The sequence below is a fragment of the Calonectris borealis genome, chromosome 26, assembly GCF_964195595.1.
Source record: "Calonectris borealis chromosome 26, bCalBor7.hap1.2, whole genome shotgun sequence".
In the NCBI taxonomy this organism is placed as follows: domain Eukaryota; kingdom Metazoa; phylum Chordata; class Aves; order Procellariiformes; family Procellariidae; genus Calonectris; species Calonectris borealis.
In genome coordinates this window covers 97454-167943 of record NC_134337.1, presented here as the reverse complement: position 1 = coordinate 167943, position 70490 = coordinate 97454, and the positions used below count along the sequence as shown (strand labels likewise).

The 70490-nt window shown below is 52.1% G+C and overlaps 3 long non-coding RNA genes across 3 annotated transcripts; all 3 read left to right on the top strand.

The window, feature by feature from the left end:
- Positions 1–4107: 4107 nt before the first annotated feature.
- LOC142093157 (uncharacterized) lies at positions 4108–14469 on the top strand. The gene is made up of 7 exons (XR_012677304.1): positions 4108–4223; positions 5115–5247; positions 10594–10652; positions 11126–11640; positions 13706–13772; positions 14131–14323; positions 14429–14469. It is a non-coding gene; the product is annotated as an uncharacterized LOC142093157 (long non-coding RNA).
- A 12104-nt stretch (positions 14470–26573) lies between these two features.
- On the top strand, positions 26574–36953 carry LOC142093158 (uncharacterized). Its single transcript, XR_012677305.1, has 7 exons — positions 26574–26689; positions 27581–27713; positions 33078–33136; positions 33610–34124; positions 36190–36256; positions 36615–36807; positions 36913–36953. It is a non-coding gene; the product is annotated as an uncharacterized LOC142093158 (long non-coding RNA).
- Positions 36954–53639: 16686 nt separating this feature from the next.
- LOC142093167 (uncharacterized) lies at positions 53640–59678 on the top strand. Its single transcript, XR_012677312.1, has 6 exons — positions 53640–53864; positions 55535–55593; positions 56067–56581; positions 58647–58713; positions 59072–59264; positions 59370–59678. It is a non-coding gene; the product is annotated as an uncharacterized LOC142093167 (long non-coding RNA).
- The last annotated feature ends 10812 nt before the right edge of the window (positions 59679–70490 follow it).

Here is a 70490-nt window from a genome sequence, read left to right as displayed (position 1 = left end):
GAGACAGTCCTATGGAAAACACGGAAAATTGGTTCACGGATGGAAGCAGCTATGTCCTAAGTGGTAAAAGACATGCCGGATATGCCATTACCACCAGTCAGGAAGTAATAGAGTCAAGGCCTTTGCCCATGATTACCTCTGCACAGAAGGCAGAAATAATTGCTCTAACTCGCGCCTTGGAATTGGCCCGAGGCAAAGCTGCGAATATCTATACAGACTCGAAGTATGCCTTTGGAGTTGTACATGCGCATGGAGCAATCTGGAAGGAGAGAGCATTACTGAACACACAGGGTAAGAACATCAAACATGCAGAGGAGATCCTGAAACTGTTGGAGGCAGTCCAACTCCCTGAGAAAGTGGCGATCATGCACATTAAAGCGCACCAGAAGGTGAATTCGGAGTTGGAAAGAGGAAATGAGCTGGCGGACAGAGAGGCAAAACAGGCAGCCAAAGCAAAGGTGAAAACAGAAGGAGCTTTAGTCCCTGACAGGCGAATCTCCCTAGAAGGTAAGCCAGAATATACAAAAGAAGATCAAAAGCTTATTACAGATTTAGAAGGGACATATAATAAAGAGGGGTGGGCTCTCACCCCACAAGGGAAACTAATCATTCCCTCCTATCTAACATGGTCTCTGATAAGGGAGGAACATAAGAAGAGACATTGGGGGGCAGAAGCCTTATATAAACATCTAATTAGAGAGATCGTAGCCAGAAGTCTATACACCACTGTGAGACAAGTAACTCAACAGTGCGATCTTTGCCTCCAGATTAATCCCAAGAATACCCCCAAACCAGAAATGGGCCAAATTGGGAAAGGCAACGGGCCTGGACAACAATGGCAGATCGACTTTTCAGAACTCCCAAGAAAAGGGGGGTATCGATATTTATTGGTGTTGACTGATACCTTTTCAGGTTGGCCAGAGGCATTCCCTACCAGAACAGCCAAGGCTCGGGAGGTAACTAGAACATTAATACAAGAAATAATACCACGTTTTGGGGTTCCAGCAACCATATCTTCTGACAGAGGACCACATTTCATCTCAAAAGTAGTACAACAAATTAGCCGCCATTTGGGCATAGATTGGCAGCTTCATACCCCATATCGCCCTCAGTCAAGTGGCCAAGTAGAAAAAATGAACCACTTAATCAAACAGCAGATCGTGAAATTGGGACAGGAAACTAACTTGGCCTGGCCTCAGTCTCTTCCTTTGGCTCTTTTGCGCATACGAACTAGGCCAAGAGCAAGAGAAGGACTGAGCCCTTTTGAAATCTTGTATGGACGACCCTGTAGAATACAGAAAGGGATGTCTACACAAGTTGGGGATGAAATCATGACCTCCTATATGGTGGCATTAGGCAAACAACTCAGTAAAATTGAGAAGCATGTGGTTGGGACTCGAAGTAGGGGTTTGGATGGGCCTGTACATAACATACAACCTGGGGACTATGTGTATATAAAGTCTCTTACAGAAAAGACTTTGGAGCCACAGTGGGAAGGACCATTCCAGGTACTCCTTACCTCCTTCACGGCAATCAAGATTGAAGAACAGAGCGCCTGGATCCATCATACCAGAGTGAAAAAGGCCCCTCGGTCACTATGGAAATCAACGCCAGCTGGGCCCCTAAAATTACGCTTTCAACGAAAAATGGGTATTCATGGGTATTCATCGTAGGTATAATAGGACTATGGGCAAGAACAGTTTATACGTGGGAAAGTAATACCTTTTTACAGCTCCATAATAAAATCGCTGGAGTTATGAATTGGACTAATTGCTGGATGTGTTCACACCTGCCAAAGAGTCTAGGTAGTGGTCATCCCGTAATTGCCACAATTTTCTCAAATGATTCTAGAATAACCAAGGCGTTTCAGAACATGTCCCTTAAAGAATACATAGATGTTGGACAAGAGAGTCTAAACTGGATGATTGATTTAAGCTCCTTGTGGAACCGTACCCAAGGAGTGCCTTGTGTTCAGAGGTGCCGAATAGAGAATATTACAGGAATGGAGAGCAATATAGGGGTAATCGCACGAGTAAAGGGTGCGAAAATTTGAAATAGGAGATTATCCCAATTGCACCTCGTATATTAGTTATGGAAGTGCAAATATGTGGGCTAGCAAACAAACTAGACGAAGAAGTAATACTACTCCCAAAGGCTGGCCCACCCCAGTTGGACGAGGGCGGTACTGGATTTGTGGATCCAAGGGATATAAAGTATTGCCTCTGGGATGGGCAGGTAAATGTGCTATGGGAACTATAATACCAGATATTGAAACTAAACGAAACCTTACAGATTGGGTGGGATCAAATGGACTGTTACGAACCTATATGAAACAATTTAGAGGAAAACGGAATGCTAATCCATTAATAGAAAGAAATACTGGATTCCATAGTTTTGCTAGGTGGTTTCTCCCCTGGTTAGGAGTAAGTGAATTAGAGAAGGCTTTAGTAAATATATCGGCCGCTCTAGAAATTTTAAGTAATAGCACCGCTGAAGCTATCAAAGCCCTCCAGGAAGAGGTTTCCTCCCTGAGTAAGGTAGCTCTCCAAAATAGGTTGGGTTTGGATATGTTGTTCGCTCAGCAAGGAGGGTTGTGTACGGTTATAGGAGAGCGATGTTGTACATATATTAATCGTGAGCTGAGCGACAAGTGGAAAAGGACCTATCTCAAATTTGGAAGCAAGCTAAACTTTTCCATGAAGTAACTAGAGATGATACATCTTGGGGCCTTCAGGAACTATGGGAGAAACTTACCTCTTGGTTACCGAATTTAACATGGCTTAGACAACTGTTTATTATAATAATAATTATTATTGTTATGTTTATAGCTCTCTGTATTACAGTTCGATGTAGTCTGTGGTGTTTCAAAAACACAGGAGACTCTTACAGTGAATGGAAGAAAAATCAACTACGACGTAGACTTGAGTCCAATAAATATTTTGAAAAGACACTAGATAAAGAAACATTATGTTAAACCGAACATAGTAAAAGAATTTACTAACTCTTCAGAAAAGGGGGGAATGAAAGGGTGAACGAGAAGGGATGAGTGATTAAAGAATTGAAACTATGGGCGAAATGACTTAGTACATTAGTTGCAACATTTTTGTAAGGCTCAGCGGACGAATCGCAACAACAGTTCCTGATAAGAGCCAGGAGTTTGTTCGAAGCCAGTTGAAACCAACCCTGTGATTTGGGTAAAGGCCAAGGAACAACTGAGTCTGCGCAAAGACGGGGGTTATTAGCGGTGACGAAGAGGAACCACTAACCTTCATCCCCACGACCCCCGACGACCACCACCAGGAGGCAATGCGCAAGCGTAGATAGGAGGGGCTCATGGAAATAACGTCTTGAAGCTTATTTTAATACAAAGCGGGGATAGGTCATGCATATGTATAGGCGTATTATCTATATGCAACATTTCGCTGTATATATTTCTGGCAAGTACCGTGTTGAGGCGCGCACGACTTTGGTGGGGTTACCCCCCGTGCCGCCCAGCGCTGAATAAACATACCTACTTTACAATCTCACAGATTGTGGAGTCTGTTTTCCGCAAGTCGGGGGAGGTTGGCGGGGGGGCCGCTGCTGGGCTGCGGCTGGCTGGGCATCGGTCGGTTGGCAGCGAGCCGTTGTTTTCATTTGTACCGCTTGTCTGTCTGGGGTTTTTCTCTCTGTTGTTTGGGGTTTTTGTTTTCCCCCCTTTTCCTTACAAGTGGAGTTTTTTCACTTTTGCCCTTCCAATTCTCTCCCCCCTCCCACTGAGGGGGGCAGCGAGTGAGCGGTTGTGTGGTGCTGAGTTGCCAGCTGGGATTCAACCACGGCACAAGGTGAGTTGCAAGCCCTGCCTGGCTAAACGCTTTAGGCTCTCCGTGTTATTCCTGCCATCTTACGAGGCCCTCCTTGTTCTTTCCTGCTGCTTTCAAGTGCCTTGTGCTCCATCAGCAGTCTGGGAAGGATGGTTGTGGCAGGAGCTGCAGCACCCTGTGACTCCTTCTCAGGCTGTTAGCTTCGCCCCGACGCTGTTAGCGTCGGCTCTGCACGGGACGCAGGCAGCCCGCAGAGCTTGGCACCAAGCCATTCCTTTCCCCTCTGCGCAGCAGCGGTTCTGCCGCTGCTACAGGCAGCCGCTTGCTCGAGGGCGAGGGGCTGGGATGACGACAGGCTGCTGCACGCTTCAGTCGAAGTAAGACGCCGTTCTCTGGGGAGCCGGTGCAAGGAGAGCTCAGGTCCGTTCTGTACTGCCGATGGCTCTTCACAAGGGAAGCGTGCTCTGGTTTTAGCAGAAAAAGGTGTCGGTCACAGGCAGCCACCTATCACTGTGCACAGCTCAGCTATTTGGCAGGGGTCTTGCTTGTTCAAGTAGAGGCGTATTCCTCGCCTTGCAGTCTCGATGGCAAAACAATCGGGGGTTCAAGCTACAAAAGCCTTTTGACATCGGAGCGAGGTGGCAGCTGGGTTTCTACCAGCACCGTACTTAGCTGTGTTGCTAGCTGAAAATGGCTCGCGGGCCAGGAGATATGCAGAGGGGTCTAAAATAAAGAAACCAAGTGTTGAAGTGATTGTTTCAAGGAGGCAAATTAGGCAGCTAAAGGAACCGAGCTGCTCACCTGTCACGTTGGCAGAACAGCCCCTCCAGCCCACTAAGTGCTGCGTGTTGCAGGCAGCAAAGTGCAACTGTGACGCTTGCTGGCAGGAGCGGCAAGGAGGGCAGAGCTACGCGCCCTGTACAGAGCAAGGATGGAACCTGCCGGGCTCTACGGTCAACTGCTGAGGACGCCTAATACACCAGCAGGCCTCTTGGCTTTCCCTGCTTCATTTCTAATTCCTTTGCACGCTGGAGGGCAGGGTGGTAAGTGACGTCGTGCAGTGTCTCTCCTCCAAGTGGCAAGCCCTGCGTGTGTGCAGGATGAGGAGAGCAAAGTGCTGATAGCACAGAGGCGAGGAAAGGTGCAAACACCGCAACAAAGGCCCAGGACCACCAGCGTATCGCTCGTTTGCAGGTCAGCCACTGGCACCGGGTCTGCTCAGAAGCGCGGTTTCCTGATGGACATAGCTGCCCCTCCTCTGCTCTCAGGGTGTCACCCGTGTGGCCTTATTTTTTTTAAATCTCTCTCCAGCATCCGTTGAGTCGCTGCTGTCACTCCCACAAGCCCGATGCCACCTGCAGACCGAGACAGCGATCCCTGGGGCTTCCTCCGGGTTAGAAAGAAACCTGTTCCACAGGTTCCCCGCGCTGCTTCTCCTCCCCGGGTAATGGGCTGGGGGGCACGGGCAGAAACAACCACGGGCCTTGTAAAGCGGCCAAAGGGAAAGGACTGAAATGCTGGAGCCACCGGGTGCTTTTTGGTACAGAGGCGATGAAGATTAGTGCCCGGGCCGCGAGTGGGAAAAGGGCAGGGAAATCTAAGCCCAGTACCGCCAGTAGGCAGTTACGGTCTTTCGATGGTACGAACTGGGCGGAGAGAAGGGGAAAGGGCCGGTGAGGCGACGGTGGCACCCGGCGGCCGGAATGGGGTACTGCAGCTCTTGAGCCGCGCATGCGCAGTGGCGCGCTTTTCTTGGCTCGCTGCTGCCACCGAGCGACCAGAATTGGGTACTGCAGCCCTTGAGCCGCCCATGCGCGGTGGCACGCTTTTTCTTTGCTCGCTGCTGCCACCGAGCGACCAGAATTCGGTACTGCAGCTCGGGAGCCGCGCATGCGCGGAGGCGCGCTTTTCTTGGCTCGCTGCTGCCACCGAGCGACCAGAATTCGGTACTGCAGCCCTGGAGCCGCGCATGCGCGGTGGCGCCCCCTTTCTCCGCGCTGCCGTCCGCCGGTAACGGCAATGCCGTATTGTGGTGCCTGCGGGGTGATGCCGCCGCGTTCGTTGGTTCGTCCCGGTAAGGAAACGCCGCTGCCGCCCCACGTGCGCGATGCCGGCGACCGCTGGGCGCCCAAAGCGCGGAACTGCACCGCTGGTGCCGCCCCCGGGCACGAGCCGCCCGGCGGCTGCTCGCTGCTGCTGCCGCCTCGTGGCCGAATCGCGGTACTGCAGCGCCGGCACCGCTCAGGTGCGCAGCAGCGCCGCCGCCGCCGCCTTCGCTGCTGCCGCCCCGAAGCCGAAGCGTGGTCCTGCAGCCCGGCGCTCGCGCGCCGGCTGTGGCCCCTCCATGCGCCGTCCCCATCCCGGTGCCTCCCTCATCCCGGTGCATTCGTCATCCCGGGCGGCAACGATTAGGGTGCCCCCCCCCCCGCATGCCAGCACCCCCAAGAGTGTCGGCGTGTCCCAGTGCTGTCCCCATCCCTGGGGCAGCTCCCCGTCCCCTGTCCCTGCGGCTGGTCGTTGGGCTCTGTGTTCCCCCAATAAAACACGGGGACGGAGGGGACCCCTGGGGACAGGGGGCGGGGACCCCCAGAGAGTGGGCTGTGCTGCCGTCGCTCCTTGGTGCTGGCCCTGCTTGTCCCCTGTCCCCCCAGTGGTGACGAGCTCCGGGCCACTGGCGGGGACCCTCACTGTCACCTTCCCCCCATGCCGGTTGCCACCAGCGACAGGGACAGCGACGCACCCCCGGGGGTGTTTGGGGTCCCCAGGGTGGGAGCGGAGCTGCAGGATGCCGGGTCCCCCCTGCCCGAGCCCTGCAGACCCAGGTGGAGCGCAGGCAACCCCGGCCCTGTCCCCAGCCCTGTCTCCGCGTGGCCGTGGGTCGGTGCTGCCATTGCGTGGCCAGCGGCTGGGAGGACACAGCTCCCGCCGGCTGGGGCCAGAGGAGCCCGGCAGCCTGGGGACCCCCGGGAAGGGCTGGCTGTCGTGGGGACTCGGCGCCCAGGGCCCAGGGCACCCCAGAGACCCTACAACAGCGTGCAGCATGAACTATTTTATTACCTGTGCAGTATCCATGAGTGAGTCCCCATCATTCCCATCCTGGTCCCCCAGTGGGTCGGGGTCCCAGCTGCCCCTGGGGGTGGCTGCAGGTGTGGGGGGTGGGATCCCTTCTCCCTGCCGTGCCCCCCACCTCCCCAGGGTCATCCCTCCCAGTCTCAACCCCCCACATGGTGTCCTCAATCTCCCGAGAAACACCTCTGTCCCCCAATGTCCCCCTACCTACCCCACTCCCAGGGTCCCTCCCGGACCCCAGGATTGCCCCCCTGCCCCATCCTGAGGCCCCCCCCCCATCGCCATGGTCACCCCTAGGCCTGAGACACCCCCCCTCCCCAGCACGGCAGGTGCCTGGGGAGACACTGGGAAGAGCCGGCACCGCCATCTCGGGGTCCTGCTGGCCCTCATCCCCCCTAAAGTCTTGCACCATGCTCTGCTCCTTGGGGGGAGTGCCCACAGTCAGGGGGGTGGGGGCTCCCCTCCTCCCCAGGGAACCCCCCCAACCTGTCCAGGGCACCCTCTGCCACCTCCCCAGGGTCCAATCACCGTAACAGGATCTGACCCTGGGATCCTGCTGGTTAACGTCAGGTGCAAGAGAAGGTTCCTCATTACTCCTTGATTAGTTCTTAGGTGCCAGCTCGAGCTGGGTGCCTCCAGAGAGGGACCCCTACCCCGGATCACCCTCCTTGCACACCTGCACCCGTTGCAGGAGGGTCCACGCACACCATGGGAGCCATGTGGGAACCGGAGGCGGCCTCGAGGCTGCTCAGCAGCAGTCAAAACACCCCAGTGGTTTCAGGCACCGGCTGTTTTGCTCCCGAACCCAAGGGTACTGCCGAGAAAACTAACCACCACTGTCACACGAGGGTCCTGCACAATCGCCACCATCGCACAAGGGTCCCCGTGCACCTGCCCGCCATTGCACGAGGGTCCCCTGCACACCAACCAATTGCATAAGGGTCTTCCTGCACTGCCCCCCCCATTGCATGGGGGTCTCCACACACCGACCCCCCGTTGCGCAAAGGTCCCTGCACAATCACCACCGTTGCAGGGGGGTCCCTGCGCAGGCACCCGCACTGCACGAGGCGCCGTGCGCATGCGCACTTCCGGGGCGGGGACTACAACTCCCGGCGTGCCCCCCGCGGGCGGCCCGGAGGAGCCGCGCGCTGATTGGCTGCGGAGGATATTTCAACGGGGCGCGCGGCGGGCTCTGCACCCAGGCGGCGGCGGCGGCGGCGGCGGCGGCGGCGGCGGCGGCGGCGGCGGCGGCGGCGGCGGCGGCGGCGGCGGCGGCGGCGGCGGCGGCGGCGGCGGCGGCGGCAGTCTGAGGTGCCGCGGGCACGGCGGGCTGAGGGGAGACCTGCAGGCTCCGGGGAGGGGGACTGGGGGGAGGCTGCGGACTCCTGGGGGGGCTGAGGAGGGGGGCTGTGCGTCCCGGGGGGGCCGGGGAGTGGAGCTGGGGGGGGCTGTGCGTCCCGGAGGGGGCCGGGGAGGGCGGCTGGGGGGGGCTGTGCGTCCCGGAGGGGGCCGGGGAGGGCGGCTGGGGGGGGCTGTGCGTCCCGGAGGGGGCCGGGGAGGGGGGCTGGGGGGGGCTGTGCGCCCTAGATGCGCTGAGGAGTGGGGCTGTGTGTCCTAGGGGGGCTGGGGAGTGGGGCGGGGGGTGGGGGCTGCAGTCCCCCAAGGAGCTGGGGAGTGGGGCTGTGGGTCCTGGCGGGGCTTGAGAGTGGGGCTTGGGGCTCCCACGGGGCTGGAAAATGGTGTGGTCGGGTGCTGTGAGCACCGGGGGTCCTGGGGCTGGGAGGCACTTGCAAACACCGGGGAGGGGCTGCGAGCATGGGGGGGCACAAGGGTTGCACCAGGGTCCGTGCACGATCACCTCCATTGTACGGGTGTCGATGTGCAGCCAGCCGGGCTGCACGAGGCGCCGTGCGCATGCGCGGTCCCGGGGCGGGGACTACAACTCCCGGCGTGCCCCGCGCGGGCGGTGCGGTGGAGCCGCGCGCTGATTGGCTGCGGACGGTATTTCAACGGGGCGCGCGGCGGGCTCTGCACCCAGGCGGCGGCGCAGCGTGAGTGTGAGGGGCCGCGGGGCCGGGGAGCCGAGGAGTGGGGCTGTGGCGGGGGGGCGGCGGTCCTGCAGGCTTCGGGGACGGGGGCTGGGGGGGCTCCAGGCGGGGGAGGGGCGGGGGGGGGAGGGCTGTGTGCCCTAGGGGGGCCGCGCAGTGGGGCCGGGGCGGGGGGGCGGGGGGGGGGCGCTGTGTGCAAACAGACCCTCCCTGCGAGTTCCCACTGTCGCCCCGTGGGGCCGGGGACCCCCCAGCCCTCCCTGCAGGCAGACGGGCAGCCTGTAGGCAATGGAGGCCGCCCGCCCCAGCGAGGTGCTCGAGCCTGGGGGCTTCACGGGCCGAGTCGAGGGAGGAGCTGCTGGAGAGAGGGCTTAGAAACGGCCTTCTGCCCCCGAAACTGCTGGAGCATTTGAAGGGGAGGGACAGGTCCACCCCAGGGCCCCAAGGGGAAGACCTCGGAGCAGGGACTTGGGGTTGTTCCAGGAGCAAAAGCTGGTCCCAGCCAGCTCGCCTCTGCTCCCCCGGCACCGGGATCGGACCTTTCAGCCCTGTTTCTGCCCGAAGCATCACACAAGCGCTTGCCCTCCCCCGGGGCATCTTTGGGCCTTGAGAACAGGTGCAGCAGCTGGGTTTTTGGGCTCAGAAATGGGCGCCAAGTGAGCTGGTTTGGGGGCCCAAAGCAAAAGCCGGTTTGGCCGTTTGTGCGGGGGGGTGGGAGGGCATTGGGGCTGCAGGGGAAAGCAGGGGGTGGGCAGGGTGCGTGGACCCTCCCCGGGGGTGGGGGTCTGGTCCTGCTGGACCTCGAAGTGCGGGAGGCCGGCATGCACCAGGCCCAACTCAACGTCTGCGGTGGTCTCTGGGGGGAAGAGGTGGTCTCTGCTTTTCAGACCCCGCACGCCCTCTTCGAGTCCAGCTCTTGCTTGTCGACTGCTTCGAATAGTTATTAACTAATTAGTCGTACAAACTAATTGGTATTTATACAATGTACAACTATGATATTTTATCCTAATGGTCAAGTTTTGACAGCGATTGGTTTACGACCTTGTCAAAAGCCCAGGCTGTTGCAAATAGCTGGAGCTTGTAAGGAGAAGGAGCTGAAATCAACGGTGCAGAGCTGGAGCTTCAATTAGCCAGAACCGTCGCAAGCAGGAGCTGGAACGAGACAGGGTGTCCGCTGTCTGGGGCATGCCTTAGCCAGAGGCAAAATTACCAGCAGCTGTAACGAGCAGGAGCTGCGATTCGCTGCAGTGTCTGTTTGCCGGAGCATCCGTCGGCCAGACTGCACTCCCAGCACGGCTGAAGAGCAGCCAGGCGCAGGCAGGGCTGTCCCCAGCAAGGCGCTCCGAGCGGCAGGGAGGCGAGTTGTCCTTCTGCCAGCGGGGAGCCCGGCCTCTTCCCTCAGGGATTAAATCCACGCCACGCGTGGATCCGCTCTCTTTGCGTGGAGGGTCTCTCCCGGACCCGTTCCCGAGGGCTGAAGCGAGGTCCCCCGGGGGGCAGGCGGCAGCACGAGGCGGCGGTGTCTCCCCGGTACCCGGCAAAGGGGAGCGAAACCGGCCGGCTGGAGCTCCCAGGGTGCACAGCCCGGCCCCGCACGGAAGAATCCTTCCCTGGGTTTTCACCGTTGGCTGGGTGTGACAAACAGGTTCATTTTGTGCCTCCTCTTTTCCCAGCGTCACCTTCTGCGTCACGTGAAGAAAATCCTGCGTGGTTGACGCCGCTTGCTGCTCAGGTAATGGCACGTGTGGGGCCGGGGGAGCCGGGAGAAACATTGGCGCGTTCAAGGACGCTGCAGATGCTCCATGTCAAACCCAGGGAAAAGGCAAATTTGCTGATGGTGCAGAAAAGCTGATGAACAATTGCCGTGAACAGAGCGTGCCTACGTACCCTCGTTAGCGTAACTAACCCTGGGTAGTTACGAGTGTTTTCCTTTCAGGGAAAAGAATGAGCTTTCATCTATGAAAAATTAAGAGCTGCCTGTGTCCTTCTTTAAGTTCAAGTGTTTCTCTTCTGTTTGTTCATACTGATTTTATGGGCAGGTTGGAAATAGCCTTCTATTTTTATAGGCATAACTCAATTTGTAGTACTACGTGGTGTCAGGGTAGTTAATTTTTGAGCACCCAGGTACCACTAGAAACGTAATGAATGAGACACGATGGAAACTGATATTTAAACTTGATTTTTACTTGATTTTTTTTTCATTAGAGTGTTGATGGCACGTTGTCCTGTGGCTCAATCCACGTTCTGTTCAGTGGAGTCTTCAGTCTAGGACTTCCAAGGGAAAAAGTTGGTCCTTCCAAAAAAGGGCTAGTCATTCATAGGATCGAGGTATAGACTTGGCGAGCCGCTTAAGTACGTGATCAGAATTAAAGCCGAATGTCGCTTCATGTTGCTGCTGTTGGCCTTCACTTTTGTTAATTTCCCCGCTGCTCCGTCATGGTTGGGAGCTCTGAATCATCATTTTTTTCACTCCTAACGCATTTTTCTCCCCAAGGAGAGGCTACGTTTAAAAGTTACTTAGTTTCCTCGCAAATGCATCGGTCAATAAAACGGAGTTATGATTATTAAAACCACACAAATGACACCAGTCTTACAGATCTGGACTATTTCTGAACACGTGTTCATCACGTGCAGATGTCATCGGGATACGGATCATCTGCACTTCGTGCTCTGATGAGACGATCAGCTGAGACAGGGACGAGCTCCAAAAGAAAAAAAACGTACAAGGTCAAGGTTTTGTTTTGTTGTTGGTTTTTGTGGGCTTTTTGTGTTTGTGTTATTTTTTGGTTTGTGGTTTGTTTTTTTTTTTTAAAAAGAGCGCGAAGTTGACAGGTGGCAGCCTGCAGAGCTCTCTTGCTGCCTGACCTCTCTTTTTCTTCTCTGTCACTCCTCTTTCGTGGCTGTAATTTTCACTCGGGTAGTTTTAGAAGAGCGATTTAGTTCCTCGCCTGTGTAAATGTGCTGGTAATTCCTGGAAGGTAAATGCTTGAACCGGTAGCGAATAACTTGGCTACAAGTAGAATTTCTGAAGGAAGAACAACAACAGCAGGAAGCAAGTAGCGAGTTACCACAAATTTGTGTGTGTCAAACACATCAAAGTTTTATTGCCAAACATTGTTTGGCAATGTGTTCCAAATGGCTCGTTTTGGTAAGCATAAATTTTCAGGAAGTTCAGGGTTGTGTGTGGAAAAACGTGCCCCTCTGTCTAGGTGTCCTGCTACGTAAATAGCATCAGTCAGTAGCACATCCAGCGGCAGGGCTGTTGTTCCCTGCTCTCGATATTGCCGTAGTAGTGTTGTGATGTTTCGACCTAAGAGGCGGGTTTAGGAATGGAAGGAGAATGCCTGCGTTCTGTAAGGGCTACGAATGCCGACCCTTTTCTCTGCCTGCTGCTTTCCTGTGCGTGAGATGAAACTGTATTTTTTTTCTCCCTTGTTCCCGGTAGAAATATTTCTGAAGCTGTCGCTGCTGTGGGTTTGCAATTTGCGTTACTGCGTTTTTGTAGAGTTCTAGTCACGGATCGTTTCTGCCGCGGCAAAGTGTCAAGATACGGTTTTCAGTTTAAAGCTTCAGAAGCTGCATTCGCTGAAATCGGAGTAGGTGAAGCTGGTTGTTGTGGTTTAACCCGGCAGGCAGCTAAACACCACGCAGCTGCTCGCTCGCTCCCCTTGCCCCCAAAGTGGGGTGGGGGAGAGAATCGGAAAAAAAAGTGAAGTTCGTGGGGTGAGGTAAAGACAGTTTAATGGGACAGAACAGGAAGGGGAAACAATCATAACGATAAAAGAATATACAAAATAAGCGACGCACAATGCGATTGCTCACCGCCCGCCGACTGATGCCCAGCCGGTCCCCGAGCGGCAGTCGCCGCCGCCCGGCCAACTCCCCCAGCTTATGTACTGAGCGCGACGTCATATGGTATGGACTGTCCCTTTGGCCGGTTTGGGTCATCTGTCCTGGCTAAGGTCCCTCCCAGCTTCTCGCTGGCAGGGCATGAGAAGCTGAAAAGTCCCCGACTGGCGTAAGCGCTACTTAGCCACAACTAAAACATCAGCGTGTTATCCACGTTTTTCTCGTCCTAAATCTAAAACACAGCGCTATACCAGTTACCAGGAAGACAATTAACTCTATCCCAGCCGAAACCAGGACACTGGTCTTGCGCATGATCCTGCTGTGCTCGCAGGGGTGCTCAGTGGCTCCTCATCAAAACAGCGAGGTGTGTGTGGACGTCCGTAGGGTTGCGCTAGGGGTCTGGGGGCGTTATGTATTTTTGCTGTTGGAAGACGGAATAGAGCGTGTGCCTGTTAAATCTAATGATGGTCGAAGGTTGGGAGGGACCCTGAGCAGGTTTGGTGGCACAACTGCAGTTTTCAAAGATCTCGACTGTTTGGAGAAACGGCCTGGAAAAAAGGATTCCTCTTTTGCAGCGAGTTCGCGAGGACAGACGGGTCGCCGTACTCTTTAACAAAAATACTCAACTTGGGACGTATAGGGTGAGGAAATCGCGGCTCTACTTAGGCTTGAGAAAACGTACGTAGGTGTCTGTGCCTGTCACCTGCGCGTCTCTAGGCAGGTGAGTTCTAGCGAAACTAAAGCTGCCGATGAGCCAAAAAAAAAGGCACGGTTGTCTAAAACATGCAGAAGCTCTAGTGGCCTGTCTCAACAACTGCACCACAGATGATGCCAAATACTTTCTTCTCCACTCAGTTGTAGTCTTCACAGAAAAGGAAGCTTTGTGCTAAACGTGTTTTTGTGTTTGTTTTTTTTTTTTTTTTCCTTTCCTCTCAGCAGAATGTCAACTGCCGTGAAAGTACGAGACAGATGGAAAGGATCCATAGTGGTCTGCAAGTACAAGGTATGCCTGTGATATGTGTCTGCATTTTTCCTAAGGTGCTTGTAGTGTGGACTTTACAGTTAACACGAAGAATGTGGCAGCTCTCCTTCTATCTGATTTTTTAACATGAAATATTTTAACACAAATACTAAAAATAAAGGTCTGTTCTGGAGCGTGGTACACCTATTCAAGGCTTGTTTTCCTTCGTCTATTTTCTCTTCCTGAAAGCAGAGTCTTCTGTTTCTGTGTGCTTGCTATTAAAGGGTGCTGTGAAAATAATGTTGGACTAGAAGAGGAAAGGAACCGTTTGTAAGAGTTCGGATGTTCGGGAGAAACAGGCTTTGTTTTCATGATAAAAGCTTTATGCTTTTTCAGTCAGTGTTTAAAATACCTTACAGGAGCACTCGAAAACCTTACTGAGATACTAGCATCTGTGCTAAAAGCAATCAAGGTCAAAGAAGAGGCGTGGACAACACGGGACAAATCGGCGTCGCTTCGGTGTGTTTTCCAGGCTTTCCCGAGAAGCGGTAGCAGCCTCGTAACTAGCGACAGAGAGTCCTGATGTGTTTTTGGTGAGTTACTGCTACTATCGCGTCCTTTTTCCTTAACCTGCAGCGCGTAATTTTGACTTTGGTTGGAAAGAGATTTTCCAGAATGGAAATCTTTCTCATTCAAAGGAGTTGCCTTTTACGAACTTCCCATCAGAATGGATCTTCAGCAATGACGTGCTTGGCAGTAGAAGTCATCCGCAACGAGACTTTTCGCTCTCTCTGGAAAAAAAAAAGGGGTAAGTCGATTTCCTTGCAAGGACCCAAGCGCAGCACATCTTCCAATAGTCGACGTATGGCTGATCTTTGGTTCTCGGGTGTAACGGTCGAGAGATCGTAAAGACGCGTTCCTCTGCACGCTTGGGTACAGCCAACAGCATTAGCAAACCTGCCAGTCCTTTTTGGTAGCCTTATGTATTGCAGCACCGGGGATTTGATATTCCCCACCGCCTGCCCCCCCCCCCCCCCCCCCCCCCCCCCAAAAAAAAAGTAAAACCATATGGGAGATCTCTTATCTCACTGATTTTTCTATCATAAATGAAATTTTAAAAAGAAAGTTAAAATTGTCTAATTTCCAAACTGACTTGCATTGTTTAAACTGCAACTGCCAAATAGCTGTAGCGTATAATTTATTAGGTGTACTTAAGCAGTTGGGTAGTTGCTCTAAACGTTTAAAAAGAGAGGCAGCTGAACGTTACGGGTTTTTTTCCCAATCTTTTGGCAGAGTGCTCTGAAGTACTTTATTTCTGTCTCGCTTTCGACGGCGCGTTTCCCCGGCAGTTTGGTAGCATCGGTCTCGGCGCAGCTGGCCAGGCGTCCCTCCTAGTCATGTCACACACGCAAAACCCCTGGTCAAACGATAGCTGTGTAGCTTGGGGGTAGATAATTTAACGGTATGAATTCACAGCTACGCAATTTCAATTAACGCAAAAGGAAAATCAAATATTTTTATAGTATGAGTCTTCTCATTGTACGTATGTAAGTGTGCGCACGCCTTTTTAGCATAAAATGAATTGCTGAGATTTGTTCTTTCTTTTTCATTTTACTCTTCCAAGTTTTACACTTCACTTCCAGCTTTATCGGCCAAGCGAGCGAGATGCGCAGCAGCAGCAGCAGCAGCGCAAGGGCTGGAGCTGTGGCGGCGGATCCGTGAGCGTAGATGCTGATTACGGCGCGCCCTTGTCCTGCAGCCTCACGGGGTTATCTCCCGGCAGCGGTGCTGTAAGGAAGGGACGAGGCGTTTTCCGACACCAGCGAGAGCGTTTACTTCTCTGCTAAGGACGTGTTCAGAATCGCGTCGATTAGTCCTCACGTGGATTTTAAGCGTTCGAATCGCTCGAGCTTTTAAAGGCCGTGTTGTATTTCGAGCTGACCCGTTTGCCTGGCACCCTCCTTTAGCTCGACTGCTACCCTCTCCCTTATCCTGACCGAATTCCTCTGTTGCCTTCGGTGCTGTTTTTTTAACGTGCTGAAATGCCAGTTGGGATTTTTGTTTTTCAGATGCCTCGCTGTGAGCGTCCCGTGGTGCTCAGGAGAGACCCCCAGCCCAGGTTTGCCTGCCGGTCGTTAGGCGTGCTGAGGGTAAGGGGCCGGCGGGCAGCCTGCGGGACGGGGGCTGGGGGGGGCTGCAAGCGTTTGGGGGGGCCGCCCCTCCTTTATCTTTCTAGCAGAGCCCCCCTTTTTGGCGGGGGTGCGTGCGTACATACGTAAATGGTATTATTAAAGTAACGAGCTGCCGGTTGGGGCCGTTTCCCTCGTTTTGTGTCTTTTTGGGGGGGTGAATAAAAAGGGGGGGTTGGGGGGCCTGGAGGGGTGATGATGTCATTTGGGGCACCCCAGCATCACCACGGGGGTGATGATGCCGTGGAGGAGCAGGTGAGTGGGGAATGGGGGGTCATGGGGGTCCGTGTCCCCCCCCTCTCCCCCCCCCCCCAAAGGGGGTCACAGCCCAAATTGCCTGAAAATTCATGGGGGGGGTTTCAAAAATTTTTAAAAACTGTAAATATATCTGTGAGGCCTCGAAATAGAAAAAAATCTCTCCTTGTTACATATATTGAAAAATAATATTAATTTATATGTACAAAAGGATTTCAAAATAAGAACCTATATCTGCCCTATTATGTACAGGATTTTAGAGTATAAAAAAATTCGAAAGACGTATATAGGGTTTTAAAATACAAAAATAACTCACGTCTCTATAAATTAAAAAATAAAGAACTTCCAAATGCAAAAAGGATGATACATTTTATACATGAAGGAATTTAAAATAGAAAAAAGTCTGAATAGATACCGCTATCTACACTTACTACGTGTTACATAGAGAGTCTACATAGACATTATATGTAATCTAAGAGATTATGTACAAGTGTAAATAGATATCTAAGTCTAAAATCTAAGTCTATAAAGATATAGGTGTAAATATATGTAAGTGTAAATAGAGAAGTCTATAAAGACATTTAAGTGTTCAAAATATGTAAGTCAACAGATCCATAGTCTGAGCAGGTATTATATATAATAAGTGGGAAATAGGGGGATATAAGTGAAACATAAATATATTCACTAAATATATATATAGAGATATGTGTAAATACGTTAAGTGTAAATGTCTATGATAATAAGGTTTTTAAAATGCAAAGAAACCCTGTTTATAGAAAGGATTTTAAAACTCGACACACCCCACGCCCCGCCCCCGAAACACCTCTCTATTGAAGATATAAAAGCGCTTTCAAAAGCTGCCTCTTCCCTGTTCTCCTTTTCCACCTTTTCCCATCCTGATTGGGGGCCAGTTCCCCCAACAGGGACTTTCCCCTGCAGGGCTGCGCACGCAGAGCGGGACCTGCTGCCGTGGCATAAAAATACCACAAAACCCCTAATTCGGGGCCTGCAAGCGGTGGGAAAAAAAAAGCCCGCAATTTTGGGGGAAAAATACCCAACTTGGAGCTCCCGGGAAAGCCAAATCCGCCTGGATTTGGGCAGTCAGAAAGCCCCATTTTCACGCACAAAACGAAAAAGCAAAAACCACCAATTTTTGTTGTGAAAAAGCGTTGAAAAACCTCCAAATGGTGGAATGTTTTGGAAAAGGAAAAAACCCCAATTTTGATATTATGGAAAAGCAAACAACCCCCCGATTTGGGGAAGATTTGGGGTGAAACACCAGCCACTTGAGGGGCATCGCTCGTGGTTATCCAGCGAGGTTCGGTCATCGGGAACGGATTATCTGTTGCGGGTTATCCCAGGCGAGTTTTCTGCTTGTGGGTGGTCCCGGGTGGACCCCCTGGCGTAGGTCCCCCCCCGCCCCTCCCGGTGTCCGCCCCGCCTTTCCCCTGCGAGGTTTTTCCCCCCGTGCGAGGTTTTCCCTGTGACGCGCCCCCCGTATCCCCTGCCCTCCTACCTCGTGCCCGCACTGCCCTCCTCTCTCCTCTCTCTCCTCCCACCCCCCGTGTTCCGCACTGCCTCCCCGTAACCCCTCTGCCCCGGACCCCTGGGGTGCTGCCTGCCCCGCCAACCTGCCCGTTGCCCCCCGCCCAAACTCTGGCACCCCCCTCCCGCTCCCCCGCACCCCACTCCCACCCCGCTCTCCCTCCTCCTGCATTTTGGGTTTGTGCTGAAAACGGCGTCGGTGACGCGGGGCTGCGTGAGTTCCTGCTAAGCAGCGCTTGCACGGCGCCGGGGGCTGTTCTGCTCCTCGCCCGCCCTGCCGGCGAGCGGGCTGGGGGTGCGCGAGGGCCTGGGAGGGGGCACCGCTGGGAGAGCTGACCCCGGCGGACCCAGGGGATGTTCCAGACCCTACGACGTCAGGAAATAAAACTCGGGGGGGGTGAAAGGGTGAACGAGAAGGGATGAGTGATTAAAGAATTGAAACTATGGGCGAAATGACTTAGTACATTAGTTGCAACATTTTTGTAAGGCTCAGCGGAGGAATCGCAACAACAGTTCCTGATAAGAACCAGGAGTTTGTTCGAAGCCAGTTGAAACCAACCCTGTGATTTGGGTAAAGGCCAAGGAACAACTGAGTCTGTTTTCCGCAAGTCAGTTTTGGCGAGCCAGGCAGGAGATTTCTTTGCTTCACTGCGGGATCGGCTGAGAAGCGGACGCCCCTGGGCGCGCCCCGAGCACTTTCCTCGGAGGGGACTCCACTACCAGCCGCTCACCCTGGGAGTAGATAAGAACCTCCTGAGCCCGCGGAAAGGAAAGGGGCCTGTTTTTAGGAGAGGGGCCTGTAAGTCGTACGCGTGGCCGGGGCTGCTGGTAAATCGCGCAGAGACGTCTGGCGTGCAGCATAGTCCCCGTATGGTAGGAGGGTACCCTGCACGGTAATAGGGGGATCCGCTGACCGATAGAGCGGCCGCTAGCGATCTTGGGAGTAGATCGAGTGGATCCGAGGTTTTCGCTGCATCCCAGTGTTGGGAACCAGGACGGACCTGCTAATGACTGGTATATAAGAAGCAGGAGAAGGGTAAGCGAACCTCCCCGCAATTGCGGTTGGGCTATTTTTATATTTGCAGCTGCTGGAGGGATAACAGCCAGAATATGAATTGTATGCTTTATCTATGAAACGCCCGGGTATTTTATGTTAGAACCATTTGTGTGTTTGGGACGCAGCGCAGCTGCGGAGTGAGTGCAGAGTTTTGTTTTGTGACCTTCGCGAGGAGAGCGGCTGGCAATTATGTCTTTGTCTTTATGTGTGCGTAATGTATGGAAAGATTGAAAGATTGTAAATGTCTCTATATGTTAATGAAGGAGCAAGACTGAGGGGATCGCTTCTTTGGTGGTTTGGACTCGAACCCTGGGAATATTTAAACGAAGGAGGGAATTGGATAAGGAGGGAGTTACGAAATGGGTAACACTCAAAGGGAAATCTCGAAGAAAAGCCCCTTAGGCTGTGTGCTTGCCCATTGGAAGGATATTGTTGGAACTGGAGGGACAGAAAGTAAAAAGACTCTCATTAAGTATTGTAACCAATGGTGGCCGTTGTATAAATTGGAAAGTGAGGCTAAATGGCCATTCAATGGATCTATAGATTACAATACTCTCTTACAATTGATGCTGTTTTTAAGAAGGGAAGGGAAGTGGGATGAAGTTTCATATGCAGATATGTTTTTCACCTTCCGAAATCATCCGGAGTGGCAAAGGGACTGCGGGATGGTGCTGCCGCAGGACCCTATGGTACTTGCACTTGAGCGAGAAAATAACAAAAAATCTGAAAGTAAATTGAGACGATGCTGTTCGGCGTGCAGTATTGGGCATCGGTGTATTAAAGTAAACAAAATCCATCAGGCACCGGAGCCAGACTTGACTGACCTGTTTAAGCCTCCCCCTCGACCACAGGAACGGGGTGCGGACTCGGACGAAACTTCCACTCCCCCGGATAGCCCAGTATCTTCCCGCACCAGAAAGAAATCTGTCCCGACAGCCTTGCAGGCACCCCTGCGAGAAGCGGTAGGACCCGAGGGTGGGACAATGCTAATCAAGGTACCTTTTTCCACTACTGACTTAGGGGAATGGAAAAAAGTTGCAAAGGATTATAGGAGTGATCCGATAGGGGTAACCAAGCATTTTCAGTTTATAATAAAACAGCACAACCCTGATTGGAGGGACATACAACTGCTATTAGAATATATGACAGAAACAGAGAAGCAGTTGATTTTAAAAACAGCAGGAGATTTGGCTGAGGATCACTACAAAATCACAAGAGAGGATGTAAAGGAATTTTTCCCCCTCCAGGATCCAAAATGGGACCCAAATAGATCAGCAGATATAGAAAAACTACAAGGCTATCAAGAGTGGATCTCAAGAGGAATGGAAAGGGCCATCCCCAAAACTATAAATTGGTCAGTTTTGTATGCAGTGAAACAGGGTCCCTCTGAGTCCCCATCCGAATTCCTGGATCGATTGAGAGATGCAATGCGCCGTAATACGCCACTGGACCCTGGGTCTGAAGTAGGGATACAACAGCTAGTTTCTTTGTTTCTAGGTCAGTCCACCGGGGACATTAGACGTAAGCTCCAGAAGTTACGCACTACAGAAAGCAGGAATTTGGAAGTATTGTTGGATGAAGCGTGGAGAGTGTTTAGCAATAGAGAGGAGGGTTATAGGCAAGGGCAGAGGAGAATAATAGCGGCTGTTAGGGAAGAGGAAGAAAGGATACCTAGGCGGCTAGGCAAAGATCAGTGTGCATTTTGCAAAAGAATTGGTCATTGGAAGAATGAATGTCCGGAGAAATGGAGAAGGAAGGAAAAGGAGTGGAATAATCAGAAGAGGAGGATAGTGGCCCATGTGAAAAAGGACTGATGGGAACCGGGGGAATCTACCCTAGCGGATCCACTGGTTATAATGCAGCTAGGGAAGGAGCAAAAGAAAGTGGAATTTCTGGTTGACACGGGGGCAACGTATTCGGTTTTGAATCAAGCCTTGATGCCCCTGGGAAGTGACTGTATCATGGTAAAAGGGGCAACTGGCCAAAGTGAAAAGGCATATTTTTGTGAACCTCTGAGATATAAACTGGGAAAACAATGGGGCATCCACACATTTCTGTACATGCCTAACTCCCCAAAAGCACTTCTGGGGAGGGATTTATTGGAACAATTGGGTGCAATAATTAAATTTGAAAAGGGAGAAATTACTCTGGAGGTAAATGACCAGCAGTATATCCAAATAATGAGTTTATCCCTAACTAGTGTTCCTACAGAAGGAAAAATCAGCGAAGAAATCATGAACCAGGTATATCCCGGGGTATGGGCCACCGATGTGCCCGGGAAAGCAAAGAATGCTTCACCTGTTGAGGTTAAGCTCAAAGACGGACGACAGCCGGTAAGAATCAAACAATATCCCCTAAGGAAGGAGGACAGGGAGGGAATTCAGCCAATAATAGAAAAATTTTTGCAACTGGGATTATTAAAGGAATGCGAATCCGACTTTAACACTCCCATACTACCTGTCCGTAAACCCGACGGGTCATATCGGGTGGTCCAGGACCTACGGGCTATAAATAAGATAACTGAGGATCTCTACCCCGTAGCGGCTAATCCGTATACTCTGTTAACTGTATTAACGCCTGAGCTAACTTGGTTTACTGTTTTAGACCTGAAGGATGCCTTCTTTTGCCTCCCTCTCCATAAAGCCAGCCAGAAAATATTTGCATTCGAATGGGAAAACCCCAAAACCGGTCGCAAGACTCAACTCACCTGGACGGTGTTGCCACAAGGATTTAAAAATAGCCCTACGATTTTTGGCAATCAGCTTGCAAAGGACTTGGAATAATGGGAAATCCCGTCTGAAAAGGGAAAACTGCTACAATACGTGGATGGTATCCTGATTGCCACCGAAACAGAGAATGATTGTATCACCTGGACGGTGAGTCTATTAAATTTCTTGGGGCTCCAAGGGTACCGGGTGTCTAAGAAGAAAGCCCAAGTAATACAGCGCAAGGTGATTTATTTGGGCTATGAAATCAGTGCTGGACAAAGGACTTTGGGACAGGCCCGAAAAGAAATAATATGCCAAACTCCGAGACCGCAAACGGTGAAGGAGTTACGAACTTTCCTGGAGATGACTGGGTGGTGCCGACTGTGGATCTACAACTATGGACTGCTTGTTAAACCCCTGTATGCACTAACGACCACTGAGCAGAAACCCCTTAAATGGAACGAAGAGACCATACGGGCCTTTGAGCTGCTAAAAAAGGCCCTGATGTCGGCCCCAGCCTTGGGACTCCCAGATGCAAGTAAGCCATTTTTCCTTTTTTCCCACGAGAAGCAGGGGATTGCCCTAGGCATATTAGCTCAAGATCTGGGCCCATATCGACAAGCAGTTGCTTACCTTTCCAAACAATTGGATGCAACTGCAAAGGGTTGGCCTGGATGCTTGCGAGCGATCGCGGCCGTAGTACTAAACATCCAGGAAGCCCGAAAATTCACCCTGGGCCAGAAAATGACTGTGTTGGTGTCCCATACAGTATCTGCAGTACTAGAAGCGAAAGGTGGACACTGGCTTTCCCCACAAAGATTCTTGAAATACCAGGCTATAATGGTAGAACAAGATGATGTGGAGATTGTAGTCACTAACATTGTCAATCCAGCCTCTTTCCTCAGTAAAAACACAGGAGAACCAGTGCATCATGACTGTCTGGAAACCATAGAAGCAACATATTCGAGCCGTTCGGACCTGAGAGACAGTCCTATGGAAAACACGGAAAATTGGTTCACGGATGGAAGCAGCTATGTCCTAAGTGGTAAAAGACATGCCGGATATGCCATTACCACCAGTCAGGAAGTAATAGAGTCAAGGCCTTTGCCCATGATTACCTCTGCACAGAAGGCAGAAATAATTGCTCTAACTCGCGCCTTGGAATTGGCCCGAGGCAAAGCTGCGAATATCTATACAGACTCGAAGTATGCCTTTGGAGTTGTACATGCGCATGGAGCAATCTGGAAGGAGAGAGCATTACTGAACACACAGGGTAAGAACATCAAACATGCAGAGGAGATCCTGAAACTGTTGGAGGCAGTCCAACTCCCTGAGAAAGTGGCGATCATGCACATTAAAGCGCACCAGAAGGTGAATTCGGAGTTGGAAAGAGGAAATGAGCTGGCGGACAGAGAGGCAAAACAGGCAGCCAAAGCAAAGGTGAAAACAGAAGGAGCTTTAGTCCCTGACAGGCGAATCTCCCTAGAAGGTAAGCCAGAATATACAAAAGAAGATCAAAAGCTTATTACAGATTTAGAAGGGACATATAATAAAGAGGGGTGGGCTCTCACCCCACAAGGGAAACTAATCATTCCCTCCTATCTAACATGGTCTCTGATAAGGGAGGAACATAAGAAGAGACATTGGGGGGCAGAAGCCTTATATAAACATCTAATTAGAGAGATCGTAGCCAGAAGTCTATACACCACTGTGAGACAAGTAACTCAACAGTGCGATCTTTGCCTCCAGATTAATCCCAAGAATACCCCCAAACCAGAAATGGGCCAAATTGGGAAAGGCAACGGGCCTGGACAACAATGGCAGATCGACTTTTCAGAACTCCCAAGAAAAGGGGGGTATCGATATTTATTGGTGTTGACTGATACCTTTTCAGGTTGGCCAGAGGCATTCCCTACCAGAACAGCCAAGGCTCGGGAGGTAACTAGAACATTAATACAAGAAATAATACCACGTTTTGGGGTTCCAGCAACCATATCTTCTGACAGAGGACCACATTTCATCTCAAAAGTAGTACAACAAATTAGCCGCCATTTGGGCATAGATTGGCAGCTTCATACCCCATATCGCCCTCAGTCAAGTGGCCAAGTAGAAAAAATGAACCACTTAATCAAACAGCAGATCGTGAAATTGGGACAGGAAACTAACTTGGCCTGGCCTCAGTCTCTTCCTTTGGCTCTTTTGCGCATACGAACTAGGCCAAGAGCAAGAGAAGGACTGAGCCCTTTTGAAATCTTGTATGGACGACCCTGTAGAATACAGAAAGGGATGTCTACACAAGTTGGGGATGAAATCATGACCTCCTATATGGTGGCATTAGGCAAACAACTCAGTAAAATTGAGAAGCATGTGGTTGGGACTCGAAGTAGGGGTTTGGATGGGCCTGTACATAACATACAACCTGGGGACTATGTGTATATAAAGTCTCTTACAGAAAAGACTTTGGAGCCACAGTGGGAAGGACCATTCCAGGTACTCCTTACCTCCTTCACGGCAATCAAGATTGAAGAACAGAGCGCCTGGATCCATCATACCAGAGTGAAAAAGGCCCCTCGGTCACTATGGAAATCAACGCCAGCTGGGCCCCTAAAATTACGCTTTCAACGAAAAATGGGTATTCATGGGTATTCATCGTAGGTATAATAGGACTATGGGCAAGAACAGTTTATACGTGGGAAAGTAATACCTTTTTACAGCTCCATAATAAAATCGCTGGAGTTATGAATTGGACTAATTGCTGGATGTGTTCACACCTGCCAAAGAGTCTAGGTAGTGGTCATCCCGTAATTGCCACAATTTTCTCAAATGATTCTAGAATAACCAAGGCGTTTCAGAACATGTCCCTTAAAGAATACATAGATGTTGGACAAGAGAGTCTAAACTGGATGATTGATTTAAGCTCCTTGTGGAACCGTACCCAAGGAGTGCCTTGTGTTCAGAGGTGCCGAATAGAGAATATTACAGGAATGGAGAGCAATATAGGGGTAATCGCACGAGTAAAGGGTGCGAAAATTTGAAATAGGAGATTATCCCAATTGCACCTCGTATATTAGTTATGGAAGTGCAAATATGTGGGCTAGCAAACAAACTAGACGAAGAAGTAATACTACTCCCAAAGGCTGGCCCACCCCAGTTGGACGAGGGCGGTACTGGATTTGTGGATCCAAGGGATATAAAGTATTGCCTCTGGGATGGGCAGGTAAATGTGCTATGGGAACTATAATACCAGATATTGAAACTAAACGAAACCTTACAGATTGGGTGGGATCAAATGGACTGTTACGAACCTATATGAAACAATTTAGAGGAAAACGGAATGCTAATCCATTAATAGAAAGAAATACTGGATTCCATAGTTTTGCTAGGTGGTTTCTCCCCTGGTTAGGAGTAAGTGAATTAGAGAAGGCTTTAGTAAATATATCGGCCGCTCTAGAAATTTTAAGTAATAGCACCGCTGAAGCTATCAAAGCCCTCCAGGAAGAGGTTTCCTCCCTGAGTAAGGTAGCTCTCCAAAATAGGTTGGGTTTGGATATGTTGTTCGCTCAGCAAGGAGGGTTGTGTACGGTTATAGGAGAGCGATGTTGTACATATATTAATCGTGAGCTGAGCGACAAGTGGAAAAGGACCTATCTCAAATTTGGAAGCAAGCTAAACTTTTCCATGAAGTAACTAGAGATGATACATCTTGGGGCCTTCAGGAACTATGGGAGAAACTTACCTCTTGGTTACCGAATTTAACATGGCTTAGACAACTGTTTATTATAATAATAATTATTATTGTTATGTTTATAGCTCTCTGTATTACAGTTCGATGTAGTCTGTGGTGTTTCAAAAACACAGGAGACTCTTACAGTGAATGGAAGAAAAATCAACTACGACGTAGACTTGAGTCCAATAAATATTTTGAAAAGACACTAGATAAAGAAACATTATGTTAAACCGAACATAGTAAAAGAATTTACTAACTCTTCAGAAAAGGGGGGAATGAAAGGGTGAACGAGAAGGGATGAGTGATTAAAGAATTGAAACTATGGGCGAAATGACTTAGTACATTAGTTGCAACATTTTTGTAAGGCTCAGCGGACGAATCGCAACAACAGTTCCTGATAAGAGCCAGGAGTTTGTTCGAAGCCAGTTGAAACCAACCCTGTGATTTGGGTAAAGGCCAAGGAACAACTGAGTCTGCGCAAAGACGGGGGTTATTAGCGGTGACGAAGAGGAACCACTAACCTTCATCCCCACGACCCCCGACGACCACCACCAGGAGGCAATGCGCAAGCGTAGATAGGAGGGGCTCATGGAAATAACGTCTTGAAGCTTATTTTAATACAAAGCGGGGATAGGTCATGCATATGTATAGGCGTATTATCTATATGCAACATTTCGCTGTATATATTTCTGGCAAGTACCGTGTTGAGGCGCGCACGACTTTGGTGGGGTTACCCCCCGTGCCGCCCAGCGCTGAATAAACATACCTACTTTACAATCTCACAGATTGTGGAGTCTGTTTTCCGCAAGTCGGGGGAGGTTGGCGGGGGGGCCGCTGCTGGGCTGCGGCTGGCTGGGCATCGGTCGGTTGGCAGCGAGCCGTTGTTTTCATTTGTACCGCTTGTCTGTCTGGGGTTTTTCTCTCTGTTGTTTGGGGTTTTTGTTTTCCCCCCTTTTCCTTACAAGTGGAGTTTTTTCACTTTTGCCCTTCCAATTCTCTCCCCCCTCCCACTGAGGGGGGCAGCGAGTGAGCGGTTGTGTGGTGCTGAGTTGCCAGCTGGGATTCAACCACGGCACAAGGTGAGTTGCAAGCCCTGCCTGGCTAAACGCTTTAGGCTCTCCGTGTTATTCCTGCCATCTTACGAGGCCCTCCTTGTTCTTTCCTGCTGCTTTCAAGTGCCTTGTGCTCCATCAGCAGTCTGGGAAGGATGGTTGTGGCAGGAGCTGCAGCACCCTGTGACTCCTTCTCAGGCTGTTAGCTTCGCCCCGACGCTGTTAGCGTCGGCTCTGCACGGGACGCAGGCAGCCCGCAGAGCTTGGCACCAAGCCATTCCTTTCCCCTCTGCGCAGCAGCGGTTCTGCCGCTGCTACAGGCAGCCGCTTGCTCGAGGGCGAGGGGCTGGGATGACGACAGGCTGCTGCACGCTTCAGTCGAAGTAAGACGCCGTTCTCTGGGGAGCCGGTGCAAGGAGAGCTCAGGTCCGTTCTGTACTGCCGATGGCTCTTCACAAGGGAAGCGTGCTCTGGTTTTAGCAGAAAAAGGTGTCGGTCACAGGCAGCCACCTATCACTGTGCACAGCTCAGCTATTTGGCAGGGGTCTTGCTTGTTCAAGTAGAGGCGTATTCCTCGCCTTGCAGTCTCGATGGCAAAACAATCGGGGGTTCAAGCTACAAAAGCCTTTTGACATCGGAGCGAGGTGGCAGCTGGGTTTCTACCAGCACCGTACTTAGCTGTGTTGCTAGCTGAAAATGGCTCGCGGGCCAGGAGATATGCAGAGGGGTCTAAAATAAAGAAACCAAGTGTTGAAGTGATTGTTTCAAGGAGGCAAATTAGGCAGCTAAAGGAACCGAGCTGCTCACCTGTCACGTTGGCAGAACAGCCCCTCCAGCCCACTAAGTGCTGCGTGTTGCAGGCAGCAAAGTGCAACTGTGACGCTTGCTGGCAGGAGCGGCAAGGAGGGCAGAGCTACGCGCCCTGTACAGAGCAAGGATGGAACCTGCCGGGCTCTACGGTCAACTGCTGAGGACGCCTAATACACCAGCAGGCCTCTTGGCTTTCCCTGCTTCATTTCTAATTCCTTTGCACGCTGGAGGGCAGGGTGGTAAGTGACGTCGTGCAGTGTCTCTCCTCCAAGTGGCAAGCCCTGCGTGTGTGCAGGATGAGGAGAGCAAAGTGCTGATAGCACAGAGGCGAGGAAAGGTGCAAACACCGCAACAAAGGCCCAGGACCACCAGCGTATCGCTCGTTTGCAGGTCAGCCACTGGCACCGGGTCTGCTCAGAAGCGCGGTTTCCTGATGGACATAGCTGCCCCTCCTCTGCTCTCAGGGTGTCACCCGTGTGGCCTTATTTTTTTTAAATCTCTCTCCAGCATCCGTTGAGTCGCTGCTGTCACTCCCACAAGCCCGATGCCACCTGCAGACCGAGACAGCGATCCCTGGGGCTTCCTCCGGGTTAGAAAGAAACCTGTTCCACAGGTTCCCCGCGCTGCTTCTCCTCCCCGGGTAATGGGCTGGGGGGCACGGGCAGAAACAACCACGGGCCTTGTAAAGCGGCCAAAGGGAAAGGACTGAAATGCTGGAGCCACCGGGTGCTTTTTGGTACAGAGGCGATGAAGATTAGTGCCCGGGCCGCGAGTGGGAAAAGGGCAGGGAAATCTAAGCCCAGTACCGCCAGTAGGCAGTTACGGTCTTTCGATGGTACGAACTGGGCGGAGAGAAGGGGAAAGGGCCGGTGAGGCGACGGTGGCACCCGGCGGCCGGAATGGGGTACTGCAGCTCTTGAGCCGCGCATGCGCAGTGGCGCGCTTTTCTTGGCTCGCTGCTGCCACCGAGCGACCAGAATTGGGTACTGCAGCCCTTGAGCCGCCCATGCGCGGTGGCACGCTTTTTCTTTGCTCGCTGCTGCCACCGAGCGACCAGAATTCGGTACTGCAGCTCGGGAGCCGCGCATGCGCGGAGGCGCGCTTTTCTTGGCTCGCTGCTGCCACCGAGCGACCAGAATTCGGTACTGCAGCCCTGGAGCCGCGCATGCGCGGTGGCGCCCCCTTTCTCCGCGCTGCCGTCCGCCGGTAACGGCAATGCCGTATTGTGGTGCCTGCGGGGTGATGCCGCCGCGTTCGTTGGTTCGTCCCGGTAAGGAAACGCCGCTGCCGCCCCACGTGCGCGATGCCGGCGACCGCTGGGCGCCCAAAGCGCGGAACTGCACCGCTGGTGCCGCCCCCGGGCACGAGCCGCCCGGCGGCTGCTCGCTGCTGCTGCCGCCTCGTGGCCGAATCGCGGTACTGCAGCGCCGGCACCGCTCAGGTGCGCAGCAGCGCCGCCGCCGCCGCCTTCGCTGCTGCCGCCCCGAAGCCGAAGCGTGGTCCTGCAGCCCGGCGCTCGCGCGCCGGCTGTGGCCCCTCCATGCGCCGTCCCCATCCCGGTGCCTCCCTCATCCCGGTGCATTCGTCATCCCGGGCGGCAACGATTAGGGTGCCCCCCCCCCCGCATGCCAGCACCCCCAAGAGTGTCGGCGTGTCCCAGTGCTGTCCCCATCCCTGGGGCAGCTCCCCGTCCCCTGTCCCTGCGGCTGGTCGTTGGGCTCTGTGTTCCCCCAATAAAACACGGGGACGGAGGGGACCCCTGGGGACAGGGGGCGGGGACCCCCAGAGAGTGGGCTGTGCTGCCGTCGCTCCTTGGTGCTGGCCCTGCTTGTCCCCTGTCCCCCCAGTGGTGACGAGCTCCGGGCCACTGGCGGGGACCCTCACTGTCACCTTCCCCCCATGCCGGTTGCCACCAGCGACAGGGACAGCGACGCACCCCCGGGGGTGTTTGGGGTCCCCAGGGTGGGAGCGGAGCTGCAGGATGCCGGGTCCCCCCTGCCCGAGCCCTGCAGACCCAGGTGGAGCGCAGGCAACCCCGGCCCTGTCCCCAGCCCTGTCTCCGCGTGGCCGTGGGTCGGTGCTGCCATTGCGTGGCCAGCGGCTGGGAGGACACAGCTCCCGCCGGCTGGGGCCAGAGGAGCCCGGCAGCCTGGGGACCCCCGGGAAGGGCTGGCTGTCATGGGGACTCGGCGCCCAGGGCCCAGGGCACCCCAGAGACCCTACAACAGCGTGCAGCATGAACTATTTTATTACCTGTGCAGTATCCATGAGTGAGTCCCCATCATTCCCATCCTGGTCCCCCAGTGGGTCGGGGTCCCAGCTGCCCCTGGGGGTGGCTGCAGGTGTGGGGGGTGGGATCCCTTCTCCCTGCCGTGCCCCCCACCTCCCCAGGGTCATCCCTCCCAGTCTCAACCCCCCACATGGTGTCCTCAATCTCCCGAGAAACACCTCTGTCCCCCAATGTCCCCCTACCTACCCCACTCCCAGGGTCCCTCCCGGACCCCAGGATTGCCCCCCTGCCCCATCCTGAGGCCCCCCCCCCATCGCCATGGTCACCCCTAGGCCTGAGACACCCCCCCTCCCCAGCACGGCAGGTGCCTGGGGAGACACTGGGAAGAGCCGGCACCGCCATCTCGGGGTCCTGCTGGCCCTCATCCCCCCTAAAGTCTTGCACCATGCTCTGCTCCTTGGGGGGAGTGCCCACAGTCAGGGGGGTGGGGGCTCCCCTCCTCCCCAGGGAACCCCCCCAACCTGTCCAGGGCACCCTCTGCCACCTCCCCAGGGTCCAATCACCGTAACAGGATCTGACCCTGGGATCCTGCTGGTTAACGTCAGGTGCAAGAGAAGGTTCCTCATTACTCCTTGATTAGTTCTTAGGTGCCAGCTCGAGCTGGGTGCCTCCAGAGAGGGACCCCTACCCCGGATCACCCTCCTTGCACACCTGCACCCGTTGCAGGAGGGTCCACGCACACCATGGGAGCCATGTGGGAACCGGAGGCGGCCTCGAGGCTGCTCAGCAGCAGTCAAAACACCCCAGTGGTTTCAGGCACCGGCTGTTTTGCTCCCGAACCCAAGGGTACTGCCGAGAAAACTAACCACCACTGTCACACGAGGGTCCTGCACAATCGCCACCATCGCACAAGGGTCCCCGTGCACCTGCCCGCCATTGCACGAGGGTCCCCTGCACACCAACCAATTGCATAAGGGTCTTCCTGCACTGCCCCCCCCATTGCATGGGGGTCTCCACACACCGACCCCCCGTTGCGCAAAGGTCCCTGCACAATCACCACCGTTGCAGGGGGGTCCCTGCGCAGGCACCCGCACTGCACGAGGCGCCGTGCGCATGCGCACTTCCGGGGCGGGGACTACAACTCCCGGCGTGCCCCCCGCGGGCGGCCCGGAGGAGCCGCGCGCTGATTGGCTGCGGAGGATATTTCAACGGGGCGCGCGGCGGGCTCTGCACCCAGGCGGCGGCGGCGGCGGCGGCGGCGGCGGCGGCGGCGGCGGCGGCGGCGGCGGCGGCGGCGGCGGCGGCGGCGGCGGCGGCGGCGGCGGCGGCGGCGGCGGCGGCGGCGGCGGCGGCGGCAGTCTGAGGTGCCGCGGGCACGGCGGGCTGAGGGGAGACCTGCAGGCTCCGGGGAGGGGGACTGGGGGGAGGCTGCGGACTCCTGGGGGGGCTGAGGAGGGGGGCTGTGCGTCCCGGGGGGGCCGGGGAGTGGAGCTGGGGGGGGCTGTGCGTCCCGGAGGGGGCCGGGGAGGGCGGCTGGGGGGGGCTGTGCGTCCCGGAGGGGGCCGGGGAGGGCGGCTGGGGGGGGCTGTGCGTCCCGGAGGGGGCCGGGGAGGGGGGCTGGGGGGGGCTGTGCGCCCTAGATGCGCTGAGGAGTGGGGCTGTGTGTCCTAGGGGGGCTGGGGAGTGGGGCGGGGGGTGGGGGCTGCAGTCCCCCAAGGAGCTGGGGAGTGGGGCTGTGGGTCCTGGCGGGGCTTGAGAGTGGGGCTTGGGGCTCCCACGGGGCTGGAAAATGGTGTGGTCGGGTGCTGTGAGCACCGGGGGTCCTGGGGCTGGGAGGCACTTGCAAACACCGGGGAGGGGCTGCGAGCATGGGGGGGCACAAGGGTTGCACCAGGGTCCGTGCACGATCACCTCCATTGTACGGGTGTCGATGTGCAGCCAGCCGGGCTGCACGAGGCGCCGTGCGCATGCGCGGTCCCGGGGCGGGGACTACAACTCCCGGCGTGCCCCGCGCGGGCGGTGCGGTGGAGCCGCGCGCTGATTGGCTGCGGACGGTATTTCAACGGGGCGCGCGGCGGGCTCTGCACCCAGGCGGCGGCGCAGCGTGAGTGTGAGGGGCCGCGGGGCCGGGGAGCCGAGGAGTGGGGCTGTGGCGGGGGGGCGGCGGTCCTGCAGGCTTCGGGGACGGGGGCTGGGGGGGCTCCAGGCGGGGGAGGGGCGGGGGGGGGAGGGCTGTGTGCCCTAGGGGGGCCGCGCAGTGGGGCCGGGGCGGGGGGGCGGGGGGGGGGCGCTGTGTGCAAACAGACCCTCCCTGCGAGTTCCCACTGTCGCCCCGTGGGGCCGGGGACCCCCCAGCCCTCCCTGCAGGCAGACGGGCAGCCTGTAGGCAATGGAGGCCGCCCGCCCCAGCGAGGTGCTCGAGCCTGGGGGCTTCACGGGCCGAGTCGAGGGAGGAGCTGCTGGAGAGAGGGCTTAGAAACGGCCTTCTGCCCCCGAAACTGCTGGAGCATTTGAAGGGGAGGGACAGGTCCACCCCAGGGCCCCAAGGGGAAGACCTCGGAGCAGGGACTTGGGGTTGTTCCAGGAGCAAAAGCTGGTCCCAGCCAGCTCGCCTCTGCTCCCCCGGCACCGGGATCGGACCTTTCAGCCCTGTTTCTGCCCGAAGCATCACACAAGCGCTTGCCCTCCCCCGGGGCATCTTTGGGCCTTGAGAACAGGTGCAGCAGCTGGGTTTTTGGGCTCAGAAATGGGCGCCAAGTGAGCTGGTTTGGGGGCCCAAAGCAAAAGCCGGTTTGGCCGTTTGTGCGGGGGGGTGGGAGGGCATTGGGGCTGCAGGGGAAAGCAGGGGGTGGGCAGGGTGCGTGGACCCTCCCCGGGGGTGGGGGTCTGGTCCTGCTGGACCTCGAAGTGCGGGAGGCCGGCATGCACCAGGCCCAACTCAACGTCTGCGGTGGTCTCTGGGGGGAAGAGGTGGTCTCTGCTTTTCAGACCCCGCACGCCCTCTTCGAGTCCAGCTCTTGCTTGTCGACTGCTTCGAATAGTTATTAACTAATTAGTCGTACAAACTAATTGGTATTTATACAATGTACAACTATGATATTTTATCCTAATGGTCAAGTTTTGACAGCGATTGGTTTACGACCTTGTCAAAAGCCCAGGCTGTTGCAAATAGCTGGAGCTTGTAAGGAGAAGGAGCTGAAATCAACGGTGCAGAGCTGGAGCTTCAATTAGCCAGAACCGTCGCAAGCAGGAGCTGGAACGAGACAGGGTGTCCGCTGTCTGGGGCATGCCTTAGCCAGAGGCAAAATTACCAGCAGCTGTAACGAGCAGGAGCTGCGATTCGCTGCAGTGTCTGTTTGCCGGAGCATCCGTCGGCCAGACTGCACTCCCAGCACGGCTGAAGAGCAGCCAGGCGCAGGCAGGGCTGTCCCCAGCAAGGCGCTCCGAGCGGCAGGGAGGCGAGTTGTCCTTCTGCCAGCGGGGAGCCCGGCCTCTTCCCTCAGGGATTAAATCCACGCCACGCGTGGATCCGCTCTCTTTGCGTGGAGGGTCTCTCCCGGACCCGTTCCCGAGGGCTGAAGCGAGGTCCCCCGGGGGGCAGGCGGCAGCACGAGGCGGCGGTGTCTCCCCGGTACCCGGCAAAGGGGAGCGAAACCGGCCGGCTGGAGCTCCCAGGGTGCACAGCCCGGCCCCGCACGGAAGAATCCTTCCCTGGGTTTTCACCGTTGGCTGGGTGTGACAAACAGGTTCATTTTGTGCCTCCTCTTTTCCCAGCGTCACCTTCTGCGTCACGTGAAGAAAATCCTGCGTGGTTGACGCCGCTTGCTGCTCAGGTAATGGCACGTGTGGGGCCGGGGGAGCCGGGAGAAACATTGGCGCGTTCAAGGACGCTGCAGATGCTCCATGTCAAACCCAGGGAAAAGGCAAATTTGCTGATGGTGCAGAAAAGCTGATGAACAATTGCCGTGAACAGAGCGTGCCTACGTACCCTCGTTAGCGTAACTAACCCTGGGTAGTTACGAGTGTTTTCCTTTCAGGGAAAAGAATGAGCTTTCATCTATGAAAAATTAAGAGCTGCCTGTGTCCTTCTTTAAGTTCAAGTGTTTCTCTTCTGTTTGTTCATACTGATTTTATGGGCAGGTTGGAAATAGCCTTCTATTTTTATAGGCATAACTCAATTTGTAGTACTACGTGGTGTCAGGGTAGTTAATTTTTGAGCACCCAGGTACCACTAGAAACGTAATGAATGAGACACGATGGAAACTGATATTTAAACTTGATTTTTACTTGATTTTTTTTTCATTAGAGTGTTGATGGCACGTTGTCCTGTGGCTCAATCCACGTTCTGTTCAGTGGAGTCTTCAGTCTAGGACTTCCAAGGGAAAAAGTTGGTCCTTCCAAAAAAGGGCTAGTCATTCATAGGATCGAGGTATAGACTTGGCGAGCCGCTTAAGTACGTGATCAGAATTAAAGCCGAATGTCGCTTCATGTTGCTGCTGTTGGCCTTCACTTTTGTTAATTTCCCCGCTGCTCCGTCATGGTTGGGAGCTCTGAATCATCATTTTTTTCACTCCTAACGCATTTTTCTCCCCAAGGAGAGGCTACGTTTAAAAGTTACTTAGTTTCCTCGCAAATGCATCGGTCAATAAAACGGAGTTATGATTATTAAAACCACACAAATGACACCAGTCTTACAGATCTGGACTATTTCTGAACACGTGTTCATCACGTGCAGATGTCATCGGGATACGGATCATCTGCACTTCGTGCTCTGATGAGACGATCAGCTGAGACAGGGACGAGCTCCAAAAGAAAAAAAACGTACAAGGTCAAGGTTTTGTTTTGTTGTTGGTTTTTGTGGGCTTTTTGTGTTTGTGTTATTTTTTGGTTTGTGGTTTGTTTTTTTTTTTTAAAAAGAGCGCGAAGTTGACAGGTGGCAGCCTGCAGAGCTCTCTTGCTGCCTGACCTCTCTTTTTCTTCTCTGTCACTCCTCTTTCGTGGCTGTAATTTTCACTCGGGTAGTTTTAGAAGAGCGATTTAGTTCCTCGCCTGTGTAAATGTGCTGGTAATTCCTGGAAGGTAAATGCTTGAACCGGTAGCGAATAACTTGGCTACAAGTAGAATTTCTGAAGGAAGAACAACAACAGCAGGAAGCAAGTAGCGAGTTACCACAAATTTGTGTGTGTCAAACACATCAAAGTTTTATTGCCAAACATTGTTTGGCAATGTGTTCCAAATGGCTCGTTTTGGTAAGCATAAATTTTCAGGAAGTTCAGGGTTGTGTGTGGAAAAACGTGCCCCTCTGTCTAGGTGTCCTGCTACGTAAATAGCATCAGTCAGTAGCACATCCAGCGGCAGGGCTGTTGTTCCCTGCTCTCGATATTGCCGTAGTAGTGTTGTGATGTTTCGACCTAAGAGGCGGGTTTAGGAATGGAAGGAGAATGCCTGCGTTCTGTAAGGGCTACGAATGCCGACCCTTTTCTCTGCCTGCTGCTTTCCTGTGCGTGAGATGAAACTGTATTTTTTTTCTCCCTTGTTCCCGGTAGAAATATTTCTGAAGCTGTCGCTGCTGTGGGTTTGCAATTTGCGTTACTGCGTTTTTGTAGAGTTCTAGTCACGGATCGTTTCTGCCGCGGCAAAGTGTCAAGATACGGTTTTCAGTTTAAAGCTTCAGAAGCTGCATTCGCTGAAATCGGAGTAGGTGAAGCTGGTTGTTGTGGTTTAACCCGGCAGGCAGCTAAACACCACGCAGCTGCTCGCTCGCTCCCCTTGCCCCCAAAGTGGGGTGGGGGAGAGAATCGGAAAAAAAAGTGAAGTTCGTGGGGTGAGGTAAAGACAGTTTAATGGGACAGAACAGGAAGGGGAAACAATCATAACGATAAAAGAATATACAAAATAAGCGACGCACAATGCGATTGCTCACCGCCCGCCGACTGATGCCCAGCCGGTCCCCGAGCGGCAGTCGCCGCCGCCCGGCCAACTCCCCCAGCTTATGTACTGAGCGCGACGTCATATGGTATGGACTGTCCCTTTGGCCGGTTTGGGTCATCTGTCCTGGCTAAGGTCCCTCCCAGCTTCTCGCTGGCAGGGCATGAGAAGCTGAAAAGTCCCCGACTGGCGTAAGCGCTACTTAGCCACAACTAAAACATCAGCGTGTTATCCACGTTTTTCTCGTCCTAAATCTAAAACACAGCGCTATACCAGTTACCAGGAAGACAATTAACTCTATCCCAGCCGAAACCAGGACACTGGTCTTGCGCATGATCCTGCTGTGCTCGCAGGGGTGCTCAGTGGCTCCTCATCAAAACAGCGAGGTGTGTGTGGACGTCCGTAGGGTTGCGCTAGGGGTCTGGGGGCGTTATGTATTTTTGCTGTTGGAAGACGGAATAGAGCGTGTGCCTGTTAAATCTAATGATGGTCGAAGGTTGGGAGGGACCCTGAGCAGGTTTGGTGGCACAACTGCAGTTTTCAAAGATCTCGACTGTTTGGAGAAACGGCCTGGAAAAAAGGATTCCTCTTTTGCAGCGAGTTCGCGAGGACAGACGGGTCGCCGTACTCTTTAACAAAAATACTCAACTTGGGACGTATAGGGTGAGGAAATCGCGGCTCTACTTAGGCTTGAGAAAACGTACGTAGGTGTCTGTGCCTGTCACCTGCGCGTCTCTAGGCAGGTGAGTTCTAGCGAAACTAAAGCTGCCGATGAGCCAAAAAAAAAGGCACGGTTGTCTAAAACATGCAGAAGCTCTAGTGGCCTGTCTCAACAACTGCACCACAGATGATGCCAAATACTTTCTTCTCCACTCAGTTGTAGTCTTCACAGAAAAGGAAGCTTTGTGCTAAACGTGTTTTTGTGTTTGTTTTTTTTTTTTTTTTCCTTTCCTCTCAGCAGAATGTCAACTGCCGTGAAAGTACGAGACAGATGGAAAGGATCCATAGTGGTCTGCAAGTACAAGGTATGCCTGTGATATGTGTCTGCATTTTTCCTAAGGTGCTTGTAGTGTGGACTTTACAGTTAACACGAAGAATGTGGCAGCTCTCCTTCTATCTGATTTTTTAACATGAAATATTTTAACACAAATACTAAAAATAAAGGTCTGTTCTGGAGCGTGGTACACCTATTCAAGGCTTGTTTTCCTTCGTCTATTTTCTCTTCCTGAAAGCAGAGTCTTCTGTTTCTGTGTGCTTGCTATTAAAGGGTGCTGTGAAAATAATGTTGGACTAGAAGAGGAAAGGAACCGTTTGTAAGAGTTCGGATGTTCGGGAGAAACAGGCTTTGTTTTCATGATAAAAGCTTTATGCTTTTTCAGTCAGTGTTTAAAATACCTTACAGGAGCACTCGAAAACCTTACTGAGATACTAGCATCTGTGCTAAAAGCAATCAAGGTCAAAGAAGAGGCGTGGACAACACGGGACAAATCGGCGTCGCTTCGGTGTGTTTTCCAGGCTTTCCCGAGAAGCGGTAGCAGCCTCGTAACTAGCGACAGAGAGTCCTGATGTGTTTTTGGTGAGTTACTGCTACTATCGCGTCCTTTTTCCTTAACCTGCAGCGCGTAATTTTGACTTTGGTTGGAAAGAGATTTTCCAGAATGGAAATCTTTCTCATTCAAAGGAGTTGCCTTTTACGAACTTCCCATCAGAATGGATCTTCAGCAATGACGTGCTTGGCAGTAGAAGTCATCCGCAACGAGACTTTTCGCTCTCTCTGGAAAAAAAAAAGGGGTAAGTCGATTTCCTTGCAAGGACCCAAGCGCAGCACATCTTCCAATAGTCGACGTATGGCTGATCTTTGGTTCTCGGGTGTAACGGTCGAGAGATCGTAAAGACGCGTTCCTCTGCACGCTTGGGTACAGCCAACAGCATTAGCAAACCTGCCAGTCCTTTTTGGTAGCCTTATGTATTGCAGCACCGGGGATTTGATATTCCCCACCGCCTGCCCCCCCCCCCCCCCCCCCCCCCCCCCAAAAAAAAAGTAAAACCATATGGGAGATCTCTTATCTCACTGATTTTTCTATCATAAATGAAATTTTAAAAAGAAAGTTAAAATTGTCTAATTTCCAAACTGACTTGCATTGTTTAAACTGCAACTGCCAAATAGCTGTAGCGTATAATTTATTAGGTGTACTTAAGCAGTTGGGTAGTTGCTCTAAACGTTTAAAAAGAGAGGCAGCTGAACGTTACGGGTTTTTTTCCCAATCTTTTGGCAGAGTGCTCTGAAGTACTTTATTTCTGTCTCGCTTTCGACGGCGCGTTTCCCCGGCAGTTTGGTAGCATCGGTCTCGGCGCAGCTGGCCAGGCGTCCCTCCTAGTCATGTCACACACGCAAAACCCCTGGTCAAACGATAGCTGTGTAGCTTGGGGGTAGATAATTTAACGGTATGAATTCACAGCTACGCAATTTCAATTAACGCAAAAGGAAAATCAAATATTTTTATAGTATGAGTCTTCTCATTGTACGTATGTAAGTGTGCGCACGCCTTTTTAGCATAAAATGAATTGCTGAGATTTGTTCTTTCTTTTTCATTTTACTCTTCCAAGTTTTACACTTCACTTCCAGCTTTATCGGCCAAGCGAGCGAGATGCGCAGCAGCAGCAGCAGCAGCGCAAGGGCTGGAGCTGTGGCGGCGGATCCGTGAGCGTAGATGCTGATTACGGCGCGCCCTTGTCCTGCAGCCTCACGGGGTTATCTCCCGGCAGCGGTGCTGTAAGGAAGGGACGAGGCGTTTTCCGACACCAGCGAGAGCGTTTACTTCTCTGCTAAGGACGTGTTCAGAATCGCGTCGATTAGTCCTCACGTGGATTTTAAGCGTTCGAATCGCTCGAGCTTTTAAAGGCCGTGTTGTATTTCGAGCTGACCCGTTTGCCTGGCACCCTCCTTTAGCTCGACTGCTACCCTCTCCCTTATCCTGACCGAATTCCTCTGTTGCCTTCGGTGCTGTTTTTTTAACGTGCTGAAATGCCAGTTGGGATTTTTGTTTTTCAGATGCCTCGCTGTGAGCGTCCCGTGGTGCTCAGGAGAGACCCCCAGCCCAGGTTTGCCTGCCGGTCGTTAGGCGTGCTGAGGGTAAGGGGCCGGCGGGCAGCCTGCGGGACGGGGGCTGGGGGGGGCTGCAAGCGTTTGGGGGGGCCGCCCCTCCTTTATCTTTCTAGCAGAGCCCCCCTTTTTGGCGGGGGTGCGTGCGTACATACGTAAATGGTATTATTAAAGTAACGAGCTGCCGGTTGGGGCCGTTTCCCTCGTTTTGTGTCTTTTTGGGGGGGTGAATAAAAAGGGGGGGTTGGGGGGCCTGGAGGGGTGATGATGTCATTTGGGGCACCCCAGCATCACCACGGGGGTGATGATGCCGTGGAGGAGCAGGTGAGTGGGGAATGGGGGGTCATGGGGGTCCGTGTCCCCCCCCTCTCCCCCCCCCCCCAAAGGGGGTCACAGCCCAAATTGCCTGAAAATTCATGGGGGGGGTTTCAAAAATTTTTAAAAACTGTAAATATATCTGTGAGGCCTCGAAATAGAAAAAAATCTCTCCTTGTTACATATATTGAAAAATAATATTAATTTATATGTACAAAAGGATTTCAAAATAAGAACCTATATCTGCCCTATTATGTACAGGATTTTAGAGTATAAAAAAATTCGAAAGACGTATATAGGGTTTTAAAATACAAAAATAACTCACGTCTCTATAAATTAAAAAATAAAGAACTTCCAAATGCAAAAAGGATGATACATTTTATACATGAAGGAATTTAAAATAGAAAAAAGTCTGAATAGATACCGCTATCTACACTTACTACGTGTTACATAGAGAGTCTACATAGACATTATATGTAATCTAAGAGATTATGTACAAGTGTAAATAGATATCTAAGTCTAAAATCTAAGTCTATAAAGATATAGGTGTAAATATATGTAAGTGTAAATAGAGAAGTCTATAAAGACATTTAAGTGTTCAAAATATGTAAGTCAACAGATCCATAGTCTGAGCAGGTATTATATATAATAAGTGGGAAATAGGGGGATATAAGTGAAACATAAATATATTCACTAAATATATATATAGAGATATGTGTAAATACGTTAAGTGTAAATGTCTATGATAATAAGGTTTTTAAAATGCAAAGAAACCCTGTTTATAGAAAGGATTTTAAAACTCGACACACCCCACGCCCCGCCCCCGAAACACCTCTCTATTGAAGATATAAAAGCGCTTTCAAAAGCTGCCTCTTCCCTGTTCTCCTTTTCCACCTTTTCCCATCCTGATTGGGGGCCAGTTCCCCCAACAGGGACTTTCCCCTGCAGGGCTGCGCACGCAGAGCGGGACCTGCTGCCGTGGCATAAAAATACCACAAAACCCCTAATTCGGGGCCTGCAAGCGGTGGGAAAAAAAAAGCCCGCAATTTTGGGGGAAAAATACCCAACTTGGAGCTCCCGGGAAAGCCAAATCCGCCTGGATTTGGGCAGTCAGAAAGCCCCATTTTCACGCACAAAACGAAAAAGCAAAAACCACCAATTTTTGTTGTGAAAAAGCGTTGAAAAACCTCCAAATGGTGGAATGTTTTGGAAAAGGAAAAAACCCCAATTTTGATATTATGGAAAAGCAAACAACCCCCCGATTTGGGGAAGATTTGGGGTGAAACACCAGCCACTTGAGGGGCATCGCTCGTGGTTATCCAGCGAGGTTCGGTCATCGGGAACGGATTATCTGTTGCGGGTTATCCCAGGCGAGTTTTCTGCTTGTGGGTGGTCCCGGGTGGACCCCCTGGCGTAGGTCCCCCCCCGCCCCTCCCGGTGTCCGCCCCGCCTTTCCCCTGCGAGGTTTTTCCCCCCGTGCGAGGTTTTCCCTGTGACGCGCCCCCCGTATCCCCTGCCCTCCTACCTCGTGCCCGCACTGCCCTCCTCTCTCCTCTCTCTCCTCCCACCCCCCGTGTTCCGCACTGCCTCCCCGTAACCCCTCTGCCCCGGACCCCTGGGGTGCTGCCTGCCCCGCCAACCTGCCCGTTGCCCCCCGCCCAAACTCTGGCACCCCCCTCCCGCTCCCCCGCACCCCACTCCCACCCCGCTCTCCCTCCTCCTGCATTTTGGGTTTGTGCTGAAAACGGCGTCGGTGACGCGGGGCTGCGTGAGTTCCTGCTAAGCAGCGCTTGCACGGCGCCGGGGGCTGTTCTGCTCCTCGCCCGCCCTGCCGGCGAGCGGGCTGGGGGTGCGCGAGGGCCTGGGAGGGGGCACCGCTGGGAGAGCTGACCCCGGCGGACCCAGGGGATGTTCCAGACCCTACGACGTCAGGAAATAAAACTCGGGGGGGGTGAAAGGGTGAACGAGAAGGGATGAGTGATTAAAGAATTGAAACTATGGGCGAAATGACTTAGTACATTAGTTGCAACATTTTTGTAAGGCTCAGCGGAGGAATCGCAACAACAGTTCCTGATAAGAACCAGGAGTTTGTTCGAAGCCAGTTGAAACCAACCCTGTGATTTGGGTAAAGGCCAAGGAACAACTGAGTCTGTTTTCCGCAAGTCAGTTTTGGCGAGCCAGGCAGGAGATTTCTTTGCTTCACTGCGGGATCGGCTGAGAAGCGGACGCCCCTGGGCGCGCCCCGAGCACTTTCCTCGGAGGGGACTCCACTACCAGCCGCTCACCCTGGGAGTAGATAAGAACCTCCTGAGCCCGCGGAAAGGAAAGGGGCCTGTTTTTAGGAGAGGGGCCTGTAAGTCGTACGCGTGGCCGGGGCTGCTGGTAAATCGCGCAGAGACGTCTGGCGTGCAGCATAGTCCCCGTATGGTAGGAGGGTACCCTGCACGGTAATAGGGGGATCCGCTGACCGATAGAGCGGCCGCTAGCGATCTTGGGAGTAGATCGAGTGGATCCGAGGTTTTCGCTGCATCCCAGTGTTGGGAACCAGGACGGACCTGCTAATGACTGGTATATAAGAAGCAGGAGAAGGGTAAGCGAACCTCCCCGCAATTGCGGTTGGGCTATTTTTATATTTGCAGCTGCTGGAGGGATAACAGCCAGAATATGAATTGTATGCTTTATCTATGAAACGCCCGGGTATTTTATGTTAGAACCATTTGTGTGTTTGGGACGCAGCGCAGCTGCGGAGTGAGTGCAGAGTTTTGTTTTGTGACCTTCGCGAGGAGAGCGGCTGGCAATTATGTCTTTGTCTTTATGTGTGCGTAATGTATGGAAAGATTGAAAGATTGTAAATGTCTCTATATGTTAATGAAGGAGCAAGACTGAGGGGATCGCTTCTTTGGTGGTTTGGACTCGAACCCTGGGAATATTTAAACGAAGGAGGGAATTGGATAAGGAGGGAGTTACGAAATGGGTAACACTCAAAGGGAAATCTCGAAGAAAAGCCCCTTAGGCTGTGTGCTTGCCCATTGGAAGGATATTGTTGGAACTGGAGGGACAGAAAGTAAAAAGACTCTCATTAAGTATTGTAACCAATGGTGGCCGTTGTATAAATTGGAAAGTGAGGCTAAATGGCCATTCAATGGATCTATAGATTACAATACTCTCTTACAATTGATGCTGTTTTTAAGAAGGGAAGGGAAGTGGGATGAAGTTTCATATGCAGATATGTTTTTCACCTTCCGAAATCATCCGGAGTGGCAAAGGGACTGCGGGATGGTGCTGCCGCAGGACCCTATGGTACTTGCACTTGAGCGAGAAAATAACAAAAAATCTGAAAGTAAATTGAGACGATGCTGTTCGGCGTGCAGTATTGGGCATCGGTGTATTAAAGTAAACAAAATCCATCAGGCACCGGAGCCAGACTTGACTGACCTGTTTAAGCCTCCCCCTCGACCACAGGAACGGGGTGCGGACTCGGACGAAACTTCCACTCCCCCGGATAGCCCAGTATCTTCCCGCACCAGAAAGAAATCTGTCCCGACAGCCTTGCAGGCACCCCTGCGAGAAGCGGTAGGACCCGAGGGTGGGACAATGCTAATCAAGGTACCTTTTTCCACTACTGACTTAGGGGAATGGAAAAAAGTTGCAAAGGATTATAGGAGTGATCCGATAGGGGTAACCAAGCATTTTCAGTTTATAATAAAACAGCACAACCCTGATTGGAGGGACATACAACTGCTATTAGAATATATGACAGAAACAGAGAAGCAGTTGATTTTAAAAACAGCAGGAGATTTGGCTGAGGATCACTACAAAATCACAAGAGAGGATGTAAAGGAATTTTTCCCCCTCCAGGATCCAAAATGGGACCCAAATAGATCAGCAGATATAGAAAAACTACAAGGCTATCAAGAGTGGATCTCAAGAGGAATGGAAAGGGCCATCCCCAAAACTATAAATTGGTCAGTTTTGTATGCAGTGAAACAGGGTCCCTCTGAGTCCCCATCCGAATTCCTGGATCGATTGAGAGATGCAATGCGCCGTAATACGCCACTGGACCCTGGGTCTGAAGTAGGGATACAACAGCTAGTTTCTTTGTTTCTAGGTCAGTCCACCGGGGACATTAGACGTAAGCTCCAGAAGTTACGCACTACAGAAAGCAGGAATTTGGAAGTATTGTTGGATGAAGCGTGGAGAGTGTTTAGCAATAGAGAGGAGGGTTATAGGCAAGGGCAGAGGAGAATAATAGCGGCTGTTAGGGAAGAGGAAGAAAGGATACCTAGGCGGCTAGGCAAAGATCAGTGTGCATTTTGCAAAAGAATTGGTCATTGGAAGAATGAATGTCCGGAGAAATGGAGAAGGAAGGAAAAGGAGTGGAATAATCAGAAGAGGAGGATAGTGGCCCATGTGAAAAAGGACTGATGGGAACCGGGGGAATCTACCCTAGCGGATCCACTGGTTATAATGCAGCTAGGGAAGGAGCAAAAGAAAGTGGAATTTCTGGTTGACACGGGGGCAACGTATTCGGTTTTGAATCAAGCCTTGATGCCCCTGGGAAGTGACTGTATCATGGTAAAAGGGGCAACTGGCCAAAGTGAAAAGGCATATTTTTGTGAACCTCTGAGATATAAACTGGGAAAACAATGGGGCATCCACACATTTCTGTACATGCCTAACTCCCCAAAAGCACTTCTGGGGAGGGATTTATTGGAACAATTGGGTGCAATAATTAAATTTGAAAAGGGAGAAATTACTCTGGAGGTAAATGACCAGCAGTATATCCAAATAATGAGTTTATCCCTAACTAGTGTTCCTACAGAAGGAAAAATCAGCGAAGAAATCATGAACCAGGTATATCCCGGGGTATGGGCCACCGATGTGCCCGGGAAAGCAAAGAATGCTTCACCTGTTGAGGTTAAGCTCAAAGACGGACGACAGCCGGTAAGAATCAAACAATATCCCCTAAGGAAGGAGGACAGGGAGGGAATTCAGCCAATAATAGAAAAATTTTTGCAACTGGGATTATTAAAGGAATGCGAATCCGACTTTAACACTCCCATACTACCTGTCCGTAAACCCGACGGGTCATATCGGGTGGTCCAGGACCTACGGGCTATAAATAAGATAACTGAGGATCTCTACCCCGTAGCGGCTAATCCGTATACTCTGTTAACTGTATTAACGCCTGAGCTAACTTGGTTTACTGTTTTAGACCTGAAGGATGCCTTCTTTTGCCTCCCTCTCCATAAAGCCAGCCAGAAAATATTTGCATTCGAATGGGAAAACCCCAAAACCGGTCGCAAGACTCAACTCACCTGGACGGTGTTGCCACAAGGATTTAAAAATAGCCCTACGATTTTTGGCAATCAGCTTGCAAAGGACTTGGAATAATGGGAAATCCCGTCTGAAAAGGGAAAACTGCTACAATACGTGGATGGTATCCTGATTGCCACCGAAACAGAGAATGATTGTATCACCTGGACGGTGAGTCTATTAAATTTCTTGGGGCTCCAAGGGTACCGGGTGTCTAAGAAGAAAGCCCAAGTAATACAGCGCAAGGTGATTTATTTGGGCTATGAAATCAGTGCTGGACAAAGGACTTTGGGACAGGCCCGAAAAGAAATAATATGCCAAACTCCGAGACCGCAAACGGTGAAGGAGTTACGAACTTTCCTGGGGATGACTGGGTGGTGCCGACTGTGGATCTACAACTATGGACTGCTTGTTAAACCCCTGTATGCACTAACGACCACTGAGCAGAAACCCCTTAAATGGAACGAAGAGACCATACGGGCCTTTGAGCTGCTAAAAAAGGCCCTGATGTCGGCCCCAGCCTTGGGACTCCCAGATGCAAGTAAGCCATTTTTCCTTTTTTCCCACGAGAAGCAGGGGATTGCCCTAGGCATATTAGCTCAAGATCTGGGCCCATATCGACGAGCAGTTGCTTACCTTTCCAAACAATTGGATGCAACTGCAAAGGGTTGGCCTGGATGCTTGCGAGCGATCGCGGCCGTAGTACTAAACATCCAGGAAGCCCGAAAATTCACCCTGGGCCAGAAAATGACTGTGTTGGTGTCCCATACAGTATCTGCAGTACTAGAAGCGAAAGGTGGACACTGGCTTTCCCCACAAAGATTCTTGAAATACCAGGCTATAATGGTAGAACAAGATGATGTGGAGATTGTAGTCACTAACATTGTCAATCCAGCCTCTTTCCTCAGTAAAAACACAGGAGAACCAGTGCATCATGACTGTCTGGAAACCATAGAAGCAACATATTCGAGCCGTTCGGACCTGAGAGACAGTCCTATGGAAAACACGGAAAATTGGTTCACGGATGGAAGCAGCTATGTCCTAAGTGGTAAAAGACATGCCGGATATGCCATTACCACCAGTCAGGAAGTAATAGAGTCAAGGCCTTTGCCCATGATTACCTCTGCACAGAAGGCAGAAATAATTGCTCTAACTCGCGCCTTGGAATTGGCCCGAGGCAAAGCTGCGAATATCTATACAGACTCGAAGTATGCCTTTGGAGTTGTACATGCGCATGGAGCAATCTGGAAGGAGAGAGCATTACTGAACACACAGGGTAAGAACATCAAACATGCAGAGGAGATCCTGAAACTGTTGGAGGCAGTCCAACTCCCTGAGAAAGTGGCGATCATGCACATTAAAGCGCACCAGAAGGTGAATTCGGAGTTGGAAAGAGGAAATGAGCTGGCGGACAGAGAGGCAAAACAGGCAGCCAAAGCAAAGGTGAAAACAGAAGGAGCTTTAGTCCCTGACAGGCGAATCTCCCTAGAAGGTAAGCCAGAATATACAAAAGAAGATCAAAAGCTTATTACAGATTTAGAAGGGACATATAATAAAGAGGGGTGGGCTCTCACCCCACAAGGGAAACTAATCATTCCCTCCTATCTAACATGGTCTCTGATAAGGGAGGAACATAAGAAGAGACATTGGGGGGCAGAAGCCTTATATAAACATCTAATTAGAGAGATCGTAGCCAGAAGTCTATACACCACTGTGAGACAAGTAACTCAACAGTGCGATCTTTGCCTCCAGATTAATCCCAAGAATACCCCCAAACCAGAAATGGGCCAAATTGGGAAAGGCAACGGGCCTGGACAACAATGGCAGATCGACTTTTCAGAACTCCCAAGAAAAGGGGGGTATCGATATTTATTGGTGTTGACTGATACCTTTTCAGGTTGGCCAGAGGCATTCCCTACCAGAACAGCCAAGGCTCGGGAGGTAACTAGAACATTAATACAAGAAATAATACCACGTTTTGGGGTTCAGCAACCATATCTTCTGACAGAGGACCACATTTCATCTCAAAAGTAGTACAACAAATTAGCCGCCATTTGGGCATAGATTGGCAGCTTCATACCCCATATCGCCCTCAGTCAAGTGGCCAAGTAGAAAAAATGAACCACTTAATCAAACAGCAGATCGTGAAATTGGGACAGGAAACTAACTTGGCCTGGCCTCAGTCTCTTCCTTTGGCTCTTTTGCGCATACGAACTAGGCCAAGAGCAAGAGAAGGACTGAGCCCTTTTGAAATCTTGTATGGACGACCCTGTAGAATACAGAAAGGGATGTCTACACAAGTTGGGGATGAAATCATGACCTCCTATATGGTGGCATTAGGCAAACAACTCAGTAAAATTGAGAAGCATGTGGTTGGGACTCGAAGTAGGGGTTTGGATGGGCCTGTACATAACATACAACCTGGGGACTATGTGTATATAAAGTCTCTTACAGAAAAGACTTTGGAGCCACAGTGGGAAGGACCATTCCAGGTACTCCTTACCTCCTTCACGGCAATCAAGATTGAAGAACAGAGCGCCTGGATCCATCATACCAGAGTGAAAAAGGCCCCTCGGTCACTATGGAAATCAACGCCAGCTGGGCCCCTAAAATTACGCTTTCAACGAAAAATGGGTATTCATGGGTATTCATCGTAGGTATAATAGGACTATGGGCAAGAACAGTTTATACGTGGGAAAGTAATACCTTTTTACAGCTCCATAATAAAATCGCTGGAGTTATGAATTGGACTAATTGCTGGATGTGTTCACACCTGCCAAAGAGTCTAGGTAGTGGTCATCCCGTAATTGCCACAATTTTCTCAAATGATTCTAGAATAACCAAGGCGTTTCAGAACATGTCCCTTAAAGAATACATAGATGTTGGACAAGAGAGTCTAAACTGGATGATTGATTTAAGCTCCTTGTGGAACCGTACCCAAGGAGTGCCTTGTGTTCAGAGGTGCCGAATAGAGAATATTACAGGAATGGAGAGCAATATAGGGGTAATCGCACGAGTAAAGGGTGCGAAAATTTGAAATAGGAGATTATCCCAATTGCACCTCGTATATTAGTTATGGAAGTGCAAATATGTGGGCTAGCAAACAAACTAGACGAAGAAGTAATACTACTCCCAAAGGCTGGCCCACCCCAGTTGGACGAGGGCGGTACTGGATTTGTGGATCCAAGGGATATAAAGTATTGCCTCTGGGATGGGCAGGTAAATGTGCTATGGGAACTATAATACCAGATATTGAAACTAAACGAAACCTTACAGATTGGGTGGGATCAAATGGACTGTTACGAACCTATATGAAACAATTTAGAGGAAAACGGAATGCTAATCCATTAATAGAAAGAAATACTGGATTCCATAGTTTTGCTAGGTGGTTTCTCCCCTGGTTAGGAGTAAGTGAATTAGAGAAGGCTTTAGTAAATATATCGGCCGCTCTAGAAATTTTAAGTAATAGCACCGCTGAAGCTATCAAAGCCCTCCAGGAAGAGGTTTCCTCCCTGAGTAAGGTAGCTCTCCAAAATAGGTTGGGTTTGGATATGTTGTTCGCTCAGCAAGGAGGGTTGTGTACGGTTATAGGAGAGCGATGTTGTACATATATTAATCGTGAGCTGAGCGACAAGTGGAAAAGGACCTATCTCAAATTTGGAAGCAAGCTAAACTTTTCCATGAAGTAACTAGAGATGATACATCTTGGGGCCTTCAGGAACTATGGGAGAAACTTACCTCTTGGTTACCGAATTTAACATGGCTTAGACAACTGTTTATTATAATAATAATTATTATTGTTATGTTTATAGCTCTCTGTATTACAGTTCGATGTAGTCTGTGGTGTTTCAAAAACACAGGAGACTCTTACAGTGAATGGAAGAAAAATCAACTACGACGTAGACTTGAGTCCAATAAATATTTTGAAAAGACACTAGATAAAGAAACATTATGTTAAACCGAACATAGTAAAAGAATTTACTAACTCTTCAGAAAAGGGGGGAATGAAAGGGTGAACGAGAAGGGATGAGTGATTAAAGAATTGAAACTATGGGCGAAATGACTTAGTACATTAGTTGCAACATTTTTGTAAGGCTCAGCGGACGAATCGCAACAACAGTTCCTGATAAGAGCCAGGAGTTTGTTCGAAGCCAGTTGAAACCAACCCTGTGATTTGGGTAAAGGCCAAGGAACAACTGAGTCTGCGCAAAGACGGGGGTTATTAGCGGTGACGAAGAGGAACCACTAACCTTCATCCCCACGACCCCCGACGACCACCACCAGGAGGCAATGCGCAAGCGTAGATAGGAGGGGCTCATGGAAATAACGTCTTGAAGCTTATTTTAATACAAAGCGGGGATAGGTCATGCATATGTATAGGCGTATTATCTATATGCAACATTTCGCTGTATATATTTCTGGCAAGTACCGTGTTGAGGCGCGCACGACTTTGGTGGGGTTACCCCCCGTGCCGCCCAGCGCTGAATAAACATACCTACTTTACAATCTCACAGATTGTGGAGTCTGTTTTCCGCAAGTCGGGGGAGGTTGGCGGGGGGGCCGCTGCTGGGCTGCGGCTGGCTGGGCATCGGTCGGTTGGCAGCGAGCCGTTGTTTTCATTTGTACCGCTTGTCTGTCTGGGGTTTTTCTCTCTGTTGTTTGGGGTTTTTGTTTTCCCCCCTTTTCCTTACAAGTGGAGTTTTTTCACTTTTGCCCTTCCAATTCTCTCCCCCCTCCCACTGAGGGGGGCAGCGAGTGAGCGGTTGTGTGGTGCTGAGTTGCCAGCTGGGATTCAACCACGGCACAAGGTGAGTTGCAAGCCCTGCCTGGCTAAACGCTTTAGGCTCTCCGTGTTATTCCTGCCATCTTACGAGGCCCTCCTTGTTCTTTCCTGCTGCTTTCAAGTGCCTTGTGCTCCATCAGCAGTCTGGGAAGGATGGTTGTGGCAGGAGCTGCAGCACCCTGTGACTCCTTCTCAGGCTGTTAGCTTCGCCCCGACGCTGTTAGCGTCGGCTCTGCACGGGACGCAGGCAGCCCGCAGAGCTTGGCACCAAGCCATTCCTTTCCCCTCTGCGCAGCAGCGGTTCTGCCGCTGCTACAGGCAGCCGCTTGCTCGAGGGCGAGGGGCTGGGATGACGACAGGCTGCTGCACGCTTCAGTCGAAGTAAGACGCCGTTCTCTGGGGAGCCGGTGCAAGGAGAGCTCAGGTCCGTTCTGTACTGCCGATGGCTCTTCACAAGGGAAGCGTGCTCTGGTTTTAGCAGAAAAAGGTGTCGGTCACAGGCAGCCACCTATCACTGTGCACAGCTCAGCTATTTGGCAGGGGTCTTGCTTGTTCAAGTAGAGGCGTATTCCTCGCCTTGCAGTCTCGATGGCAAAACAATCGGGGGTTCAAGCTACAAAAGCCTTTTGACATCGGAGCGAGGTGGCAGCTGGGTTTCTACCAGCACCGTACTTAGCTGTGTTGCTAGCTGAAAATGGCTCGCGGGCCAGGAGATATGCAGAGGGGTCTAAAATAAAGAAACCAAGTGTTGAAGTGATTGTTTCAAGGAGGCAAATTAGGCAGCTAAAGGAACCGAGCTGCTCACCTGTCACGTTGGCAGAACAGCCCCTCCAGCCCACTAAGTGCTGCGTGTTGCAGGCAGCAAAGTGCAACTGTGACGCTTGCTGGCAGGAGTGGCAAGGAGGGCAGAGCTACGCGCCCTGTACAGAGCAAGGATGGAACCTGCCGGGCTCTACGGTCAACTGCTGAGGACGCCTAATACACCAGCAGGCCTCTTGGCTTTCCCTGCTTCATTTCTAATTCCTTTGCACGCTGGAGGGCAGGGTGGTAAGTGACGTCGTGCAGTGTCTCTCCTCCAAGTGGCAAGCCCTGCGTGTGTGCAGGATGAGGAGAGCAAAGTGCTGATAGCACAGAGGCGAGGAAAGGTGCAAACACCGCAACAAAGGCCCAGGACCACCAGCGTATCGCTCGTTTGCAGGTCAGCCACTGGCACCGGGTCTGCTCAGAAGCGCGGTTTCCTGATGGACATAGCTGCCCCTCCTCTGCTCTCAGGGTGTCACCCGTGTGGCCTTATTTTTTTTAAATCTCTCTCCAGCATCCGTTGAGTCGCTGCTGTCACTCCCACAAGCCCGATGCCACCTGCAGACCGAGACAGCGATCCCTGGGGCTTCCTCCGGGTTAGAAAGAAACCTGTTCCACAGGTTCCCCGCGCTGCTTCTCCTCCCTGGGTAATGGGCTGGGGGGCACGGGCAGAAACAACCACGGGCCTTGTAAAGCGGCCAAAGGGAAAGGACTGAAATGCTGGAGCCACCGGGTGCTTTTTGGTACAGAGGCGATGAAGATTAGTGCCCGGGCCGCGAGTGGGAAAAGGGCAGGGAAATCTAAGCCCAGTACCGCCAGTAGGCAGTTACGGTCTTTCGATGGTACGAACTGGGCGGAGAGAAGGGGAAAGGGCCGGTGAGGCGACGGTGGCACCCGGCGGCCGGAATGGGGTACTGCAGCTCTTGAGCCGCGCATGCGCAGTGGCGCGCTTTTCTTGGCTCGCTGCTGCCACCGAGCGACCAGAATTGGGTACTGCAGCCCTTGAGCCGCCCATGCGCGGTGGCGCGCTTTTTCTTTGCTCGCTGCTGCCACCGAGCGACCAGAATTCGGTACTGCAGCTCGGGAGCCGCGCATGCGCGGAGGCGCGCTTTTCTTGGCTCGCTGCTGCCACCGAGCGACCAGAATTCGGTACTGCAGCCCTGGAGCCGCGCATGCGCGGTGGCGCCCCCTTTCTCCGCGCTGCCGTCCGCCGGTAACGGCAATGCCGTATTGTGGTGCCTGCGGGGTGATGCCGCCGCGTTCGTTGGTTCGTCCCGGTAAGGAAACGCCGCTGCCGCCCCACGTGCGCGATGCCGGCGACCGCTGGGCGCCCAAAGCGCGGAACTGCACCGCTGGTGCCGCCCCCGGGCACGAGCCGCCCGGCGGCTGCTCGCTGCTGCTGCCGCCTCGTGGCCGAATCGCGGTACTGCAGCGCCGGCACCGCTCAGGTGCGCAGCAGCGCCGCCGCCGCCGCCTTCGCTGCTGCCGCCCCGAAGCCGAAGCGTGGTCCTGCAGCCCGGCGCTCGCGCGCCGGCTGTGGCCCCTCCATGCGCCGTCCCCATCCCGGTGCCTCCCTCATCCCGGTGCATTCGTCATCCCGGGCGGCAACGATTAGGGTGCCCCCCCCCCCGCATGCCAGCACCCCCCAAGAGTGTCGGCGTGTCCCAGTGCTGTCCCCATCCCTGGGGCAGCTCCCCGTCCCCTGTCCCTGCGGCTGGTCGTTGGGCTCTGTGTTCCCCCAATAAAACACGGGGACGGAGGGGACCCCTGGGGACAGGGGGCGGGGACCCCCAGAGAGTGGGCTGTGCTGCCGTCGCTCCTTGGTGCTGGCCCTGCTTGTCCCCTGTCCCCCCAGTGGTGACGAGCTCCGGGCCACTGGCGGGGACCCTCACTGTCACCTTCCCCCCATGCCGGTTGCCACCAGCGACAGGGACAGCGACGCACCCCCGGGGGTGTTTGGGGTCCCCAGGGTGGGAGCGGAGCTGCAGGATGCCGGGTCCCCCCTGCCCGAGCCCTGCAGACCCAGGTGGAGCGCAGGCAACCCCGGCCCTGTCCCCAGCCCTGTCTCCGCGTGGCCGTGGGTCGGTGCTGCCATTGCGTGGCCAGCGGCTGGGAGGACACAGCTCCCGCCGGCTGGGGCCAGAGGAGCCCGGCAGCCTGGGGACCCCCGGGAAGGGCTGGCTGTCGTGGGGACTCGGCGCCCAGGGCCCAGGGCACCCCAGAGACCCTACAACAGCGTGCAGCATGAACTATTTTATTACCTGTGCAGTATCCATGAGTGAGTCCCCATCATTCCCATCCTGGTCCCCCAGTGGGTCGGGGTCCCAGCTGCCCCTGGGGGTGGCTGCAGGTGTGGGGGGTGGGATCCCTTCTCCCTGCCGTGCCCCCCACCTCCCCAGGGTCATCCCTCCCAGTCTCAACCCCCCACATGGTGTCCTCAATCTCCCGAGAAACACCTCTGTCCCCCAATGTCCCCCTACCTACCCCACTCCCAGGGTCCCTCCCGGACCCCAGGATTGCCCCCCTGCCCCATCCTGAGGCCCCCCCCCCATCGCCATGGTCACCCCTAGGCCTGAGACACCCCCCCTCCCCAGCACGGCAGGTGCCTGGGGAGACACTGGGAAGAGCCGGCACCGCCATCTCGGGGTCCTGCTGGCCCTCATCCCCCCTAAAGTCTTGCACCATGCTCTGCTCCTTGGGGGGAGTGCCCACAGTCAGGGGGGTGGGGGCTCCCCTCCTCCCCAGGGAACCCCCCCAACCTGTCCAGGGCACCCTCTGCCACCTCCCCAGGGTCCAATCACCGTAACAGGATCTGACCCTGGGATCCTGCTGGTTAACGTCAGGTGCAAGAGAAGGTTCCTCATTACTCCTTGATTAGTTCTTAGGTGCCAGCTCGAGCTGGGTGCCTCCAGAGAGGGACCCCTACCCCGGATCACCCTCCTTGCACACCTGCACCCGTTGCAGGAGGGTCCACGCACACCATGGGAGCCATGTGGGAACCGGAGGCGGCCTCGAGGCTGCTCAGCAGCAGTCAAAACACCCCAGTGGTTTCAGGCACCGGCTGTTTTGCTCCCGAACCCAAGGGTACTGCCGAGAAAACTAACCACCACTGTCACACGAGGGTCCTGCACAATCGCCACCATCGCACAAGGGTCCCCGTGCACCTGCCCGCCATTGCACGAGGGTCCCCTGCACACCAACCAATTGCATAAGGGTCTTCCTGCACTGCCCCCCCCATTGCATGGGGGTCTCCACACACCGACCCCCCGTTGCGCAAAGGTCCCTGCACAATCACCACCGTTGCAGGGGGGTCCCTGCGCAGGCACCCGCACTGCACGAGGCGCCGTGCGCATGCGCACTTCCGGGGCGGGGACTACAACTCCCGGCGTGCCCCCCGCGGGCGGCCCGGAGGAGCCGCGCGCTGATTGGCTGCGGAGGATATTTCAACGGGGCGCGCGGCGGGCTCTGCACCCAGGCGGCGGCGGCGGCGGCGGCGGCGGCGGCGGCGGCGGCGGCGGCGGCGGCGGCGGCGGCGGCGGCGGCGGCGGCGGCGGCGGCGGCGGCGGCAGTCTGAGGTGCCGCGGGCACGGCGGGCTGAGGGGAGACCTGCAGGCTCCGGGGAGGGGGACTGGGGGGAGGCTGCGGACTCCTGGGGGGGCTGAGGAGGGGGGCTGTGCGTCCCGGGGGGGCCGGGGAGTGGAGCTGGGGGGGGCTGTGCGTCCCGGAGGGGGCCGGGGAGGGCGGCTGGGGGGGGCTGTGCGTCCCGGAGGGGGCCGGGGAGGGCGGCTGGGGGGGGCTGTGCGTCCCGGAGGGGGCCGGGGAGGGGGGCTGGGGGGGGCTGTGCGCCCTAGATGCGCTGAGGAGTGGGGCTGTGTGTCCTAGGGGGGCTGGGGAGTGGGGCGGGGGGTGGGGGCTGCAGTCCCCCAAGGAGCTGGGGAGTGGGGCTGTGGGTCCTGGCGGGGCTTGAGAGTGGGGCTTGGGGCTCCCACGGGGCTGGAAAATGGTGTGGTCGGGTGCTGTGAGCACCGGGGGTCCTGGGGCTGGGAGGCACTTGCAAACACCGGGGAGGGGCTGCGAGCATGGGGGGGCACAAGGGTTGCACCAGGGTCCGTGCACGATCACCTCCATTGTACGGGTGTCGATGTGCAGCCAGCCGGGCTGCACGAGGCGCCGTGCGCATGCGCGGTCCCGGGGCGGGGACTACAACTCCCGGCGTGCCCCGCGCGGGCGGTGCGGTGGAGCCGCGCGCTGATTGGCTGCGGACGGTATTTCAACGGGGCGCGCGGCGGGCTCTGCACCCAGGCGGCGGCGCAGCGTGAGTGTGAGGGGCCGCGGGGCCGGGGAGCCGAGGAGTGGGGCTGTGGCGGGGGGGCGGCGGTCCTGCAGGCTTCGGGGACGGGGGCTGGGGGGGCTCCAGGCGGGGGAGGGGCGGGGGGGGGAGGGCTGTGTGCCCTAGGGGGGCCGCGCAGTGGGGCCGGGGCGGGGGGGCGGGGGGGGGGCGCTGTGTGCAAACAGACCCTCCCTGCGAGTTCCCACTGTCGCCCCGTGGGGCCGGGGACCCCCCAGCCCTCCCTGCAGGCAGACGGGCAGCCTGTAGGCAATGGAGGCCGCCCGCCCCAGCGAGGTGCTCGAGCCTGGGGGCTTCACGGGCCGAGTCGAGGGAGGAGCTGCTGGAGAGAGGGCTTAGAAACGGCCTTCTGCCCCCGAAACTGCTGGAGCATTTGAAGGGGAGGGACAGGTCCACCCCAGGGCCCCAAGGGGAAGACCTCGGAGCAGGGACTTGGGGTTGTTCCAGGAGCAAAAGCTGGTCCCAGCCAGCTCGCCTCTGCTCCCCCGGCACCGGGATCGGACCTTTCAGCCCTGTTTCTGCCCGAAGCATCACACAAGCGCTTGCCCTCCCCCGGGGCATCTTTGGGCCTTGAGAACAGGTGCAGCAGCTGGGTTTTTGGGCTCAGAAATGGGCGCCAAGTGAGCTGGTTTGGGGGCCCAAAGCAAAAGCCGGTTTGGCCGTTTGTGCGGGGGGGTGGGAGGGCATTGGGGCTGCAGGGGAAAGCAGGGGGTGGGCAGGGTGCGTGGACCCTCCCCGGGGGTGGGGGTCTGGTCCTGCTGGACCTCGAAGTGCGGGAGGCCGGCATGCACCAGGCCCAACTCAACGTCTGCGGTGGTCTCTGGGGGGAAGAGGTGGTCTCTGCTTTTCAGACCCCGCACGCCCTCTTCGAGTCCAGCTCTTGCTTGTCGACTGCTTCGAATAGTTATTAACTAATTAGTCGTACAAACTAATTGGTATTTATACAATGTACAACTATGATATTTTATCCTAATGGTCAAGTTTTGACAGCGATTGGTTTACGACCTTGTCAAAAGCCCAGGCTGTTGCAAATAGCTGGAGCTTGTAAGGAGAAGGAGCTGAAATCAACGGTGCAGAGCTGGAGCTTCAATTAGCCAGAACCGTCGCAAGCAGGAGCTGGAACGAGACAGGGTGTCCGCTGTCTGGGGCATGCCTTAGCCAGAGGCAAAATTACCAGCAGCTGTAACGAGCAGGAGCTGCGATTCGCTGCAGTGTCTGTTTGCCGGAGCATCCGTCGGCCAGACTGCACTCCCAGCACGGCTGAAGAGCAGCCAGGCGCAGGCAGGGCTGTCCCCAGCAAGGCGCTCCGAGCGGCAGGGAGGCGAGTTGTCCTTCTGCCAGCGGGGAGCCCGGCCTCTTCCCTCAGGGATTAAATCCACGCCACGCGTGGATCCGCTCTCTTTGCGTGGAGGGTCTCTCCCGGACCCGTTCCCGAGGGCTGAAGCGAGGTCCCCCGGGGGGCAGGCGGCAGCACGAGGCGGCGGTGTCTCCCCGGTACCCGGCAAAGGGGAGCGAAACCGGCCGGCTGGAGCTCCCAGGGTGCACAGCCCGGCCCCGCACGGAAGAATCCTTCCCTGGGTTTTCACCGTTGGCTGGGTGTGACAAACAGGTTCATTTTGTGCCTCCTCTTTTCCCAGCGTCACCTTCTGCGTCACGTGAAGAAAATCCTGCGTGGTTGACGCCGCTTGCTGCTCAGGTAATGGCACGTGTGGGGCCGGGGGAGCCGGGAGAAACATTGGCGCGTTCAAGGACGCTGCAGATGCTCCATGTCAAACCCAGGGAAAAGGCAAATTTGCTGATGGTGCAGAAAAGCTGATGAACAATTGCCGTGAACAGAGCGTGCCTACGTACCCTCGTTAGCGTAACTAACCCTGGGTAGTTACGAGTGTTTTCCTTTCAGGGAAAAGAATGAGCTTTCATCTATGAAAAATTAAGAGCTGCCTGTGTCCTTCTTTAAGTTCAAGTGTTTCTCTTCTGTTTGTTCATACTGATTTTATGGGCAGGTTGGAAATAGCCTTCTATTTTTATAGGCATAACTCAATTTGTAGTACTACGTGGTGTCAGGGTAGTTAATTTTTGAGCACCCAGGTACCACTAGAAACGTAATGAATGAGACACGATGGAAACTGATATTTAAACTTGATTTTTACTTGATTTTTTTTTCATTAGAGTGTTGATGGCACGTTGTCCTGTGGCTCAATCCACGTTCTGTTCAGTGGAGTCTTCAGTCTAGGACTTCCAAGGGAAAAAGTTGGTCCTTCCAAAAAAGGGCTAGTCATTCATAGGATCGAGGTATAGACTTGGCGAGCCGCTTAAGTACGTGATCAGAATTAAAGCCGAATGTCGCTTCATGTTGCTGCTGTTGGCCTTCACTTTTGTTAATTTCCCCGCTGCTCCGTCATGGTTGGGAGCTCTGAATCATCATTTTTTTCACTCCTAACGCATTTTTCTCCCCAAGGAGAGGCTACGTTTAAAAGTTACTTAGTTTCCTCGCAAATGCATCGGTCAATAAAACGGAGTTATGATTATTAAAACCACACAAATGACACCAGTCTTACAGATCTGGACTATTTCTGAACACGTGTTCATCACGTGCAGATGTCATCGGGATACGGATCATCTGCACTTCGTGCTCTGATGAGACGATCAGCTGAGACAGGGACGAGCTCCAAAAGAAAAAAAACGTACAAGGTCAAGGTTTTGTTTTGTTGTTGGTTTTTGTGGGCTTTTTGTGTTTGTGTTATTTTTTGGTTTGTGGTTTGTTTTTTTTTTTTAAAAAGAGCGCGAAGTTGACAGGTGGCAGCCTGCAGAGCTCTCTTGCTGCCTGACCTCTCTTTTTCTTCTCTGTCACTCCTCTTTCGTGGCTGTAATTTTCACTCGGGTAGTTTTAGAAGAGCGATTTAGTTCCTCGCCTGTGTAAATGTGCTGGTAATTCCTGGAAGGTAAATGCTTGAACCGGTAGCGAATAACTTGGCTACAAGTAGAATTTCTGAAGGAAGAACAACAACAGCAGGAAGCAAGTAGCGAGTTACCACAAATTTGTGTGTGTCAAACACATCAAAGTTTTATTGCCAAACATTGTTTGGCAATGTGTTCCAAATGGCTCGTTTTGGTAAGCATAAATTTTCAGGAAGTTCAGGGTTGTGTGTGGAAAAACGTGCCCCTCTGTCTAGGTGTCCTGCTACGTAAATAGCATCAGTCAGTAGCACATCCAGCGGCAGGGCTGTTGTTCCCTGCTCTCGATATTGCCGTAGTAGTGTTGTGATGTTTCGACCTAAGAGGCGGGTTTAGGAATGGAAGGAGAATGCCTGCGTTCTGTAAGGGCTACGAATGCCGACCCTTTTCTCTGCCTGCTGCTTTCCTGTGCGTGAGATGAAACTGTATTTTTTTTCTCCCTTGTTCCCGGTAGAAATATTTCTGAAGCTGTCGCTGCTGTGGGTTTGCAATTTGCGTTACTGCGTTTTTGTAGAGTTCTAGTCACGGATCGTTTCTGCCGCGGCAAAGTGTCAAGATACGGTTTTCAGTTTAAAGCTTCAGAAGCTGCATTCGCTGAAATCGGAGTAGGTGAAGCTGGTTGTTGTGGTTTAACCCGGCAGGCAGCTAAACACCACGCAGCTGCTCGCTCGCTCCCCTTGCCCCCAAAGTGGGGTGGGGGAGAGAATCGGAAAAAAAAGTGAAGTTCGTGGGGTGAGGTAAAGACAGTTTAATGGGACAGAACAGGAAGGGGAAACAATCATAACGATAAAAGAATATACAAAATAAGCGACGCACAATGCGATTGCTCACCGCCCGCCGACTGATGCCCAGCCGGTCCCCGAGCGGCAGTCGCCGCCGCCCGGCCAACTCCCCCAGCTTATGTACTGAGCGCGACGTCATATGGTATGGACTGTCCCTTTGGCCGGTTTGGGTCATCTGTCCTGGCTAAGGTCCCTCCCAGCTTCTCGCTGGCAGGGCATGAGAAGCTGAAAAGTCCCCGACTGGCGTAAGCGCTACTTAGCCACAACTAAAACATCAGCGTGTTATCCACGTTTTTCTCGTCCTAAATCTAAAACACAGCGCTATACCAGTTACCAGGAAGACAATTAACTCTATCCCAGCCGAAACCAGGACACTGGTCTTGCGCATGATCCTGCTGTGCTCGCAGGGGTGCTCAGTGGCTCCTCATCAAAACAGCGAGGTGTGTGTGGACGTCCGTAGGGTTGCGCTAGGGGTCTGGGGGCGTTATGTATTTTTGCTGTTGGAAGACGGAATAGAGCGTGTGCCTGTTAAATCTAATGATGGTCGAAGGTTGGGAGGGACCCTGAGCAGGTTTGGTGGCACAACTGCAGTTTTCAAAGATCTCGACTGTTTGGAGAAACGGCCTGGAAAAAAGGATTCCTCTTTTGCAGCGAGTTCGCGAGGACAGACGGGTCGCCGTACTCTTTAACAAAAATACTCAACTTGGGACGTATAGGGTGAGGAAATCGCGGCTCTACTTAGGCTTGAGAAAACGTACGTAGGTGTCTGTGCCTGTCACCTGCGCGTCTCTAGGCAGGTGAGTTCTAGCGAAACTAAAGCTGCCGATGAGCCAAAAAAAAAGGCACGGTTGTCTAAAACATGCAGAAGCTCTAGTGGCCTGTCTCAACAACTGCACCACAGATGATGCCAAATACTTTCTTCTCCACTCAGTTGTAGTCTTCACAGAAAAGGAAGCTTTGTGCTAAACGTGTTTTTGTGTTTGTTTTTTTTTTTTTTTTCCTTTCCTCTCAGCAGAATGTCAACTGCCGTGAAAGTACGAGACAGATGGAAAGGATCCATAGTGGTCTGCAAGTACAAGGTATGCCTGTGATATGTGTCTGCATTTTTCCTAAGGTGCTTGTAGTGTGGACTTTACAGTTAACACGAAGAATGTGGCAGCTCTCCTTCTATCTGATTTTTTAACATGAAATATTTTAACACAAATACTAAAAATAAAGGTCTGTTCTGGAGCGTGGTACACCTATTCAAGGCTTGTTTTCCTTCGTCTATTTTCTCTTCCTGAAAGCAGAGTCTTCTGTTTCTGTGTGCTTGCTATTAAAGGGTGCTGTGAAAATAATGTTGGACTAGAAGAGGAAAGGAACCGTTTGTAAGAGTTCGGATGTTCGGGAGAAACAGGCTTTGTTTTCATGATAAAAGCTTTATGCTTTTTCAGTCAGTGTTTAAAATACCTTACAGGAGCACTCGAAAACCTTACTGAGATACTAGCATCTGTGCTAAAAGCAATCAAGGTCAAAGAAGAGGCGTGGACAACACGGGACAAATCGGCGTCGCTTCGGTGTGTTTTCCAGGCTTTCCCGAGAAGCGGTAGCAGCCTCGTAACTAGCGACAGAGAGTCCTGATGTGTTTTTGGTGAGTTACTGCTACTATCGCGTCCTTTTTCCTTAACCTGCAGCGCGTAATTTTGACTTTGGTTGGAAAGAGATTTTCCAGAATGGAAATCTTTCTCATTCAAAGGAGTTGCCTTTTACGAACTTCCCATCAGAATGGATCTTCAGCGATGACGTGCTTGGCAGTAGAAGTCATCCGCAACGAGACTTTTCGCTCTCTCTGGAAAAAAAAAAGGGGTAAGTCGATTTCCTTGCAAGGACCCAAGCGCAGCACATCTTCCAATAGTCAACGTATGGCTGATCTTTGGTTCTCGGGTGTAACGGTCGAGAGATCGTAAAGACGCGTTCCTCTGCACGCTTGGGTACAGCCAACAGCATTAGCAAACCTGCCAGTCCTTTTTGGTAGCCTTATGTATTGCAGCACCGGGGATTTGATATTCCCCACCGCCTGCCCCCACCCCCCCCCCCCCCCCCCCCCCCCAAAAAAAAGTAAAACCATATGGGAGATCTCTTATCTCACTGATTTTTCTATCATAAATGAAATTTTAAAAAGAAAGTTAAAATTGTCTAATTTCCAAACTGACTTGCATTGTTTAAACTGCAACTGCCAAATAGCTGTAGCGTATAATTTATTAGGTGTACTTAAGCAGTTGGGTAGTTGCTCTAAACGTTTAAAAAGAGAGGCAGCTGAACGTTACGGGTTTTTTTCCCAATCTTTTGGCAGAGTGCTCTGAAGTACTTTATTTCTGTCTCGCTTTCGACGGCGCGTTTCCCCGGCAGTTTGGTAGCATCGGTCTCGGCGCAGCTGGCCAGGCGTCCCTCCTAGTCATGTCACACACGCAAAACCCCTGGTCAAACGATAGCTGTGTAGCTTGGGGGTAGATAATTTAACGGTATGAATTCACAGCTACGCAATTTCAATTAACGCAAAAGGAAAATCAAATATTTTTATAGTATGAGTCTTCTCATTGTACGTATGTAAGTGTGCGCACGCCTTTTTAGCATAAAATGAATTGCTGAGATTTGTTCTTTCTTTTTCATTTTACTCTTCCAAGTTTTACACTTCACTTCCAGCTTTATCGGCCAAGCGAGCGAGATGCGCAGCAGCAGCAGCAGCAGCGCAAGGGCTGGAGCTGTGGCGGCGGATCCGTGAGCGTAGATGCTGATTACGGCGCGCCCTTGTCCTGCAGCCTCACGGGGTTATCTCCCGGCAGCGGTGCTGTAAGGAAGGGACGAGGCGTTTTCCGACACCAGCGAGAGCGTTTACTTCTCTGCTAAGGACGTGTTCAGAATCGCGTCGATTAGTCCTCACGTGGATTTTAAGCGTTCGAATCGCTCGAGCTTTTAAAGGCCGTGTTGTATTTCGAGCTGACCCGTTTGCCTGGCACCCTCCTTTAGCTCGACTGCTACCCTCTCCCTTATCCTGACCGAATTCCTCTGTTGCCTTCGGTGCTGTTTTTTTAACGTGCTGAAATGCCAGTTGGGATTTTTGTTTTTCAGATGCCTCGCTGTGAGCGTCCCGTGGTGCTCAGGAGAGACCCCCAGCCCAGGTTTGCCTGCCGGTCGTTAGGCGTGCTGAGGGTAAGGGGCCGGCGGGCAGCCTGCGGGACGGGGGCTGGGGGGGGCTGCAAGCGTTTGGGGGGGCCGCCCCTCCTTTATCTTTCTAGCAGAGCCCCCCTTTTTGGCGGGGGTGCGTGCGTACATACGTAAATGGTATTATTAAAGTAACGAGCTGCCGGTTGGGGCCGTTTCCCTCGTTTTGTGTCTTTTTGGGGGGGTGAATAAAAAGGGGGGGTTGGGGGGCCTGGAGGGGTGATGATGTCATTTGGGGCACCCCAGCATCACCACGGGGGTGATGATGCCGTGGAGGAGCAGGTGAGTGGGGAATGGGGGGTCATGGGGGTCCGTGTCCCCCCCCTCTCCCCCCCCCCCCAAAGGGGGTCACAGCCCAAATTGCCTGAAAATTCATGGGGGGGGTTTCAAAAATTTTTAAAAACTGTAAATATATCTGTGAGGCCTCGAAATAGAAAAAAATCTCTCCTTGTTACATATATTGAAAAATAATATTAATTTATATGTACAAAAGGATTTCAAAATAAGAACCTATATCTGCCCTATTATGTACAGGATTTTAGAGTATAAAAAAATTCGAAAGACGTATATAGGGTTTTAAAATACAAAAATAACTCACGTCTCTATAAATTAAAAAATAAAGAACTTCCAAATGCAAAAAGGATGATACATTTTATACATGAAGGAATTTAAAATAGAAAAAAGTCTGAATAGATACCGCTATCTACACTTACTACGTGTTACATAGAGAGTCTACATAGACATTATATGTAATCTAAGAGATTATGTACAAGTGTAAATAGATATCTAAGTCTAAAATCTAAGTCTATAAAGATATAGGTGTAAATATATGTAAGTGTAAATAGAGAAGTCTATAAAGACATTTAAGTGTTCAAAATATGTAAGTCAACAGATCCATAGTCTGAGCAGGTATTATATATAATAAGTGGGAAATAGGGGGATATAAGTGAAACATAAATATATTCACTAAATATATATATAGAGATATGTGTAAATACGTTAAGTGTAAATGTCTATGATAATAAGGTTTTTAAAATGCAAAGAAACCCTGTTTATAGAAAGGATTTTAAAACTCGACACACCCCACGCCCCGCCCCCGAAACACCTCTCTATTGAAGATATAAAAGCGCTTTCAAAAGCTGCCTCTTCCCTGTTCTCCTTTTCCACCTTTTCCCATCCTGATTGGGGGCCAGTTCCCCCAACAGGGACTTTCCCCTGCAGGGCTGCGCACGCAGAGCGGGACCTGCTGCCGTGGCATAAAAATACCACAAAACCCCTAATTCGGGGCCTGCAAGCGGTGGGAAAAAAAAAGCCCGCAATTTTGGGGGAAAAATACCCAACTTGGAGCTCCCGGGAAAGCCAAATCCGCCTGGATTTGGGCAGTCAGAAAGCCCCATTTTCACGCACAAAACGAAAAAGCAAAAACCACCAATTTTTGTTGTGAAAAAGCGTTGAAAAACCTCCAAATGGTGGAATGTTTTGGAAAAGGAAAAAACCCCAATTTTGATATTATGGAAAAGCAAACAACCCCCCGATTTGGGGAAGATTTGGGGTGAAACACCAGCCACTTGAGGGGCATCGCTCGTGGTTATCCAGCGAGGTTCGGTCATCGGGAACGGATTATCTGTTGCGGGTTATCCCAGGCGAGTTTTCTGCTTGTGGGTGGTCCCGGGTGGACCCCCTGGCGTAGGTCCCCCCCCGCCCCTCCCGGTGTCCGCCCCGCCTTTCCCCTGCGAGGTTTTTCCCCCCGTGCGAGGTTTTCCCTGTGACGCGCCCCCCGTATCCCCTGCCCTCCTACCTCGTGCCCGCACTGCCCTCCTCTCTCCTCTCTCTCCTCCCACCCCCCGTGTTCCGCACTGCCTCCCCGTAACCCCTCTGCCCCGGACCCCTGGGGTGCTGCCTGCCCCGCCAACCTGCCCGTTGCCCCCCGCCCAAACTCTGGCACCCCCCTCCCGCTCCCCCGCACCCCACTCCCACCCCGCTCTCCCTCCTCCTGCATTTTGGGTTTGTGCTGAAAACGGCGTCGGTGACGCGGGGCTGCGTGAGTTCCTGCTAAGCAGCGCTTGCACGGCGCCGGGGGCTGTTCTGCTCCTCGCCCGCCCTGCCGGCGAGCGGGCTGGGGGTGCGCGAGGGCCTGGGAGGGGGCACCGCTGGGAGAGCTGACCCCGGCGGACCCAGGGGATGTTCCAGACCCTACGACGTCAGGAAATAAAACTCGGGGGGGGTGAAAGGGTGAACGAGAAGGGATGAGTGATTAAAGAATTGAAACTATGGGCGAAATGACTTAGTACATTAGTTGCAACATTTTTGTAAGGCTCAGCGGAGGAATCGCAACAACAGTTCCTGATAAGAACCAGGAGTTTGTTCGAAGCCAGTTGAAACCAACCCTGTGATTTGGGTAAAGGCCAAGGAACAACTGAGTCTGTTTTCCGCAAGTCAGTTTTGGCGAGCCAGGCAGGAGATTTCTTTGCTTCACTGCGGGATCGGCTGAGAAGCGGACGCCCCTGGGCGCGCCCCGAGCACTTTCCTCGGAGGGGACTCCACTACCAGCCGCTCACCCTGGGAGTAGATAAGAACCTCCTGAGCCCGCGGAAAGGAAAGGGGCCTGTTTTTAGGAGAGGGGCCTGTAAGTCGTACGCGTGGCCGGGGCTGCTGGTAAATCGCGCAGAGACGTCTGGCGTGCAGCATAGTCCCCGTATGGTAGGAGGGTACCCTGCACGGTAATAGGGGGATCCGCTGACCGATAGAGCGGCCGCTAGCGATCTTGGGAGTAGATCGAGTGGATCCGAGGTTTTCGCTGCATCCCAGTGTTGGGAACCAGGACGGACCTGCTAATGACTGGTATATAAGAAGCAGGAGAAGGGTAAGCGAACCTCCCCGCAATTGCGGTTGGGCTATTTTTATATTTGCAGCTGCTGGAGGGATAACAGCCAGAATATGAATTGTATGCTTTATCTATGAAACGCCCGGGTATTTTATGTTAGAACCATTTGTGTGTTTGGGACGCAGCGCAGCTGCGGAGTGAGTGCAGAGTTTTGTTTTGTGACCTTCGCGAGGAGAGCGGCTGGCAATTATGTCTTTGTCTTTATGTGTGCGTAATGTATGGAAAGATTGAAAGATTGTAAATGTCTCTATATGTTAATGAAGGAGCAAGACTGAGGGGATCGCTTCTTTGGTGGTTTGGACTCGAACCCTGGGAATATTTAAACGAAGGAGGGAATTGGATAAGGAGGGAGTTACGAAATGGGTAACACTCAAAGGGAAATCTCGAAGAAAAGCCCCTTAGGCTGTGTGCTTGCCCATTGGAAGGATATTGTTGGAACTGGAGGGACAGAAAGTAAAAAGACTCTCATTAAGTATTGTAACCAATGGTGGCCGTTGTATAAATTGGAAAGTGAGGCTAAATGGCCATTCAATGGATCTATAGATTACAATACTCTCTTACAATTGATGCTGTTTTTAAGAAGGGAAGGGAAGTGGGATGAAGTTTCATATGCAGATATGTTTTTCACCTTCCGAAATCATCCGGAGTGGCAAAGGGACTGCGGGATGGTGCTGCCGCAGGACCCTATGGTACTTGCACTTGAGCGAGAAAATAACAAAAAATCTGAAAGTAAATTGAGACGATGCTGTTCGGCGTGCAGTATTGGGCATCGGTGTATTAAAGTAAACAAAATCCATCAGGCACCGGAGCCAGACTTGACTGACCTGTTTAAGCCTCCCCCTCGACCACAGGAACGGGGTGCGGACTCGGACGAAACTTCCACTCCCCCGGATAGCCCAGTATCTTCCCGCACCAGAAAGAAATCTGTCCCGACAGCCTTGCAGGCACCCCTGCGAGAAGCGGTAGGACCCGAGGGTGGGACAATGCTAATCAAGGTACCTTTTTCCACTACTGACTTAGGGGAATGGAAAAAAGTTGCAAAGGATTATAGGAGTGATCCGATAGGGGTAACCAAGCATTTTCAGTTTATAATAAAACAGCACAACCCTGATTGGAGGGACATACAACTGCTATTAGAATATATGACAGAAACAGAGAAGCAGTTGATTTTAAAAACAGCAGGAGATTTGGCTGAGGATCACTACAAAATCACAAGAGAGGATGTAAAGGAATTTTTCCCCCTCCAGGATCCAAAATGGGACCCAAATAGATCAGCAGATATAGAAAAACTACAAGGCTATCAAGAGTGGATCTCAAGAGGAATGGAAAGGGCCATCCCCAAAACTATAAATTGGTCAGTTTTGTATGCAGTGAAACAGGGTCCCTCTGAGTCCCCATCCGAATTCCTGGATCGATTGAGAGATGCAATGCGCCGTAATACGCCACTGGACCCTGGGTCTGAAGTAGGGATACAACAGCTAGTTTCTTTGTTTCTAGGTCAGTCCACCGGGGACATTAGACGTAAGCTCCAGAAGTTACGCACTACAGAAAGCAGGAATTTGGAAGTATTGTTGGATGAAGCGTGGAGAGTGTTTAGCAATAGAGAGGAGGGTTATAGGCAAGGGCAGAGGAGAATAATAGCGGCTGTTAGGGAAGAGGAAGAAAGGATACCTAGGCGGCTAGGCAAAGATCAGTGTGCATTTTGCAAAAGAATTGGTCATTGGAAGAATGAATGTCCGGAGAAATGGAGAAGGAAGGAAAAGGAGTGGAATAATCAGAAGAGGAGGATAGTGGCCCATGTGAAAAAGGACTGATGGGAACCGGGGGAATCTACCCTAGCGGATCCACTGGTTATAATGCAGCTAGGGAAGGAGCAAAAGAAAGTGGAATTTCTGGTTGACACGGGGGCAACGTATTCGGTTTTGAATCAAGCCTTGATGCCCCTGGGAAGTGACTGTATCATGGTAAAAGGGGCAACTGGCCAAAGTGAAAAGGCATATTTTTGTGAACCTCTGAGATATAAACTGGGAAAACAATGGGGCATCCACACATTTCTGTACATGCCTAACTCCCCAAAAGCACTTCTGGGGAGGGATTTATTGGAACAATTGGGTGCAATAATTAAATTTGAAAAGGGAGAAATTACTCTGGAGGTAAATGACCAGCAGTATATCCAAATAATGAGTTTATCCCTAACTAGTGTTCCTACAGAAGGAAAAATCAGCGAAGAAATCATGAACCAGGTATATCCCGGGGTATGGGCCACCGATGTGCCCGGGAAAGCAAAGAATGCTTCACCTGTTGAGGTTAAGCTCAAAGACGGACGACAGCCGGTAAGAATCAAACAATATCCCCTAAGGAAGGAGGACAGGGAGGGAATTCAGCCAATAATAGAAAAATTTTTGCAACTGGGATTATTAAAGGAATGCGAATCCGACTTTAACACTCCCATACTACCTGTCCGTAAACCCGACGGGTCATATCGGGTGGTCCAGGACCTACGGGCTATAAATAAGATAACTGAGGATCTCTACCCCGTAGCGGCTAATCCGTATACTCTGTTAACTGTATTAACGCCTGAGCTAACTTGGTTTACTGTTTTAGACCTGAAGGATGCCTTCTTTTGCCTCCCTCTCCATAAAGCCAGCCAGAAAATATTTGCATTCGAATGGGAAAACCCCAAAACCGGTCGCAAGACTCAACTCACCTGGACGGTGTTGCCACAAGGATTTAAAAATAGCCCTACGATTTTTGGCAATCAGCTTGCAAAGGACTTGGAATAATGGGAAATCCCGTCTGAAAAGGGAAAACTGCTACAATACGTGGATGGTATCCTGATTGCCACCGAAACAGAGAATGATTGTATCACCTGGACGGTGAGTCTATTAAATTTCTTGGGGCTCCAAGGGTACCGGGTGTCTAAGAAGAAAGCCCAAGTAATACAGCGCAAGGTGATTTATTTGGGCTATGAAATCAGTGCTGGACAAAGGACTTTGGGACAGGCCCGAAAAGAAATAATATGCCAAACTCCGAGACCGCAAACGGTGAAGGAGTTACGAACTTTCCTGGGGATGACTGGGTGGTGCCGACTGTGGATCTACAACTATGGACTGCTTGTTAAACCCCTGTATGCACTAACGACCACTGAGCAGAAACCCCTTAAATGGAACGAAGAGACCATACGGGCCTTTGAGCTGCTAAAAAAGGCCCTGATGTCGGCCCCAGCCTTGGGACTCCCAGATGCAAGTAAGCCATTTTTCCTTTTTTCCCACGAGAAGCAGGGGATTGCCCTAGGCATATTAGCTCAAGATCTGGGCCCATATCGACGAGCAGTTGCTTACCTTTCCAAACAATTGGATGCAACTGCAAAGGGTTGGCCTGGATGCTTGCGAGCGATCGCGGCCGTAGTACTAAACATCCAGGAAGCCCGAAAATTCACCCTGGGCCAGAAAATGACTGTGTTGGTGTCCCATACAGTATCTGCAGTACTAGAAGCGAAAGGTGGACACTGGCTTTCCCCACAAAGATTCTTGAAATACCAGGCTATAATGGTAGAACAAGATGATGTGGAGATTGTAGTCACTAACATTGTCAATCCAGCCTCTTTCCTCAGTAAAAACACAGGAGAACCAGTGCATCATGACTGTCTGGAAACCATAGAAGCAACATATTCGAGCCGTTCGGACCTGAGAGACAGTCCTATGGAAAACACGGAAAATTGGTTCACGGATGGAAGCAGCTATGTCCTAAGTGGTAAAAGACATGCCGGATATGCCATTACCACCAGTCAGGAAGTAATAGAGTCAAGGCCTTTGCCCATGATTACCTCTGCACAGAAGGCAGAAATAATTGCTCTAACTCGCGCCTTGGAATTGGCCCGAGGCAAAGCTGCGAATATCTATACAGACTCGAAGTATGCCTTTGGAGTTGTACATGCGCATGGAGCAATCTGGAAGGAGAGAGCATTACTGAACACACAGGGTAAGAACATCAAACATGCAGAGGAGATCCTGAAACTGTTGGAGGCAGTCCAACTCCCTGAGAAAGTGGCGATCATGCACATTAAAGCGCACCAGAAGGTGAATTCGGAGTTGGAAAGAGGAAATGAGCTGGCGGACAGAGAGGCAAAACAGGCAGCCAAAGCAAAGGTGAAAACAGAAGGAGCTTTAGTCCCTGACAGGCGAATCTCCCTAGAAGGTAAGCCAGAATATACAAAAGAAGATCAAAAGCTTATTACAGATTTAGAAGGGACATATAATAAAGAGGGGTGGGCTCTCACCCCACAAGGGAAACTAATCATTCCCTCCTATCTAACATGGTCTCTGATAAGGGAGGAACATAAGAAGAGACATTGGGGGGCAGAAGCCTTATATAAACATCTAATTAGAGAGATCGTAGCCAGAAATCTATACACCACTGTGAGACAAGTAACTCAACAGTGCGATCTTTGCCTCCAGATTAATCCCAAGAATACCCCCAAACCAGAAATGGGCCAAATTGGGAAAGGCAACGGGCCTGGACAACAATGGCAGATCGACTTTTCAGAACTCCCAAGAAAAGGGGGGTATCGATATTTATTGGTGTTGACTGATACCTTTTCAGGTTGGCCAGAGGCATTCCCTACCAGAACAGCCAAGGCTCGGGAGGTAACTAGAACATTAATACAAGAAATAATACCACGTTTTGGGGTTCCAGCAACCATATCTTCTGACAGAGGACCACATTTCATCTCAAAAGTAGTACAACAAATTAGCCGCCATTTGGGCATAGATTGGCAGCTTCATACCCCATATCGCCCTCAGTCAAGTGGCCAAGTAGAAAAAATGAACCACTTAATCAAACAGCAGATCGTGAAATTGGGACAGGAAACTAACTTGGCCTGGCCTCAGTCTCTTCCTTTGGCTCTTTTGCGCATACGAACTAGGCCAAGAGCAAGAGAAGGACTGAGCCCTTTTGAAATCTTGTATGGACGACCCTGTAGAATACAGAAAGGGATGTCTACACAAGTTGGAGATGAAATCATGACCTCCTATATGGTGGCATTAGGCAAACAACTCAGTAAAATTGAGAAGCATGTGGTTGGGACTCGAAGTAGGGGTTTGGATGGGCCTGTACATAACATACAACCTGGGGACTATGTGTATATAAAGTCTCTTACAGAAAAGACTTTGGAGCCACAGTGGGAAGGACCATTCCAGGTACTCCTTACCTCCTTCACGGCAATCAAGATTGAAGAACAGAGCGCCTGGATCCATCATACCAGAGTGAAAAAGGCCCCTCGGTCACTATGGAAATCAACGCCAGCTGGGCCCCTAAAATTACGCTTTCAACGAAAAATGGGTATTCATGGGTATTCATCGTAGGTATAATAGGACTATGGGCAAGAACAGTTTATATGTGGGAAAGTAATACCTTTTTACAGCTCCATAATAAAATCGCTGGAGTTATGAATTGGACTAATTGCTGGATGTGTTCACACCTGCCAAAGAGTCTAGGTAGTGGTCATCCCGTAATTGCCACAATTTTCTCAAATGATTCTAGAATAACCAAGGCGTTTCAGAACATGTCCCTTAAAGAATACATAGATGTTGGACAAGAGAGTCTAAACTGGATGATTGATTTAAGCTCCTTGTGGAACCGTACCCAAGGAGTGCCTTGTGTTCAGAGGTGCCGAATAGAGAATATTACAGGAATGGAGAGCAATATAGGGGTAATCGCACGAGTAAAGGGTGCGAAAATTTGAAATTTGAAATAGGAGATTATCCCAATTGCACCTCGTATATTAGTTATGGAAGTGCAAATATGTGGGCTAGCAAACAAACTAGACGAAGAAGTAATACTACTCCCAAAGGCTGGCCCACCCCAGTTGGACGAGGGCGGTACTGGATTTGTGGATCCAAGGGATATAAAGTATTGCCTCTGGGATGGGCAGGTAAATGTGCTATGGGAACTATAATACCAGATATTGAAACTAAACGAAACCTTACAGATTGGGTGGGATCAAATGGACTGTTACGAACCTATATGAAACAATTTAGAGGAAAACGGAATGCTAATCCATTAATAGAAAGAAATACTGGATTCCATAGTTTTGCTAGGTGGTTTCTCCCCTGGTTAGGAGTAAGTGAATTAGAGAAGGCTTTAGTAAATATATCGGCCGCTCTAGAAATTTTAAGTAATAGCACCGCTGAAGCTATCAAAGCCCTCCAGGAAGAGGTTTCCTCCCTGAGTAAGGTAGCTCTCCAAAATAGGTTGGGTTTGGATATGTTGTTCGCTCAGCAAGGAGGGTTGTGTACGGTTATAGGAGAGCGATGTTGTACATATATTAATCGTGAGCTGAGCGACAAGTGGAAAAGGACCTATCTCAAATTTGGAAGCAAGCTAAACTTTTCCATGAAGTAACTAGAGATGATACATCTTGGGGCCTTCAGGAACTATGGGAGAAACTTACCTCTTGGTTACCGAATTTAACATGGCTTAGACAACTGTTTATTATAATAATAATTATTATTGTTATGTTTATAGCTCTCTGTATTACAGTTCGATGTAGTCTGTGGTGTTTCAAAAACACAGGAGACTCTTACAGTGAATGGAAGAAAAATCAACTACGACGTAGACTTGAGTCCAATAAATATTTTGAAAAGACACTAGATAAAGAAACATTATGTTAAACCGAACATAGTAAAAGAATTTACTAACTCTTCAGAAAAGGGGGGAATGAAAGGGTGAACGAGAAGGGATGAGTGATTAAAGAATTGAAACTATGGGCGA